Genomic DNA, 72089 nt, shown 5'->3' on the forward strand with positions numbered 1-72089 from the left:
TACTTTTAGTCTATGCATTAGAAAAATAATTTTTAAAGTACATGAATATTTATAGCAGCATTACTTGTCATAATTCAAAGAATTAGCTATGTAAATGTCTATCAACTTATTAAGGAAAAATATTTTACTTTCACAAAATAAAATAACATTCATCAATGAAAGTCATGCCATGCATTCCATGGCATAAAATGTTTAAAATATACCATGGGAAAATCCATTCAAAAGGCAACATATAGTATGACTCCATTTTAGTAGACAATTCAGAATTCAGAATTGGCAAAGATAGGACTAGCAAAACACAAAGTGGATTAGAAGTTTCCAAGGTAGGAATAAAGGGAAAAGAACTATGAAGTGACTACAAATGGATCTTAGAATTTTTTGGTGGGGGGAAAAATTCTCTTATTTTGGGGGGTGCAGGGCAAGGGAGTGGGAATGTCCAAGTTGTTCCTAAGTTATTTTGATGGTCTGACTTTAACAATGTGTGGCCTTGTGACTGTACTAAAAGCAGGTTTGTACATTATGTTTTATTTTTGTTTTTGTTTGGGGGCCGCACCTTGTTTTGCTCAGGGTTTACTACTGGCTCTGCTGTCATGGATCTCTCCTGGCTCAGAGGATCACATTGGGTGCCAGGGGACCAAATGTGGGTTGACCTCAGAACCCTACCAGCTGTACTCTTGCTCTGGAACTAAAGTTATTTTATTTTGTTTTTTTTATTTTTTATTTTTTTAATTTTATATTAGATTACAATATTTGATTACATTTAACATTCAAACACCAATCCCACCACAATTACACCTTCCCACCACCAAATTCGGGATGTTTCCATCCCAAACCCCAATCCCTGACGCAAAGCACAACCGAAAGAATGTATTTTGTACTGTCTGTTATGAAGAACTGCTGAACATGCTTACAAAAAAGTGTTTATATAGGAAACAGTGTGAAGATTGTTTCTCCTCCTATTTTGGCAGGAGCCATTAAGACGTCAGGATATCACTAGCATGTTGTTAAAGTTTGGGTGATGTGAGCTTTGGTCTATATATCTGAAAATATGTACACATACACACATATAATATATATATATGTGTATGTGTACATATTTATATATACATATATATATACATACATATAATATATATATATATATATATTTCCCTCTATGATGTGTTGCCTACTGTCTGAACCCCATCAAATATGGTGTGGCAATTATGGAGAATAGGTAGAGAGTGTCTTATGATGTGTCATGCGGCCACCTTTGGAATATGTTCACTCATATGTAAGGCTTCACCCGAGCGAGTGGGGAAGCATCCTGGAACTTGGCAGCAGTCAGGTTATGGAGGTAGACTGCCAGGACTGGGTCCCTTGGGATGGGGAGGGCTCTCACCCTCCCCCACCTCGGGGTGACTTGAGTGAAAACAGCCTGGCGCAGAGTCCAGTGTCATGGCTATGGGGCCTCATATTATGCTCCCTTCAGAGAGAAGCAGCCATGTGACCTGGAGGCTGGCCAACGACAAGATTATCTGGCGCCGGCAGGAGGTGGCTTATGGCAGTGACCCCTGGGTCACCAGAGACTCTCTGCTCCTGGGTCCTGTTGAGCTCAGAGTCCAAGGTCACAAAGTTCTGCATTACCTGGGTTCCATGGGACTTCACTCATGAATAAGGCTCAGCCTGAGAGAGTGGGGAGCGGCCTGGAGTATGGCAGCAGTTGGGTGGTAGAGGTTGGCTACCAGGGCTGGGTCCCTTGGGGTGGGAAGGGCTCTCACCCGACCCCCTCTGGAGCGCCCTAGTGAAAAGTGAGAACGGTCTGGCACGGAGTCCAGTGGCATGACTCTAGGGGCCTCATGTAATAGGGCCCTGTAAAAGTTGATTTTTTAAAAGGATGTATAGTGTGGGAATTTTATGGCATGGGAATTGTATATCAAGAAAGTTGATCTTATTGATTTGTATGTCTTATTTTATGGTAGCAATGACGCAAGTTTTAGTCACTGTAAAGCCTAAAAAGCCAGAACTATGCCTGGTTTTTCTTTATTGATATTTTGAACAGGTTTGAATTCCAATCATGCTCTATATGATAAAAGCTCTATATTTGCATGTGGCTGACCCAGGTTCTATTCCTCCACCCCTCTCAGAGAGCTCAGCAAGCTACCAAAAGTATCTCGCCTGCACAGCAGAGCCTGGCAAGCTACCCATGGCATATTCAATATGCCAAAAGCAGTAATAACAAGTATCACAATAGAGATGTTACTGGTGCCCGCTCAAGCAAATTGATGAGCAATGGGATGATAGTGACAGTGACAGCGACTTTATTAGAAATAGGAATAAATTTCTATTTATGGCATGCATAAAGGACAGTGATGATGATGATGATGACACTAGCTCTTAATCTATTTCCAAATTTATTCTATATTTTACCACACAACCAAAGTGCAAATAATCCCTTTGGTCAGTACCTGGGATCTCCCTCTAGTCTCTGTCCCTACCCCTTAGCTTTCACCCCTCTAGTAAGCTCAATTCTATAGTCAGAGTCCGAGAGTTTGTTTTGGTTTGCTGTCGTCTATTCCATGACTTTGTTTTGTTCACCCACTTGACTGAAAACATCATTTATTGCTTTCTTTCCTTTTGACTTAGTGAACCTAGAAAAATGTCTTCCAGTTTTGTATTTATTTTTATATTTGTTTTGAGGTTCTTCATCTTTGCTGTAGTCTGGAGATTCCCTGCACCTCATCTTGGAGCTCTCTGATTCTGTCCTCAGCCACTGTTACTTCCAGTGAGTTTTCCATTTTACCTACCAGGTTTTCAGATCAGTCGCTTCTGCTTATATTTTTGCTTGCATTTTTTTTTAATTTCTGCTCTCATATCCTCCTGTATTTTATTGGCAGTGTGTTCCATTGTTCCTTTGAGCTCTTTGTATATCCTTATCAGTTTCATTCTAAGCTCTGTATCAGAGAGATTATATAGCTCATTATTACTCATTGTCACCTGGGCTAGCTTCTTCACTCAGTAAGCCTCCTTAGAGTCTGCGTTGATTTACCATGGCAACCTTTGCAATTTAAGGTTGTTACCTGTGAGTTTTTGTTTGGTTGGGAGCCTAAGTTAGGATGGCTACCTATGTATGTGTAGGATGAGTCACAGAGTGGTGGAGAAATGAGTGGCCAAAGAGTGAAATGAAGTGATCCTGCTCTTCAAAGCTGGTTCCAGGTTACCTGATAGAGGCAAAAATCTCCTCCAGGGTCTGCCAACAATGCTGCCACTGCCACTGCCTGACTGGGTCCCCTCCATTTCCAAGTTCAGCTTTCTCTCACTTCTCCTTATTTTAATATTTGTTTTTGAAGAATCCTGTCTGAGTTTCATCGATAGAGAGAGAGACAGAGAGAGTGGTTTAATTCCATTCTGATTTTATTTTTCTTTCTTCTATTGACTTTATGATTCATTTTTCTTTTAGTTCTTTAGGTGCAAGATTAAAGTGCTTGGGATTTTTCTTGTATCCTGAGGAGATGTGTTGTTATAAATGTCCTTAGTACACATTATGCTGTTTCCTTAGACTCCCATAGCGTGCATTCTCATTTTCATTTACTGTCAGAATTATTTTTTATTTCACCTTTTGCTATTGTCACTGACACAATAGTTATTCAATGGCATGTTGTTTCATTTTTTTTATTTACTTGAAGTTTCCCAGCATTCTTTCTGTTGTTGATTTCTATGGTTATACCATTCCCACTCTTCATGAACTTATTAAAACTTGATTTATGCTTTAGCCTGTGATCTATTCTCTAGACTGTTCCAAATACATCTGGGAATAATGTTTACTCAGCTTTTGTAGAGTGATTACCGGTAAATGCTTATTAAGCCTATTTCGCCTGTTCGTTTAAGACTGTTGTTTCATTATTGATTTTATGCCTGATTGAGTGACTATTAATGTGAGTAGGGCTTTGAAGTCTCTACTCTTGTGCTAGTTTCAATAACTTCCTTTAACTTTGTTAAATTCTTTATATATTTAAAGTCTTTGTTGGTGGGGCTGGGGCAATAGCACAGCGGGTAGGGCGTTTGCCTTGCACGCGGCCGACCCGGGTTCAATTCTCAGCATCCCATATGGTCCCCTGAGCACAGTCAGGAGTAATTCCTGAGTGCAGAGCCAGGAGTAGCCCCTGTGCATTGCCAGGTGTGACCCAAAAAGCAAAAATAAATAAATTAATTAAAAAATTAAAGTCATATATATATATATACATGTATATATTAAGGACAAGTAAAAAGAGGCTTCTAAAATCTCAGGATGAATGGAGATGGTACTGAAACTGCTCGAGAAAGTCAACGATCATTAGAATGATGATGATGATGATGATATATTGATGAACATTAGTTCTTATTTTTTATTTGTGGTGCTTACACACACCTGAATATGGGGTCATCAGAAATTGTGTGTAGTAGTATCAGGGAATACAGAGAGCATAGATAAAAGTTTCAGACACCATTGCTGCCAGAATCACGGTTGGCACATATAGGATACCAGAGATTTGAATTTGTAAAAATATGTTTGTAAGGCAGGCATTCTATTTCCTCGGGCTATTCTTCTAGAACCCATTGTTAAAAGTTCTTTAGAGATTTATTACTTTACCGTTATATACTAACCATCCCTTTATATAACATTTTCTAGCTTGAAGTCTATTGTATCTGAAATAATTATGGCTGGTCCAGTCATTTTTTGGGAAAATTTCCACATGTGGAATTACTTCCCAATATTTAACTTCTAGCTATATTTAACTTTTGAGCTCAAATTAGTGTTCTTGATATAGAAGAAAGTTGAGATTTGTTTTTAATCCAGCCAGACATTTTAGGCCTTTTTGATTTATTGATAAAAATTACTGAAATTAATTCCCAGTTTGCAATATGAATTCTGGATGTTTTTAGTTTTTCTCTTTCCTTTCTGTCTTTTTTTTCACTTCCCATGTATTTTAGGCTTATGCTTTTTATAAAGTGATTGAGTTCTTATATTTCTTATATTCTCATCATTGTATAAGAATATAAAATTTCTCTAAGTATTCCTCTACGTGTATTTGTTTTGAAGTTATCACATAATTTACACATAGGTTTCTCCACTTGTATCTATTTTAAATTAAAATAATGCACATTTCTATGTTACACTAATTCTTACTTTCCTCTTCCTGCATTTCTTCTGTGTTTGATATCCTGAAACCACTCTTATTGCTACTCCATAATGGCAGGCATTTTAGTAGATTTTAAAGGAAAAATGTAGTTGTAAAATCTTCTGCTATAGTCCTCAGTTACCTTTGCCCCACTAGTGTCAATCATGAAGTTCCCATTGATTTGTATTAGCTTAACCTGGTTAGGTTAGCATAGGTAAACCAGTGTTTGTAAATGATCACCCTTGTTTTTCCTCTGATTATTGCTTGAAGCCATTAAATAAGGAATCTGATAGAGAATCAGGGTACTCAGTCCACAAGGCTGTGAGACCCCTGACCCTACGCATTTCTCTCTTATGTCTTTCTTGTTTTCTTAATCCTCACAATGCCCCTGCTTTAGACCCATTCGCAAGGGGCTGGTCCCCGGCAAATGTCTAGTGAGAAAAGAATGTAAGTAAAATAGTGAAATAACAGTCGTAAGTTAAACACATCACAAAGAACCATTTCACATGGGTCCATTAATATCCAGCTAGATGACAGTTGTAAGTCATGTGACTATTTGGGTGAAAGAGGGCATCATTAGTAAGGACCTGTGTTAATAGGAAACCATCATGCCTATTCTTTATCTTCTTCGGGAGAAAGTCATAGATCTACTCTTGTGTAGAAAGCTCTGAATTCTGGAAATAATGTAAAGCAGGTTTCTATCTACTGCCTCTTTAGTTACCTAAAACATATGAATCAAACTCCAGCTATTTTTAGTTTCAACTAATTCAGACCTTTTCCAACTGAATACAGAGGAAGGGATATATAAGATTAATGAGAAATCTAAGTTGATATTAAAGTGCTGGTATCTAAGCAATGGAGTTGAGCTCCCCAACAGGGATCTAATTAGTTTAGGCTATTATCTCAAGTTCTAAGTGCAATCCCCAAAATGAGAAACACTAACAAGATAAGTGATATTTATTAAAATTTGAGGACACTAATGATCAACATAATTTAAATGTTTTTCTTTTGAGGGCTCTCAGTTTAAAGCAAAGGAAATTGCACATACTATGACATTTCCAGAAGTCATCTTTAGTGCATATATGGAAATTTCTCTAATTTTGTCTGAAGCAAGCATTTTCATCTGCTATTTTAATCAAAAGATTTTTAATGTGAAAGAATACAAAAATCATATTAAAATAATACTGAGAATAAAATAAAAATTGATCAAGCTAAAGGAAAAACATAAGTTAATTGGAGGAAAGAACATTTATTTTATGAACATTACAGATACATGTGAATTGAATTTGAGTGGGCATTGAGTTATTTACATAGTTTGAGGACACGACCTACACTAACCATTTCTACTTGCATTATGAGGAACATTCTAATAGGAAAATCAACAATCATTCTAACAAAATGTTAGAAAAATTGATTCAGGAAATAAAATGACATTATGAATAATGGTTTTCCACTTGTGAATGAGACTACAGTTATCTCGTGAGTGCATATAGTTTCATAAAAATATGTTGAGGCAGTCTGTCTTAGTCAACGCAAGATGCTATAACAAATTGATTTAAACATATTAGCATAAAATAATTATTTCTCCCAGTTCTGGAGGCTGTAATTCTGAGATTCTGAGGCTAGCATAGTCATGTTCTGGTTCTTACCTGTGTAGCAAATGTTTGGCTTTTCATTATATCCTCACATAGTGGAAATAAGAGTGAGCTAGAACACTTACTTCTTTATAATGGCACTGTTTTTATTCATGAGGACACCACGCTTATGACCAAATGATCCTCATAGGCACAAACTCCAAACACCATCGCTTTAGACATTAGACTTAAACCTATGAATCTGCAAGGTCAGATTTCAACATATCAGTACAAACATTCAGACCACAACATTCTGACTCATTAGACAAATAATGGCAAAGATTTATTAAAACCAAAGAGAATTCCAGCAGAGCCTGGCAAGCTACCCGTGCATATTGGATATGCCAAAAATAGTAACAATAGGTCTCTCAATGAGAGACATTACTGGTGCCCACTAGAACAAATCGATGAGCAACGGGATGGCAGTGAAAGAGAAATTCAGAGTTTAAAAAACAAGTTAGAACATAGTCACTGGTACTAGAAAGTTGATATTTGTACCTATAGTTAGAGCATACGGAGGAATGGAGAACTAAGAAGAATTGCTAAGACAAATAATTTTTGGAGTAGAAGAAGGATTGTATTAGGACTGTGGAGATCATTCAAAGGACTGGAAAGCTTGTTTTCATGTGCAAGGTGCTAAGTTTTATCACTGTCGTTCATGGCTTTCTGAGTACTGATGGTCACAGTCCTAGAAGCTCCTGATCACCACTGAATGCAGCCCTGGTTCTCCCCTTGTCTTACTCGACCTAAGTAGCATTACACCACCTGGGCCTTGCATTGAACAATCCTGGTCCACTTGGCCAAAAACCATCAGAAGACATCCCCAGACCACCTGAGAATTGCTTGATAGACATCCAGAAATATCAAATAAACGTAAAATTAAAAATAAATAATAAAAAATCAAAATGCTCTTAATATAGAATCAAGTGAAGAACAACTAGCACTCTGTTGTTTTCCTTTTCATTGAAGCTAAATTTGTGGTATAGAAACAGTAAAATACTTTTAATTAGTCACTTTACTGGGACCCAGTCAGAAACGAGCCTTTGTTTTCTGAGAAACACTAGTAATTAAGGGAAGAGAATGGTTAAACATAAATAATAAGAATTCAGAAAGCTTGGTAATCTTCACCATAAGAGTGTTAGTATATGTATTTGTTACAAATATATGCTTAGTCACTAGCATTTTCCCACAAATATTTTTGTTTGCTTGTTTGGGGTTATACCTGGTGATGCTCAGGGATGATTGCTGGCCTGGGTCAGAAGTGACTTATGATTGGTGTTGAGGTTAGAGGTGTGAGCATATATGTGAGAAAATCAAACTTGGGTCAGCTGCATGCAAGGCAAGTGCCTTACCTCCTGTTCTATCTCTCTCGCCTTTTTCCCACTGAGCTTTTCCAAGCCGTGAAACACTAAATATATTATCTTCTCAAGACACTCCTTGGGAGCTATTGAGAAAATGATAAAGATGTGGAAAACCATTGAGTTAGACCATAATCTAATTGCCTTGTTCTGAAAAGTTCCTACTACCTTCATTATTAATACCTGAAATAGTTTTTCTTCTTCATTTCCTTGGGATTAGGCATAGCCATACGACTTTCCTTGAAAAATAGAAAGCAAATACAAGTGATATGTGTCACCTCTGGGGAAAAGTATTTAATTGCCACTGGCTACTATTCTGAAATATTTCCCTTGACTGCTTTAATCATGGAAGTGTGTGTTAATCTAGAAATGCAAAGCTGATTCATCACATGAAAGACAGGCACACAGAGAGTCACCAAGCATACAATGCACTTTGGTTAAATAAAATTTAAACCTTTTATTTAAATCAGTGACATTTGAGGGTTATTGCTATACTATAATCTAGTTTGTCAAGATTTAATATGAACTCCAACTTCTGGGTAGAATCAATAAAGAGACTCCATACCTTAAATCTTTGGTGTCAAAGTGATGAACAATTTTGTTTACTTTAAATTATATATCTCATTGGCAACTTTATTACATAGGTTAGTAAAACCATCTTATAATATTTTAACAAAGGAACACCCACCACTACTATTTACCAAGGACTGTATGATGAATAAAATTAGTTATGAAAAGCTTTCCCAATTGACTTTTTTTGTTCATACACTCAACTCACTTCTATATACTAGATTTTGAAATGGAATTTCTTGAAAGGGATGACAATTTAACCTTATACCCTAAGGTTTCTATGCAATTCTTTAACGTAGAGGTAAAATAGTGTTGCACCTTCTATCTTCCACCTTATGTTCATTCTAGAGGAATACTGAAAAACTTTTGCAATCAATCTGAGTCAAGTATATAAATGGGCATGATGGCAATATATTTAGCATCAGGTGCCTCAGAGAGACTCTGTAGAAGCTGATTTTGTCGCTGTGGCATTAAAACTTTCATAGATAAAACATAAACAAATGGATGTGTTTATCATCCCAAAGAATAAAAGCAATCAGTGTTGGTGCAGATGTAGGGGGAAAAGAGACCCCATTCACTGTTGGGAATGCAGACCTATTCTAGCCTTTTTGGAAAACGATGTGGATAGAAATTGAGCTTCCATATGACCAGAAATTCTACTCTTTTTTGGCATTTATTCCAAAGGACTATAAACATTCTTCAGAAAAGACATGTGTACTTCTATTTGTTACAGCACTATTCACAAACACAAAATCTGGAAACAATGCAGCTTCTAAGAACAAATAAGTGGATAAAGAAACTACAGTGCATATACACAATGGAATGTTACTTGCAAAAAATTATATAATTTTCTGCTTCATAGATGGATTAAAAAGTATCATTTTGAGCGAACTTTAAAAAGGAGAGGGACGGACACAGAATGACTTCTCTCATGTGCATGATATTAAGAAATGTAGTGCTGGAATAACAAGGGCCCAAAGGCAACAGAAAGTGATAACTGGCTTTGAGAAGGAAGGTTGTGGGGAGTGAAGAACAGAATGAAAAGGATCTTGGGGAATGGTGGAGAGTAATGAACAGGCTTGTAGAGAGTATAATGTTGGAATGATTTATGTAAGAAACTCTAACATTAACAGTACTATAAACCACAGTGCTTAAAATAAAATAAATATGAGACAGCAAAAATAAATAAAATTGCAGTTTATAAAATATGTCTGCTTACATAAATAAGAAAAAGGCTGAGTTTGAGCCATGGACCATGTTTTGGCAAATCTTCATTTTACTGACAGGTTCTCAAACTTATTTGGTAAACTGACCCCTTTTTCAAAAAAAAGGGGGGGGGACTGTTTCCACATTCTTCTGGCACTCTATCTTCTACATTTTTTTATTATTATTATTTTATTTTTGGCTAGACCCAAATGTGCTCAAGGCTTACTGTGTCGTTCAGGGACCGTATAGAGTGACAGGGAATTGAATCAGAATTGGTCACATGCATGGCAAGGACCATATCCCTGTGTACTCACTCTCGGGACCTGGAAACACTACCTTCTTTATGTGAATAGAAAGTGACTCCTAGTAGCACTAAAGGCTATTACAGTGTGTCTCCTTGAAGGGAGATATTACTCACATTGGAAAATAGTGGTTTAAATATTGTTGTCAGTTGTGGTCAAATACATGACTCCACTTTGTTAGATATTAATATATCATAGTTTTGGAATTTATTAGTTAAATTTGTTCCATCTGTAACTCATCTGATGCTTTCAACAGTTGTGCAAAAGGCTATTTATGCTCTGGATTTCATAGGCTTTAATTTTTTCCCTTACAATGTCAGGTCAATAGAGCAAGATGCTATTTATATATAAATATATAAATATTGAATATTTGTAGGATATTTAGAAGCCTATTTTCCTGATATATTTTAAATAGACTCTGTTATAAAAATGTGTTTGTTTTCTTTTCCCCATACAAAACGATAAAAAGGCTTACTGAGGTGATAAAGGAAAAAGACAGAGAGCAAGAGAAAGATAATAGGAGTGACAGCAGAACTAAAACGATTGTATAAAATTGTTTTTCAGAAAATGAAATCAGGACTGATTGACTAAACATCTCTCTCTCAGGAAAATACTAACCCATGCCAAATTAGCTCTGAGTTTATTGTAAAATGCCTTTGAAATGTCACATATACATGAAGCATTTGGAAACAGGAAAAGAAGAAAAAGGAAAAAAAGAAACATATATATATATATATATATATATATACATGTTACTCTGTATGATTTGTTGCCTACTGTCTGAACTCCATCAAATATGGTGTGGTAATTGTGGAAAATGGGTAGGAAGTGTCTTATAATGTGTCGCGCGGAGCCGCACCATCGGGAAAGCGGTCTGTAGCGTGGCGGCGGTTGGGTAGTGGAGGTTGGCTGCCGGGGCTGGGTCCCTTGGAATGGGGCAGGTTCTCACATCTTAGTGAATACATCTAGAAAATTAATTAAAATAAATTCAATTATCCCTAGACATACACATGGACATTGTCTTTAATCCTATTTGTTTAGTCTGTGACTACCTATACTTCTGAATATGCTAGTCACCTGGTTTCCAAAGGAAGTAGGGCAAGTTTTCCTTTTGACTGCCTCAATGCTAGTCCACTCCAGATCCTGTTAACAAGAACAAAATAGATTGATGCAGGCTGGAATGGCTCAGGCATTAAATAAAAAAAATAGTCTGTCCTACCAAAATGTAGAAGTGCTTCTTGTTCAAGGTACAGTGTACATTTTGGCTGCAGTGTAGCTGCCTCAGAGTTGCGGTTGTCCCCAAGTCGCTTTTTAGGGAAGAACATGGAAAGCAGATTGGCCAAGGAGCTTTGCCTGTACGTAGACTTCTAATAAAAAAAAAAATGGGTCTTCCACTAAAAACCTGTCAGCATGTATATGCTCTTTAATCAAAGTTCTAACTTTCTGAGCTATTAGATTGTCCTCCATGAAGCTGTCAATATATATTCTTAAGCTATAAAACTGGCAATTTTGTGATTTATCATCTTTGGTAACAAAATTCTGGAGGTGTTGGTAAATCAATTTTTTTAACTTAGTGAAACAAGATAATTTTTATTTTGTTTTTTTATTGAATGAAAGTTATAAAAGTGTGAAGGGAGAGAAGGAATGGAATCAGTGTTCAAGAGAGAACACAAGATTGAGAGAATAAGCAAGCAAGCAAAAAGGCAGAGAGTCAATCTTATGAAGAATGTGTTCAAAGGAGAACAGAGGCTTAAAGAGTAAACACTTCCTCCCCTCCTTTTTTTTGGTTTGAGGCCATGTCTGGCTGTGCTTACGGCTTATTCCTTGTTGGCTTGAGGGACCATTTAGGTGCCAGGAATCAGCTCTGGATGGACCACATGCAAGGAAAGAACCCTACCCACTATACTATCTATCCAGACCCGAACAGAATGATTTTATAAACATACAGTTTTACTATCAATTCACTTGGAAGTCTTCCTACTTCCCCTAAGGAGTATTGTTGACTTAGTAATAGTCTAAATTTATCATTTTAGTAAATAAAAATAATTGTAGACAAATCAGTAGTTGATATTTCAGTTATTGCAGATATAAAAATTATATTCCAAAATATTTTAGTCATATGTATAATGTGTAGCCATGAAGCTTACTTAATCATTGAGAGAATGTTTGCCAATAGTCATGCCATCAGATTAGACATTTTGTCTGACATATTACTCCATCTTAACACACATATTTGATGCCATGTTTTTCAGATTAGTTTAAATTTATAAAGTTAATTTTATGGTCTTGGAAAATCCTATTGAGATGTCACAAAAATAATCTGATATATGATCTCCATCTCATTAATATGTCTATAGATAAAGACCAGAGCTCCCATTACACTTAGAAATAGGATCTGTACCTTTCAACATGCACTCTGCTTCCATTAAGTAATACAAGTCTGAAATACTTAGAAAATTATAGCCTAAAATATATACATTGATAAAGTAACTTAACTCTTTATGTGAATGCATATTTTATAGTATATTAAAACTTGAGAAGATTAGTTAATGATCAATTTGTTATGTCTTAAGATTGAAACTATCCAAGAGCTGAGTATTCATATAAGGCAAGGATAAGAAATTTGATAGCAGAAAATAGTCACTAAGTCTTTCAGTATATGAATAAATATTAACTGATAATTTTAGAACTAGGGAAACAAAGCCTATTCCATAATTAAAAATATGATATTACAGATTTGCTGACAATGTTTTCAACTACTATTAAACCAGCTAAGGTAGCCAATCCCTTTGGAATGTGGCAAGTAGTAGGTGGTCGCTATATTCCTCCTACTCAAATTTTTCTAAATGTTTTTTAGATACTCTATTAAATTGAGAGCACTCTAGAAAACCATGTAAATTCTATATATACTTTACCTATTTATTTTATATATAAAGTTTACTTAAAGTGACTAATATACTAAAGTCCTCAACAGTTTTAATCATGCACTGACTGCAAACTAAAGGACAAAATATTTTATTATTCCCCATTAAATATTTTTTTTCAACTGAGAATAACTGGAGATATAACTAAACATCAGTGAACTTTCTTTAAGATCCACAGGAAACTGGTGATAACAAAAATCTTGATCAAATTTTAAAATATGAACTATTAGAGTTAGATCGATGGATTCCTCAAAAGGAATAGTGCCTCTAAACCTACAGTCATTATCTAACTAGTCCACCCTCCTGAAAGGAGGGGATTGTTCTAATCAATGTGTAAGCCTGTGAAGAAATAAGAGAGTATACCATTATCATCTCTGCTCTTTAAATACTCTGTTGGTTGGCACACTGCATGGACATTCTGGAAGAAAAAAAATAGGGATGTGTGCCTATGTTTTAACATAAATAGTCTTCTTCAAAAACAACTAGATTAAGAATATTAATATTCCTTAGAAATGTCACCCATGAACTCTTTGGATTTACCAAGGTGACTATTACAATAAAACAACTTCTATATTTTTGTTTCTCTGACCTTGTTATCTCACACTTCTTTTCTACTTCATTTTCCCAAAAACCCTAAAATATATCCGGGGGGATATCTATGGTTTTCAGCTGTCCAAGATGTTTACTTCCTTCTTTTAAAAAGGTGGTTCTTGGGCTGAAGTGATAGCACAGCAGGTAGAGAGTTTGCCTTGCATGCGGCTGACCAGGGTTCGATTCCCAGCATCCCATATGGTCCCCTGAGCACCACCAGGAGTAATTCCTGAGTGCATGAGCCAGTAATAACTCCTGTGCATTGCCAGGTGTGACCCAAAAAGCAAAAAGAAAAAACAATGTGGTTCTTACTTCCTTTTGGAGAATTGTCCACCGACAAGGACTATTAAAGCAGTCTTTGCAGGATTGTCAATCACAGAACTTATCCATAAGATACAGAATAAGTATACAATGCAACTACGGCAAATAAAACTCTATTGGACAATTGAATCTTGATCAGAGTATTGCTAGCACAGAAAAGGGTTTATTTAGATTCATCTCTATTTACTGTCAGAAAAATAAAGTGCAGGCCAGACAGATGAAACAAGGAGTAGGGAATTAGCCTTGTACATAGCCAACCACAGATCCTAAAGTAAGCCCTGATTACCACTGGATGTGGTAACCCCTGACAAAAAGCTGTTAGTTTTTAATATAGGCACTAGAGTTCCTACAGTTCCTATGTTATCATATAGAAGCTGCACCAATGCTTTTAACACATTTATTTTGTGACCTGTTAACTGGAGAAAGATTCCATTGCTGTAATCCATTGTGCTACTGTAAGATAACTGGCTTTTAAAAAAATCAATTGCATTCTTCAGAAGGTCAAATACATGAAACAATTTAAAAACAACAGATAAGGAATTAGTTCTGACGATACTTGAATTGCAAGTTCAGTCTCTTATTAAATATTTTGATCATGAGCAAGTTATTTTATTTTCCTAAAGCTTTGATTTATTAAAAGGTAATAAAGCAAATATTTCAAGATTTCCATAAAACTATTTCAAGAATTTTGTAGTAATGCATAGTATATACACCTGATGTGTTTTTAAAAGACTATAGAAGTGATTTTTACTTTTGTAATTATGTTTACTTTTATATTCAAAGATTCATTCAAGTAAATCAGCTCCTAAAATCTTTTCAAAAATATTTCTACAAACCAAGAGAGATTTCAGAAAATTATTCACAAAAATATATATGTATTTTTTTTTATCTCAAGGCAGATACTATGTATAGAAATCTAGTCCTTGTCACTCCTTTGGCAGTGACAAGGACTCTTTTTCTCTTATTTCTAATTTTTGTAGTCATGGCAAGAGGGAGTTTTATATCTTCCAATGACATATAACTGAATCAAAAACAATATTATCTGAAAATGTACTAAAGAAAGAACATGAATCACACGAATCACGAAATCCCGTTGATCTTTGATTTCTTGAGTGGGCTCAGTAACCTCTCCATTCGTCCTATCCCTGAGATTTTAGAAGCCTCTCTCCTGTCGGCCTGCCCAACGATGCTGCATTGGAGGCTTTTTCAGGGTCAGGAGAATGAGATCCAGCTTATTACTGGCTTTAGCATATGAATACACCATGGGAAGCTTGCGAGGCTGTCCCATGTGCTTTCCCATATTGGAAAGAAAGAACAAAAATAGAAAATATTCTTATATTATCACAAGAAATTTATATGCTTGGCCCAGAAATCAGACCCTTGCCTTTCATGCAGTAGACCCTTATTCAAATCTCAAGTGCCACATATGACTCTCCAAGACTATAAGGGATCATTCTTGTGCACAGAGCTGGAAATAAACCCTGAGCACTGTTGGATATGAACATCCCCCAAAAAATTAAAGAAAGAAATAGACTTAATTGAGATAGGTTTTGTCCAAAGTGTGATATGAAGAACACTTAGAGGAGAAAAGTTTAATTGTTTTATTGTAAACTTGGGGAAAGAAAGATAAATATGGAGAGACAGGAAGGAAAGGAGAAAGGGAGACAGGAAAGATGGAGGAAGGGAAATGAAGATAAAAGATTAATATACGAAATCGACAAAATGGAAATAATCTAATGGTAACTATCAACACAGAAGAAGAAAACATTAGGTTTAGTTAGGAATCTGCCTAACTAACAATAATGGTGTATCCTACCAAACTAAAGATAATTTAGGCTACATTATCTAAAATCTAATCTATATGGAAAATGAGGTCCAATGCTTATTTTATTGTTTATTAAGATCTTACCTGAATTGTTTCGGAATTGTGCTCACTTGCTATATCTTTTTTTTTTTTTTGCTTTTTGGGTCACACCCAGTGATGCTCAGGGGTTACTCCTGGCTTTGCACTCAGGAATTACTCCTGGTGGTGTTAGGGGGACCATATGGGATGCTGGGAATCGAACCCAGGCCGGCCATATGCAAGGCAAACACCCTACCCGCTGTGCTATCGCTCCAGCCCCACACTTTGATATATCTTATTTTAAGTACACTACTAGGTTGAAGTACATCTACAGAGATTTTTAAAAGGAAAGAAAACCATTTAAATGAAGAAAATAAGACTTCAAAGTGATTGAATTTGAATATCTGAAGAGTTGTCATGTGATATGCTATTTATACTATTCATACAGTGTTGATGTTTTCAGAGAGTAGAGTTAGAATAAATGAGCATATGCTATAAAGCAGATAGATTTTCTTTGACAACGTAAATTTAGTGATTAGAAGCTTCCGTGCTACAAGATGATAAAAATCTGTGTTTCCAAAATTTCCACTGTAGTATTCCTGGTACCGTAAAGCTCTCCAAAGTTAACCACTGCTTTCTGGAGGTAGAGTTTATTTCCCTGATCCTTGAACTGTTTGGAACTATTCCACTCAATATAGTGAAAGTTGCACTAAATGATTTCTGAAACTAGGGTTCAAATAAATGGCTTCCATCTGGCTTTTGCTCATGTTATTCATCCACAGAGCCAAGCTTTTATTTTATAAGAAAGCTTAATACACATCAGAAAGATCACCGCTGAGAACAGTCTACTAATCCATACCTAGCTAATATAATCACCACCAGGCTTATGACTGAGTGATCCTTCAGAAGTTCATCTCCACCTTCCTTTGTCTTCCCACTGAAATTCCAGACATCCTGCAGCAGGAACAAGCCTGATTTAAAAGAATACAGAGAAGGAAGGTCAACATTAAGATGAGTCTTGGTACTAAGCCTTCAGAAGCCTCATACTGCTTGAATTTGTAACCTTTTCTGACTTTTCTGATACCCATTTCAAGCACAAACTTATCCTGACTCATTCCATTGCAGCTACCCACAGGACTGAGGGTAATGCTGGAAAGTGCATGTAGAGAAGGAAACATTAATGATTCATGGTATCTTAGAGCTCTGCATGGAGTTCTAAAGCAATATGAACTTTTCTGACAGTTTCTACTCAAGGAGTCCCATTTAAATGATTCCTGCCTCTCGCAGGAATATTTCTAGAGAACTAAGATGAAATAGAATCCTCCTCAATTTAGACTTGAGCCTAGAGCTTTAAACTTACTCCCTCTTCCCACCAATTTTCCTTTTTCTTTTTTTTGTGATCACCCCAGTATACTTTTGTTATTCCCCATTTTATACAATAGAGGAGAAAGCCCAAACTTCTTAAAAATTAATTGATATTGACTAATGTGGCAAGTTTTACTTCATTATTAATAAAGCAAGAAAAATACAAAACTTTTCCCACCATTTAGTTAAAAGCAAAAATATTCTCAGACTACAGGTTCAAAGACCAAATGTCTGATTTTACAAAAATAATTTTTTCAATATTTGTTTTGAAGTTACTAGTTTAAAAACTATCTTTATACTCTGAAGAGAAAAGATCAATTATAATACTTAGTTTTAACACCCATTCTAACCATAAGTATATATGACAATGTCTTAAAGATTTTGTTTGAATAGTATGATAATACTCCAGCTGAAGAACTTTTAATAATATTTTTAATCCTACTCTGGTAGTTAGTTAAAAAAAAGCAAAACCAGTTCAGGTTAAGAGTTAAATTATGGGGGCTGGAGTAATAACACGGGTAGGGAGTTTGCCTTGCACCCAGCCAACCTGTTTTTGATTCTCAGAATCCATATCATCCCTTGAGCACTGCCAGGAGTAATTCCTGAGTGCAGAGCCAGGAGTGACCCCTGTGCATCGCCGGGTGTGACCCAAAAAGAGAGGGGAAAAAAGAACTTAATTATGGTCAACAGAAAACCATTAGTGGATCTGATATTAAGAGAAGATTTGCATGAGGAATAAAAACAGAATGTGATGAATTTTTACAAAGTTTTACTAGTATAGTTTCTAAAACATGTTGCATATGGTTGCATTTGCAAATCACTAAAGATTTTAGAAACACTTGCACTTCTACTCTTCTAACTATGAAAATTTTATTCTGCAGCATGACAAAAAACAGTGGTCTCTGGTGTTAATAATAATTCCTTGTAATCTTAAGTAATGCTTTCCTTGTTACTTGCTTAAACTGTTAATTATCAGCATTTTAGCTTAAATTTTTCTGTAGAGAAAACAAAACAAAGAAAAGACAGAATTTAGCTTGAAAGTATAACTTATTTTTCTTGTAGCAAAGTTGACCTAATGTTTTGATGTCTACTTTGCAAATTGCAGCAAAACCCAATTTTCATTATATAAAAAAATCAAAGTGCATAAACATTACTAGTATCTGACACTCATTTCTTCTTATGTTGTATCTATATGTCCAGTTTACAATATTACCTAAACAAAATTGAATGTATTTAAAAAATGCTATATGAGGAGAAAAAATAGATAATTGATATTCTCTAACATTGCCCTTTTTCTCTCCTTTATAATTTAGGGATATGTTTGCTCTGAAGTTCTTCTTGTGTTCTTATGTAAGAAGCAGCAATCATTTTTTTCTACCTGGTATGTAAAAATATGGTGCTGAACTCTGTTGGTGGGTGTGGTGTTGGGACAAGTTATGCATGAAAGTATCAGGAGCAGTGCTGTAAACCACAATAGCTCAATAAAAATGGGAGGAGAGCACTTTTTATAATACTTCATCTGCCCCCCAAAAATATGCCACTGTTTTTAGTTTGACAATTTTCCCATTGTTCTTATTTGGTCCTAACAAAATTTGCATTTATTTATTTATATTTTTATTTTTGGGTCACACCCAGTGATGCATAGGGGTTACTCCTGGCTTATGCACTTAGGAAATACTCCTGGCAGTGCTCAGGGGCCCATATGGGATGCTGGGAATTGAACCTGAGTGGGCTGGTGCAAGGTAAACGCCCTACCCACTGTGTTATCGCTCCAGAGCCCAAATTTTATTTAAACAGTTTGATTTGCCTTTTGTGACTTTTTTTACATCTAAAGATATTTGATACATTTACCATCTTAATCTGTGAATTCAGTGTTTTCGGGGGCGGGGAGGGCTACAACCCATGGTACTCATGGGTTACTCTTGTCTCTGTGTTTGAAGGTCACTGGGCAGTACTTGGGAGAACAAGTAGTGCCAGAGATGAAAACTGGGGCTCTTGAAATGCAAAGTATGAGTTTCAGACCCTTAATCCAACTCTCCAGACCCATTTCAGTTTTTTTATTTAAAAAAAAATCTGCCTCTCTAAATCTCTTTCAGAAAAAAATATAGACTTAAATCCTATATATTAACCTTTCTTGGAAGTTTTTGCAACTTAAGAGCTGTAAAGGTATTTTTAAAGTTTTGTAAATTAAAAATATAATTGATAAGAGAGAGGTCAGGTGTAGCTAAGTACTTTCACCAAAATTCCTTAAGCTAATTTTGTGATTAATTATTAGTAACAGTCATTATTCATCATGTAAATCCTGTTATGTTACAGAACTAGACTGTGTCACTGCTTTGTGGGGGGAGGAAGAGAGAATGAGACCTTTCGAAATGCAGATACGACACTGAGTGTGACCCTTGCAAGGGCAATGGCAAGCTATTAATCAAAATACAAAACCTTGAGGGATAGATTGAGGGCTAGAGCGACAGCGCAGCGGGTAGGGTGTTGACCCGGGTTCAATACCTCTGACCCTCTCGGAGAGCCGGGCAAGCTACTGAGAGTATCTCACCTGCATGGCAGAGCCTGGCAAGCTACCCATAGCGTATTTGCTATGCCAAAAACAGTAAAAAGAAGTCTAACAATGGAGATGTTACTGGTGCCCACTCGAGCAAATCGATGAGCAATGGGATGACAGTGATAGTGACAGAGGAATGGATTAGTGAGATTCCTTGGATTTACAACCAAGTATATGCAGAGAGATCACCTCTAATTATGTATCTGTTCAGCAGTCAAATACAAATAACCTCATTGACATAGAATTTTTCTGGGTCTTTATTTCTATGAATTTGAGCAATAACACAGCAGGTAGGGCATTTGCCTTGCATGTGACCAACCCAGGTTCAATTCCTCCATCTCTCTTGGAGAGTCCGGCAAGCTACCGAGAGTATCCCGCCCGCATGGCAGAGCCTGGAAAGCTACTAATGGTGTATTCGATATGCCAAAAACAGTAACAACATCTCACAATGGAGACATTACTGGTGCCTGCTCGAGCAAATCGATGAACAACAGGATGACAGTGCTAGAGTGCTTTTTTTCTATAAATGCTTCCAAGAGGGACAGAGAGATAGTTAGCAGTTGTTTACCTTGTAAACAACAAACCCTGGTTCAAATACCAGTACCATGTATGATTCCCTGGGCACAGAACCAAAAACAAACCCTGAGTATACTGGAATGTGGCCTCAAACTTCTCCCAAAAAATATTTAAAAATAAAAACCACTTTCAAGAGGTGGATGAACAGACAGAAAGATTATGCAATGATCTGAGCTTAAATGACCTTCCCTCTATTCGTTTACCCAGCAGGAGAGTCCAGATTCTGTTCTCAACAAAACTATCCAGAATAAGGTTTTGTTCTCACTATCGAATAAAACTTGGCTACAATCACTGTATCACTATATCACTGTAATCTTGTTGTTCATCAATTTGCTCGAGCAGGCTCCAGTAACGTCTTCATTTGTCCCTATTGCATGCTAGTGTAGCCAAATGGCATTTGCTCACTCCAGGAACATGAAAAGCACGTTGTTGTTACTGTTTTTGGCATATCAAATATGTCATGGGTAGCTTGCCAGGCTCTGCCATGCAGGGGAAAAAATAAATAAATAAAAATAAAAATGAAGAGGTTGCACGGCCACAAATGCGGTCGTGCACTCCAAGAAAAATTGTGTTGCTCTCTTCCAGGAGTTTTGTTTTATAGTCTCTGTATCAGAGCCCAGCAAACTACTGAGAGTATCCCACCCACATGGCAGAGCCTGGCAAGCTACCTGTGGCGTATTCGATATGCCAAAAACAGTAACAACAAGTCTCACAATGGAGACATTACTGGTGCCTGCTCAAGCAAATCGATGAACAACAGGACAACAGTGAATACAGTGCTGTATCTTAGCCATTGATGAGATTACACGGTGTCAGCAGGGGAGTAGGGGAAATTTGTGGGTGTGACTGCCAAGCTACTAGAAAACTGGGGATCTGGGTGGAGGAGGCCCAGTCCTGATCTGAGCAGGCTTGGATATCTCAGACATGAGTCCCACATACCTGGATTCCTCTGTTAGTTCCTTCATGGGTAAGGCTCGTCTGTGCATGTGGAGGGTAGTCTTGAGTATGACTGTGGCTGGGTTCTGGAGGTTTGGGCTACCGGTATAATAAATAAACCTGGGTATAATAAGTAAAATAATAACACCTTTGCCTAGACCAAGCATATCCATGGTCTATTTTTTTCTTTGATAGGATGGCACCCAAGAAGTTCAGGGCTAACTCCTGGCTCTGCACTCAGGGATCACTTCTATCAGGATTAGGGAACCAAATGAAATGCCCTGTGGGGTAGGAGGGGACATCAATCTGAATCTAGCTCAGCAGCATGCAAGACAAGTCCTACCCACTATAGAACATTTCTCTGGCCTCATGTTCTGATATTTTGAAGCTGTAAATGTTACCTTCCATGACAAAGGGATTTTGAGGATACAATTAGATAAAGTTAAGAATACTACAAAGAAAAATAATCTTGGATGACTCGAGGGTCCATTCTAATCACAGGCATCCTTAAAATTAGAGAACTTCTCTCAGCTCTAGTCAGAGAGATGATGACGATGAAAAACATTAATCAAATAGTGTTGAAGACTAAGGAAGGAAAAAATGAACCAAGGAATCTGCGTGGTCTCTTTTGAGGTAGGAAAGTAGAAAAACATTAGAAAATATTATTTCTCCCCTTGAGCTTCCAGGGGAAAAAAATCCTCCTAACACCTTGATCTTATCCCTAAGAAATAGGTGTTATTACAACAATCACCACTGAATAATACTAGTTCACTTATGTAGGACACATATATTAGACAAATTTAGGACGACCCCTGAATACAACATAGAGGCAAGGGAAATATCATGAACAGATTTGCTGAAGTTTGAACTAAGTAGCCAAATAAATTATTCTGGAGAGAAAGATAAAGAATCAATAAACCTACCGTAGGAACTAGGGTAACTATCCAGATCCTCTAGTTCTAGCTTGCTTCACTGTAAGTTCTTGAAAGGCATTTTCATCACAAAGCTAATTGACTATATGGAAATTATTTTCTTAAGAGATAACTAGTTGAGAGTCTGGTTTCAACTGATGCAGTATTACTATTTTTTATATTATATAACTCTAAGTTCTCCTAATGATCTACCCAGTTTCAAGCAGATATGCCAATGTTAAAATAGTGGATGATAGGGGCTGGAGTGATAGTACAGCAAGTAGGGCGTTTGCCTTGCACATGGCCAACCCAGATTTGATCCCCAGCATCCCATATGGTCTCCTGAGCACCACCATTAGTAATTCCTGAGTGCATTAGCCAGGAATAACCCCTGTGCATCGCCAGATGTGACCCAAAAAGCAATATAAATAAATAAATCATAAAAAAAATTTTAAATAGTGAATTATAGAAACTCAAATATTGGCCTCATTTTAATAAAGTGATAAATCTTTATTAAAAGGTAAAATAGCAGAATATAAAACCAAATTTTATATGATCTAAAAAAAAAACAAAACACCATTTTTCAAATCCTTCACTGAACGCAGTCATTCCTGCCACCTACCAACACCAAAAGTACACCAAGAGATGGCAACTCTCAAAGGTGCTTAGCAATTTGCAAGAGTTCTTGAAACGGTTCATGATTGATTTGTTAGATAATTCTGATTTAACAATTCATTCTTTAATGCCATTTGTACCAAATTTATTTTACAATATCAAAAGTTAGAAGCAGAAGAAAAATTAATTTTCTTCTAAACCCCTCTCCCCAAATAGCATGATTACATGATTCCTGAGAAATATATAGAAAACCTGCTTAATTCTAGTTAATTCTGCAACAAAAAATATTGGCAGTGAAGAAGAAGCTGTGGCCAATTGACCAGATCCAACATGATCCAGGGCTCTGCTACAGTAATAAATAGAACGCGCGTGGGCCATGTGCTCAGAAGGCATGTGAGAAGAACATTGCTTTTGAGACTCCTTGATCTTCCAGGTCAAAGAAGCAAAAGTATTTTGAAACACTTTTGCTTCTATTTCTAAAAGAGATAAGGACTACTTTTCTCCATGTCTTATACCTTCCTCTGACCAATGTATATTTAATGTCCCAGAAAGCTGTAATTTGTCATAGGGCCTGTTTGAATGAAGTTAATGGACTCAGCAATAACTTAATGCTTAAATGCCTAGTGGATAAAAAAATATATTTTAGAGCAAGAACAATGAGGCTAAGAAATTGTGTAAAAATATTTTATAAGGGTACCATGTATTTATTACCTATAGAGAACAATAGTGGACTTAAAGTCATGGAAACATATTTTAGTAGCCTGTTTAAATTGATTGCATAATCTACTATTTACAGAAGTCTTCCTAAAGTTCTTTAAATGATTGTGTATCAATAAATATCATTATTCTAATGTTTTATGCTTCCCTCCATTTCTGGCATATAGTATATGATACAGAAATATTTGCTGTCATTGATGCTGCATTAACCCTGAGCTCTGAAGAAGATTGTTTCTCTCTGAAGAGAAAATTAATGTCAACATCAAAGAAAGACCAGACTATCTTCTAGGCCCGTGGGAGCAATAACTTGGCTAGAAACAATATTCATCTTAATGAAATTAGCACAAAAGTACACAAAAATGAAATTTTGGAAATCATTTACTATATTTCAGAAGAGAGAGACACAGAACCTGAGGAAAATGGGAAACCCTGTCAGAAAAAGACATTTGACAGACATAGAACTACTTTCAAAACCTGTCATTTCCCTTGACTCAGCAAGCAGTGATGTGGTTATAGATGAAAATTCTCAGGCTCTTTGCTGTCAAGACACAGTTCCCTGAATAGAGTATAAAGTGTAAGCTTGCATGGCCTAAATGTGCAAATAAACTTATATTCTTATCATATTTCAGGAAGTGAGTCTATGACCTGAGCCACATTGTCCCTGAGATATTATACTAAAAGAGTTGATCGTCGAATTTCTCATCATCATCATCATCCCGTTGATCGTCGAATTTCTCGAGCAGTCTCAGTAATGTCTCCATTCATCCTAGCTCTGAGATTTTAGAAGTCTCTCTCTACTCATCCTTCCCAATGATGACGCATTGGAGGCTCTTTCAGGGTCATGGGAATGAGACCCAGCTTGTTACTGCTTTTGGCATATTAATACACCATGGGGAGTTTGTGAGGCTCTCCCATGTGGGCAGGAAATTCTCGGTAGCTTGCCAGGTTCTCCCAGAGTTCAGAGAAGTAGGCTATAAGATGTCGCTTCTGGGAGCTTGGTTTTAAGTCTCTGGATGTTGGCCGTTGGTGGGATTACATGGCGCCGGGGTCAGTCCCTGGGTGTGACCGCCTAGCTGCTGGAAAATGGGAAATCTGGACAGAAGAGGTCCAGTCCCAATCTGACCAGGCTTAGAGGTCTTAGCCCTGGGTCCCACACACCTAGCTTCCTCTGCTGGTAACTTCATGCGTGAGGCTTGTCCAAACGTGTAGTGAGGGGCCTTGAGCATAGCTGTGGCTATGCTCCAGAGGTCTTCGGCCACCCGGACCTCTGCTTGGGGTGGGGAGGGAAGCTGGAGCCTATCACCTCCGAGGGTCCCCAGGGAAGACAGCCAGGTATGCAGTCAAGAGACTCTCTGCTAAAAGAATTAAAGGCCAAAAACACATTTTGCCATTTTTTCCTGTAAGACACTTGTTTGATAGTACCTACATATCTCTTCAACACTTGGTTTTTCTATATTAGAGTCTACATCATGTCCAGTAAGTCTTAAAGTATAACCTAACAGGTTTTATGGAAGTATGTGTAAAATATAAAGTAGCAACTCTGTAACATGTATATCCTCTTGTCGGAACCAACAGATTTTACTGTTTCTAGGTAGTGGGAGTCAGGTGTATCAAACATACAGCACCGTTGAGAAAGTCATACACAATAAAGAATTGTCCTGTTCCAAAAATGGACTGTATTTCTATTGAGAAACATTGCTTCTAATCTCTTATCATGTAAAGATTGATGGTGGGGCTGGCGCAATCACTCAAGGTGCTGGAGCACATGTTTTGCATGTAGGAGCCCCAGATTGGATACCTGACATGACTCCATTCTGTGAACACAGCCCAGATGAGTCGGTATCACCCCAAAACAAAGCAAAACAAAAAAAAGTTATGCTAACTTTCTGAGATTATATTTTTTTAAAAACAGAAAGGCATGGGATATCTATGTCCATCCCTTGCTACTATACCAGCAAATCATATTAGCGAGTTGACATTCTACTTCCATTATCGTTATATATAGAACTCCGTATGGGTGTGATCAATTTTGTGTGTGTGTGTGTATAACTTGGTTTTGTAAAGATTTCTTTATTTCTCAAAAGACTTTATCAGTTAAAAAAAATGTATTTTCTCTTCTTTTTCAGGGTTTGAAATCTCTCATAAAACACACCTTAGGTTTGTAGGAAATAAAGATCTTATGAACTTTCCTGTTTGAGTTGATCAATCAAAGCAGCACAGTCAGACAGCTCACCTTGTTGACAAGGAATTGCAGCCCTGGAAATAGAGTCCTAACTCAGCTTGGTACGGATCAGTCATTTTGTGCTTTAAATTATTCACACAATGCCTTTTTTCCTCTAGACTTCATCATCCAAAGGTGACAGAATAGGGGGAGTCTCTGAACACCCATGCATTTTTCTCAGATTACAAAGCCCAGTATTATATGCACACTTTGCTGATGTAGAAATAGGTTGTGATACAAAAAGGGGCTGATCAAATATCAGAGCGGGGCTAACCATTTACACAAAGACACTCATTCTAGGGACCCATGCAGCTGGATCTCACAGGCTTGTCCTAAACAAAGACTCTTCAGCTCAACTCCTTTATGAGTGAGGTTTAAACAATCGCACAATCAGTTGGCATTACAGCATCCAACCTCTTTAAACTGGGTGACCAAAGATCAGTCCCCACCAGTGTGCTTCGTAATTGTTGCAGATGCGATGTCAATGCCTGGCTTGTCCTGGCCAAAGGTTTTCCAGGAGATAAAAGTTAATTCAGAAACAAAGTTCTGTGGAAGTCAATGAAGTCTTTTTAAAGAAACATTGTTGAGATTTTTAAATCTCTTGCCAAAAGGGAAAAAAAAGAAATGAAAAATTACATTTCTCTCCAAAGTTCTCAAAACCAGCAGGACAAAGAAAAATAATCCACCCCCCCCCAAAGCCAACAAAAGGTCCATTTACTATCTGACACCCTGAGGACTTTGAAGCCACACTTCTCCAACAATCACTGTATTATGCCCATAGAATAATGCCAACCTGTTAATGTGGGATTTGTTCAATCAATTTGGAATTCAAATCAGAGCAAAAGGAATAGAATGCTGACCCAACACCAAGTCACCAAAACTAAGCCAAACATAGAGACACAAACAAATTCCTCCCAAGAGTAGTGAAGATTAAGCACAGAAAGAAATTCTGGCCATATTCACCCAAATACAGGCTGTAAGAGCATATTTTCAAAATGAAGGGAAACATGACCCAAATGAGTTTCAAGAACAAATGTGATTCATTATATCCCTCCTCTTCAGCGTGGTAATCCACTGAAGAACAGACTCCTCTTTATAAACTGATTTTCAAAAATGCAGTCCTTAAACGTAAATGCCAATATGATAGAAACAGGCTGTAGTTTTTAAACATGTATGCATGTTCTAAACAGTGTCTTAAACAAAAACATGAATGTGTTTTAGAAAGACTAAAAGCATGTACATGTGTCCCAACATAATTTTCTTATGGCTAAAATGCTCCAGAATTTAGGCTGATCATCTATTGACTTATAGAAACCACTAGTGATTAAAGCTCAGTGTTCTTAGTAAAAAGAATTAGAAGCTGTAAGATATTTATTTTATTTTTTTTATTTATTTATTTTTTTAATTTATTTATTTTTAATTAGAGAATCACCGTGAGGGTACAGTTACAGATTTATACACGGTTTGTGCTTATACTTCCCTCATACAAAGTTTGGAACCCATCCCTTCACCAGTGCCCATTCTCCACCACCCGTAAACCCAGTGTCCCTCCCACCCTCCCCAATCCCATCTCCCCCCCACCCCACCCTGCCACTGTGGCAAGGCATTCCCTTCTGTTTTCTCTCTCTAATTAGCTGTTGTGGTTTGCAATAAAGGTGTTGAGTGGCCGCTGTGCTCAGTCTCTAGCCCTCATTCAGCCCGCAACTCCCTTCCCCCACATGGCCTTCGACTACAATGTAGTTGGTGATCGCTTCTCTGAGTTGACCTTTCCCCGGAACGTGAGGCCAGCCTCGAAGCCATGGAATCAACCTCCTGGTACTTATTTCTACAGTTCTTGGGTGTTAGTCTCCCACTCTGTTATTCTATATACCATAGATGAGTGCAATCTTTCTATGTCTGTCTCTCTCTTTCTGACTCATTTCACTCAGCATGAAACTTTTCATGCCCATCCACTTGATTACAAAATTCTTGACCTCTAGAGGCATGAATCATTAGTAAAATAAGAGAGCATGAGGAAAATAATTGATTCTGTCATGAAATCCTTTAAACAACTCCTAGAACTATCACAGTGTCTCATATCTCTCCAAATTTCGTTCTTCTTTCCTGTCCCTTTCTCCCTCCCTCTTTCCCTTTCATCTATTCTCTCTCTTTCCCTTTCTCTATCTTTCCCTCTCTTTTCCCTCCACTCGCCCTCTCCCTTGCCCCTTCTCAGTTCTCTGTTCCCTTAACTTTCCAAATTCCAAGATTCTTTCAAAAGTCATCATATTAAAAAGACTTCATTTGGTTAGGAAAGAAAGCCACTGATTTGGCGAATTTAAATTTCGGAACACATTATCAACACTCAGACCAGAGAGAAAGTACTGGAATTAAAGTACTAGCCTTGTACAAGTTCAGCCCTGATTAAATCCCACTGTATTTGAAGCACCACTGAGAGAGAGAGAGACTCTTGGTGTGTGGCCCAAATTTTCAAACACCAGAGGAAGCATTATCAGCACAAATACAAATACAGGGAGAACAATTAGAGGAGATTTATTTCTCTTAAAACTCAGCAAGACAATGATCAAATAGGAAGCTTCAAGTGTCAAAACTTACACTTCAATTTTGCATGTATGAAAAGTTAAATAAAACAATCTCATGTCAACCTCTACAGCAACACATTCATCTAAGAAGTTTTCAATATATGAATATCAGATATGTATTATAAATTAATTATTTATAGCTTTAAAAATTAAAACACCTTTTGAGTTTGAATTTCGCTCACAGAATTGGCAATTGAACAAATAGGGAATGGAAATGTCATTTGAAGACTACGATTAAAATATCAGTAGTTCAAGTGAATGGATACATTTACATTAGGTTATTTTTTGCTAAATCAATGTTTTAATGTTAAGTCATCAAGTCATAGAAGACTTCCAATCCTCTATAAATTCATAATGTATAGAGTTATTTTTTTGTGCAGGCTTCTTTTTTGTACATTAAAAGTCCTGTTGGGACTGGAGAGATGGTATAAGGGTTAATGTGCATGTCTTATATGCAGTTGACCTTGGGTCATTACAAAGCAACAAAAGGTCCTTTCAATCCTTGCTGGGTGCATCCCTGAAGGCCTTTGGCCACCAGTGAGGTGGCCAGGTGACCCCCGACACTGCATGACCTAAGCAGCACCTCCTAATCAAGTTGGCACATTTATTACCAATTTAGTTGGCTGACAATCTCCAGGAGGGATTCCCGAGCCTCCAAAGATTGCTTAAGTTATCTAAAGCAAAATAAAATAAACTTTGTGATTTATAATCTTTGTTGAAAAGCATTGTCTAAAAAAATTCACATGATACAATAAATCGTAACAGCTATTCAATATCAGTACATCATATGGAAGAATAGTTCCTACAGGGTTTCTTGAAGAAGGGTTAACACAGACCTTCAATGTGTAATAGAACACAGTGTCTGTGAAATACAATAAACTGAAGGCAAATGCCTGTAACAAAAATACTACACTTTAAAATACAAGATCTATTCAAATGAATACTAAGAAACTATAATCTATAATCTTGGAGAGCTTTTGAAAAGTGAACGGTCTACTCTTTCATTGAGGAGTATGGGAAATGAAGAGTATGGGGAAGTTATGATTAAACCTAGTCAAAAACCTCTACAAACTCCTGCACAGTGAAATGTATTCGAGTGGGCATTCAAAACCCAGATACTCCCTGAGGAGTGAAGAGCTTGTGTCTTACATCAAGCACCCCTACTTTGAAGTCCTGAAAATGTCTAGCTTTGAAAAATAGTGAGATTCCAGTAGGGCTGTGGGAACCGAGAAAGATCTTGAAGCAGGTCATCGGGAAGGGGAAGCGAGGGTTGACAATAAACATCAGAAGTCTGTAAGCCCAAGAAATGTTTGGATTCACACTGCCTCTCATTCCAGGCTAAAGACCCCTGTTCCAATCCTAAGTGGAGAACTCATCAGGATTGGCTCTGAAACAGCTTTGTTCAGCAGGAACAGAGGACATGATAAGCCTGAAAAAAAAAAAAAAAAAACACCACAATCAAATTCCTGTTCTGTCACAGATTCCTGTCAATCATTCTGGTTTGCACAGTCTGAAAGCCAAGGCTTGGGAAAGACCTATTTAATAAGACCCACAAAGCATTCCATGTTAAATGGGCGAATTCTTCCTGTACTCTAGGGCTCTTTCCTCTCTCTGGAGCAGCCTGAACTCTGTACTCTCTTGAATGCAATTCTCTCTCTGTCTCTGTCTCTGTCTCTGTCCCTCTTTCTCAGAGTGAACATTCAGCTGTGTTCCGGACTCACTCCTGGCTCTGAGCTCAGGGATCACTCCTGAAGAGGCACACTATTTTTTGTCCTGGTGCTCCCACACACTCGGCCGTGGTATTTGCTAGGGTTGGACTCATTTGGTTGTAATACTCATGCATGCTCTGGTTACAGTGCAGAGGGTCACTGTGGTGCTCACGCACTTGTCCCTTAAGGCTCACACAACTGCCTCAGTGCCCACACATCTTTGGTAGCAGAGTTCATACACCCCTGGCTGTGCACCAGGGCTCACACACTCAGTTGCAGCACTGATGTCCCCAGACAGCAGAACTGGACAGATCATACCCAGCACGTCTGCCCTTAAGTGGAAATCAAACTCATGGACTTTGCTTTATGGGGCAGGTGCTTTCAGCTCTTGAACCACCCTTTGAGCATCCAAATTAGATCATTTCAATGAAATGGGAAAATTGCTCTGAAGATACAAATTACCATACTGACACATGAAGGAATAGGACACAGTTATAAGAACTAATGAATCTGAATTAATTAAAATCCTCCCACAAGTAGAAATCCCAAATAACATGCTTTTACTTAGGAACTCTATTGCATGTTTAAAGAAAAATAAAAGTCACCTTGAAAACATTATCTTAGAAAATCAAAGATGGAACGCTTCCCAGTGTACTCCACAAAATTAATATTATTGATAATAAAACTACACAAATATTGACATCACAAAATATAGCATATGAACACACAGATGATCATGTTTTGAACAGAAACTCTATTTTTATTTACTTATTTTTAATTATTTTAATTTAATTTAATTTAATTTTTATTTATTGAATCACTGTGAGAACACTTACAAAGTTTTCAAGTTTAAGTCTCAGTCATACAATGACCAAACAACCATCCCTTCACCAGTGCACATGTTCCACCACCAAGAACCCCAGTATACCCCCCACCTCACTCCTCCCCATGCCTGTGTGGCAGATGATTTCCACTTTACTCACTCTACTTTGATTACATTCAATATTTCAACGAGAGACCCACCATTATTTTTTGGAATTTTCCCAACAATCAGACCTGCCGAAAGGCATCATTAGATAATTTGTTTTCTATTACTGATTATGAAGAGCACATAATGTTTGGATTTCTGATATTTTAGTAATAAGTCTGAAGCTGTTCATGGGAGGCAACTCAGAACCTTGTCAGGGCAGGGAGAAGGGCCAGTTCTATCCCCCCATCCCTTGAGACCCCTCGTGCCTTGTCACTGCAGTCTCATACCTGGCTTTCCAATAGGCTCTGAAAGATGGAGGCCACCGCACCACCTGTGGGGGTTGGGGTGCAGGGAAAGGCAGAAGAGACAAACACCATTCCCCACCGGGGGCAGGGGGGCACAGCACCGTAGTTTAATGCTCAGTCCAGATGCATTTCTGCCAAAAGCCACTGGGTTCCAAATTTGGTTTGTGTGCCTCTGGGATCATGGCCGTTCAGGAGCTGGAGGAGCCATTTGTGGGCAACAACTTGGGCCCTCGTCAGGGCGGGGACAAGGGCCGGTTCCACCACCCATCCCGTGAGGCCCCACGTGTCTCGTCACTGCAGTCTTGTACCTGGCTGTCCAATAGTCTCTGAAAGAATACAAACTCTTTAAAGGAAATCATTGGCAATAACTTTGAAATTAAAAAAGAAATCTGTAATAGAAAACATTATTGTTTTTCTTCTCAGTTCCTTGACTGATAAACAAGTAGATTGAGTCCAGCAGGAGGATGTTCTTCTTTTAAGATGTGCATACTGAACTGTTTATGGGGAAGCATGACTAATGTCCTATTTTCAAAGGTTGAAAAATTTTTAAAGCAAGCGTGAAACAATAATTTTTAAAAATGTTGAATGCAGGCAGTAAGTGAAAGTAAGATATTCTTGCCCTTTGATTTTTCTGTTCATTGTTTTTGTAAATAAAATCAGAGAAGGAAAAACACCGCACGTACCATTACACACCTGTAAGAATGATTAAAATTTTATAAAGCAAATTTTAAACTGGCAATATCAAATACTTCTGACCTGTAGAAAGTAAACTCATGCATTTCCGGCTCCCACTGTACAAAATTCTACAATTTACTTTGAAAAATATTTGAAAGTGTCTTTTCAAGTTGAAACACGATTTTATTACATGAACTGAAATTCCCATTTCATTTGCTATTTCTCATCTTTTTCCAAGGGCTGCTCCAACCACCTTGACCATTTTACATTTGATAACCTGTTAAGCATGTCCCTGAATCAGACACTTTGTGCATTGAGTCCTCTTCTGAAATGCCTAGATAACTCACTTTTTTGCTTTCTTAACCTCATAACCCTTTCTTATACTGGCCCTCCTTTTCTCTGTGTTACTTTTAACTATCCATCATATCATTCATCCTGTGTTTGATATTTTTCACAGTTTCTTTCTCTATTACAAAGAGAACATTAGTAGTTTCCTATGCATATTTTCACGGCTGTATCACTACAGGTATATAATGATACAGCAGAAAATATAGTATTATTAACCAAATATTTGAATAAATGAGTGGAAATATTTTCTTAAAAAGTGTTAGACTACACATCATATTTCATAGGACTCGTTGAATTTTTATAGCACACTAGAATTATTTTTAGAGACTACAGAGATAGTCCAGTGCATTTGTCTTGTATGCAGCCAACCCCAGATCGATCCCCCACACCACTTATGATTCCTTCAGCCTTGCCTGGAGTGATCCCTGACTGCTGAGCCAGGAGTAAGCCCTGAGCACTGCTGGGTGGGGCTCCCAAAACAAAATTAAATAAATAAATAAATAATAAAAAATATTTTCACTATAATTATTGAAGTAGCCCTTATTTGTAAGTCCACTTTTATAAGATGCCAATGAAGAAAATACATTAGAAATATATTTTTAAAGAACTACAGTGTTTCCTTATGAGAAAAAATAAGTTGATCATATACTTCAAGAGAGGGGTTCAGCAGGGTGATACCATTTCACAGAAACTCTTAGTGCCACCCTCAAGAACATCATGCAATGACTGGAATGGGAAGGAATGGGAGTGAAGATAGACGGTTGGCAACTACACCACCTCTGCTTGGCTGATGGCATCGTTCTAATAACACCAAACATTAGCCAAGCCGCACAAATGCTGGCCGACTTCGACAGCAAGTGTGGAAAGGTCAGACTGCAGCTGAATCTCACCAACACAATGTTCGTGAAAAATGAACTAGTCCCTGATGTTCCATTTGCTCGCAATGAAACGAACATCTACAAAAGCAGCAGCTATGTGTACCTAGGTCGAGAACTCAACATGAGGAAAGACTTGGTGCCAGAACTGCGAAGGAGGAAGAGAGCAGCGTGGAACGCCTTCAAGATTGTCAAAGAAGTGGTTAAGAGGACAAAAAAATTTCGGCTCCGGGCACATCTTTTTGACTCCACTGTTCTTCCTGCACTAACATACACCTCAGAGACCTGGGCCCTACAAAAACAGGATGAGAACGCTATTTGGGTATCCCAAAGAGGAATTGAAAGAGCTATGCTTAGAGTATCACATTTCACTCAAGTGAGAGAAGGAATCCCAAGTTCTGACCTCTGTTGATGTAGAATCAGGGACACTGTCTCATTTGCCAAAACATCAAAACTCAGATGGGCCGGACACATAATGCGATTCAGAGACGACCGCTGGACTAGAGGTGTTACCAACTGGATTCCACAGGACGTCAAAAGACCGAGTGGCCACCCACCTACAAGATGATCAGACTTCTTTGTCAAAACCCTGAATGAATGGTTTGAGGCTCTTCCTGTTCCTGGAGTAAGCAGATACCATTGGGTTACACTAGCACACAACAGGGACAAATGGAGATGTTACTGGCACCCGCTTGAGCTAATTGAAGATCAACGGGATGACAAGTGATACAAGTGATACAAGTTCATCTGGGTTCATTAAACCCCTTACATATAAAATAGCAAGAAAGAATATTTGATCTTCCTTGTCCTTGAAGCTTATTCTTGGCACCTTTTTCCTAAACATCAACTTCCGCAGTTATCAGTTCTCTTCCATTTCCGGTCATCATTCTTTCACTTTCACTCCATGTTTCATATACATACACCACAATTGTCACAGTAAACTGTATTTATTTCAGATGCTTTAATTTCCAAAACAAACCATACAGTAGAGGAATCTCAGGATTCAGATGTTAAATTGTGCTTAATTGTCTAGCCTAGCGCTAAACTCAGAGAATAAATGTTCACTGAATTGAATGTAAATTTATTAATGTTTGGAATCTGAAAGACTTAATTGTTTTTAAGATTTGACAGTCACCCAAGACCTGCCATAATTGATCCTTAAGCAGAGAGTCAGGAATTAAGCCTAAACATTGCTGGGTGTGACCCCAAAACAAAACCAAAAATAATTATAATAATACAAAGATTGATTACTTGAAGGTTTAAAAACTGTGAGTTGTAAAGAAAAATTTTAACTGAGTAGATTATACTACACATATGAAAATACTAATAATCTCACTGAATATACCAAAATAACTAAATGCTATTCTTTAGAATTCCCAGATCAATCCAAAGTTTATTAGATTTATCTTAGATGCATGTTTCTTATTTTAAAGGAAACATTCAAAAGGGGGAAACATTGGGAAAACTCTGAATTGGAGAAAAGTCCAGTAAAAAGGATGTACGGTATTTAAAAGTGTGATACAGGAATAGCTTTTAAGAAACAATGAACAAGTCTATGAAAAAACTTCTGAATCTCTTTCTACTTGGAACTCAGTTCTATTTTGACAGACAGGGTTCAGAAAAAGGTAAACGTTTCAACTATTCAGTCCAAGGGCAAGGATAGCAGAAAAAATTTAAAATGTGCCTCCATTCTAGTTCAATCTTTTATGGAGTCTTTCTAATTGGTTTTTCACTTTCACTGTGAAATGGTTTATAGGTCCTATTTAACAACCTATTTACTGTTTCCAAATTATATTTCACATTATATTTTCTAGTATATACTTGTGGTGATGATGATGATGATGATGATGATTTCACCAATATTCAGAAGACTTAGACCTGACATTCCCAAAGGAATTAGTCTAAAAACCTTTCAAAATATAGTAAGATTTATAATAGAATCCCAATGCACATTTTCATAAGTAACTTCCACGAGGTATCTATGAAAACATAGTACAATAATTAAGCAGGACTATCACTTGTTCCTCAATGACATACATAATATGTTATATCACTAGCTCTGAATGTTCTGGAATTTCCACTTCTTATACTGCCTTTCCTCAACTCCTGATGTATACCTTCAGTTCAGTTATTTTAAAGTCTTTCATGATCTCCTCTATTAAAACACACACTCTCTCTCTCCTCTATCTCTGTCTCCTCTGACCTATAATTTATACCTTTCTAACAGGCACTAGTTTATGTCCCATTGTTTATGTGTTTGTGTTGTTTCCTCTTCTTAGCACATCTTCATTGGCTTTGTTAAGTCTGACACTAGGCTAAGCTCTATTTACTTTTATATGTTCCCTGTAATAACACCAAACCTTTTCAACGTCATGTACTTAATCAGTGTATCTTGATTTATAAAGCTAATGAAATTTCAATATGGAATCAGAACTGTTAACCTGTTCAGCAGTCTAAACTTACTTCACGTATTCTCAAGACATTTTCCAAAGACCTGTTACAAAGACTAATAAAAAACAACGGTGCCTTGTTTTTATTCTCCCTGAAATTCTTTAAAATACAGATAGTGGGTAAAAATGCCTTCAAAGAGCACCTTACTGAAGATGTTCTGAATATTAATCTGAGTTTTATCAGGAAAATAAATGGTCTAGATTAACCATCTTTAATTTTTCTTGACTGAAGTTTAATGATTTAAATTATACCATGTTATAATTTAGAAGAGTAACTTTAAAAATTATTGACTCTTGTAGCATGAAAGTGAAATTATTTAAATAACATGTCAAAATCTGGAAGAAAAAGGCACTAGTAATCAATGTTAAGTATGACAGAAATTGCCAAGAAGACATAGGGCAGCTTCCAGGCAGAAAATAGGATTTCACTTCACAATTTTTCAGTTCTAAGACATTGCAGCCACACCATGTCAGTGGGTCACTTGTTTCTGCCATCCAATATAGACATGTTTATACCCCAAATGCTCCATATAGGATTCACACAGTATTCAAAGGTCAGTGCTCAGAGAAAATCAAATGACAAGTTCAGTTTTTGTATGCTTTGACTCTTTGATTATGTGCAAAATTCCTTCTGAGGAAAAAAATATTTATAGATGCTAATTTAGATGCAAATTGAAAAAAAAAAGCTACTTTCAAAGCCAGAATGGAGCCCCATTGTAGAGTACTTGCCTTGTATGTGTGAGACCCTGGTTCACACTTTGACACTACAGAAAAAAAAGAAAGAAGAAAAAGAAAAACTCTCTTCCTACTCTGCAGTCTATTTATTTATATTTCATAAATATTTGGAGTAATTTTACATCTATATCTAAATATTAAAAATACAATTTCATTTTAACATACAGATAGTTTTGTGATTCATGCATATAAAATAGTGCTACTTTTGAAAATTTGTTTTATAACATAAATGATTACCTGCCTTAAAGGGGTATACAATTATAAATTAATAAGGCCAATTTGCATAGAGCCATTGTTTACTTAAGGCAATTGAAAGATTTATTGACTCTTGGTTAAAAGTAGATGGACAATGACATTAAAGAATAAAGTGGAATTTATTTGGTGCTATTTTGTGAATGCTTCTTAACTACAGAACATCTCACAATATCATTTACAATATACTTTCAATCACAGCTCATACATAAAATAATCTACAAAATCACATGGCTATAATCAGTGTACAATGATTATACTTTTTTAAAAAAGAAAAACTTAGCAATTAATTCAGTTAAGGTGCAGCCACTTTTATTCAAATAAAATATTAGCACCAGACCAGATAAAATGATCTAAAACTATTGGCCTCCTCATACTTTTTAAATAACTAAATATAAACATTTTTTCAAAGCACAAATATTAATTTGCAAACTCTGTTCTACGGCAGTTAATATTTCTCTCAATTATTTTTTTCTTACATTTTTCCCCCCATAAGGAAAAAGACAAAGTAAAAACTTTCACAGGAGATAAAAATCAAACTAATAGACAAATTTAACCAAATGTCCTTCAGCAATGAGTTCCAACTGATGCAAAAGTGGACATTTCCCGGCGTATGGTACTAAAAGGTGAGAGCTCCAGCTCCGTGGTGTACTCATTGTCATTGTCATCGCTGGTCACCGTGGAAGACTTCTGGATGCACTCGTCACAGCAACAGCAGCAACACTCCATAAACGCCCTACTGAAGGGTTTGCAAAGACAGAAAAGGAGGACCGGGGTGACACAGGACTTAAAGAACATCAGGAATTGGCTGATGATGTTAAGAAGGTCCATAGTCTGCTGAGAAACCCCAGTGGACATGTAGGCGGTAACAATGTTGCAGATATTCTCGGGTATGATGCAAAATCCATATAAGATGGTCAAGGCCACCACGGTACAGTTCATCTGGCTTTCCAGCTGGATCTGCCGCTTATTCCCTCGGGTACAGGCCTTCTCTGCCTTGCGGATTTTCCTCGCAGTCACTAAAGAGCAGGTGATGGTGAAAAGTGTGGGCAAGCAGAAGTAGCAGCCAAAGTACCACCAGAGCCTGGCGCTGTCGTAGGTCAGGGCTAACACATAGATGGTGTCGGGTAAATCAGACGAGATCTTTATAACGCAGCGTTCTGTAGGAGCTCTGCCACTGAACCCCAAATCCTCCTTGCTCAGCTGGCGGAGAACCACTTCTGGAAGTGCCAACAAGAGGGCCCCCACCCAGATCACGGCAAGTTTGGCCGTTGTGGATGAGCAGTTTTCGATCATTTCATAATACATCTGAACGTTGGTGGCAGCGCGGAAGCGATCAATACACAGAGCACAGAGGGTAAAGGTCGTGACCCCCAGAGAGGCAACCTGTGGGAGAGACACGGAATGCATTTATTCACATGACCTGGTAAAGATCAAAATGAGGCAATAAATACAGATTAGCAAAACAGAGAGAGAAAGAGAGAGAATTTTCTGGAAAGAAGCCTGGGTAACTTTAGCTCAGTCATTATAAGGATAAAATATGGGGGATGAGGAAGGAAGAAATGTACTGATTTAGAGTCAGAATGAAAAAAAAAATTAGAAGTGAAAGAATCCATAACGACCAGATAGTCCAATGCCGTTATAGATAACAGTACCCAAGAATTTCAGCCACAGTGAAAATGTCTGCATGAGGAGCTAGAGATAAGGAATAAGTATAATTGAATGTATCTAATTTTCATAGTTGCAAAGAATGCTTTCCAGCAAATAGCACAGTTTACAAATAGCAAACTTTCAGGAGCTTGTTTCTAAGAAATTAGTGGACTGCAGATTTCCTTAAATTTCTCCTAAGAGCAGAATTGTGTTTGTATGTAATTTTCCCATCTATTCCCTAGGGAATCAAATAAAGGAAAATTCCCCAGGGCTCAAGCTTAATGAGAAAACAAATTCCAAACAAGTGAGTACCCCTCTCCCTCTCTACAATGTGGGGGTGCTCCAGGAGCCTCTGCCAATTCAAATGAAAGTTTCCAGTTCATTTTCAGTGTCCTGGTACAGAGAAGATGGAAAGGGTCAAGACTAAGGTGAGTGTGGATTCAGTCTAGGATCCCCTTCTGGATGGGAGCTCGCTCAATCGTGACATCTTCCTAAGTGTAAAGAAAAAAAGTAGAATGAGATAGCAGAGAAATTTTACATGAAAGGTATTTGGTTTTGGATCTTGATATGGAGGAGTGGAGGAGAATAGAAAGAGGAGCCAGAGAGCTCGTCCAAGTATTAAGGTGCCTGCATTGTGAAGGGTGCCAATCCTGGTTAGAATCCTCAGCCCTGCCTATAGTCTCGAGGACAGAGGCAGGAGTAAGACCTGAGCACAGTAAGGTATGGTCCCAAAAGCCAAAAGGAAGTAAAAAGGCAAAACCAAAGCAAAAGAAAAAAGACAGAGTAAATTCTAACCAGGATGCGAATTTACATTAGACTAGGATTCACAGCACCTACGTGACTCAATAAATCCAGACTACTGGGGACGGGGAGATGGTACAGACTCAGGCTCAGCTGACACAAGCTCGACTCCAGCACTTCTCAGACCCAAGCATTCGACCATACACTTGCTTGGCTGAGAATTGCCAGTTGTGGCCTCCAGACCCCCTGAACACTCTTCAGAGGCCCCCTCCCCCACATACAAAACAGACAAACAGAAAAAGCCTAAGCTGAAAAATTCTAAATCATCCCAGGAACCCGATAGAAACAATATGGGCTTTAAAACCAAGCCTCCGTGAAATCCCATAAATCAAAATCCTGGGAAGATGAGTTCACAATTAAAAAGCAAAAAATGCAAGCGATAATCTACCATTATGGTCATCAGTTTTTAAAAAAAAAATTAGATGCTGAAAGATATTAAAGAAAAAAACATGAACTATGCAAAAAATAGTCAAATAATTGGACTGGAGCGATAGCACCAGTTTGCCTTGTATGCAGCCAACCTGGGTTGGATTCCTCTGTCCCTCTCGGAGATCCTCGCAAGCTACCGGGTATATCCCGCCCACATGGCAGAGTCTGGCAAGCTACCCATGGCGAATTCGATATGCCAAAAATAGTAACAAAAGTCTCACAATGGAGACGTTACTGGTGCCTGCTTGAGCAAATAGATAAACAACGGGATGATGACAGTGCTACAGTGCTACAGTGTTTGGAAGTGACTTTCCAAGCCACACACAAGGGTTCAGGGACCACTGCTGGTGATTCCTGGTCAACCCCAAGGTGGTTCAGTATTAGAACCCAACGATGTTATACTGCTTAGGACACATTGTCAGGGATGATCAGTGACATTAGTGACATTCTGGTGGTTCTTGGGAGCCACTAAGGCCATGACTAGTTACTCTAGTGCCTTCAGGGCTATATCTAGCAATAAGTGGGGGTCACGTGGTGCTATAGACTGAACTGGAGGTCAAACACCATTATCCTAACCCCTGTACTATTGCACAAGCCCCCCAGAACATCTACATAATATGGTTAAGGAAAATCTCAGGTCATAAAATCCTTTGATGTTGACCACATAAAACACTATTAAAAGAAGAATAGCTCTTACATGCATATTATGCTCATATATACAGAGATCTAAATAAATGAACAGTTTAAGGTTAAGAACCTTAATAGTCAAGGATGCACTTCAGTAGTATAACACTTGCTTTGCATATAAGGAGTTCTGGATTCAATCCCTTGCACAAAACCCAAAATACTAAAAGGCATCCAACAAATCAATTTTTTTCATTTTCACCATCTTTATTAACTCAAAACCAACTAATTTATGACATCATCTACAGAAATTCCCTTACTTTATCATAAATGGATCCTGAAAGGACTTCCATCATATCTGTAGGTTCTACACATTTAAGAGAAAGGGAATATATAGATAGTATTAAATCAGGGGCTAGGAGTCCTCAGGGCTATCTTGGAATTCTGCCCCCACTTTCACATTTGTTTCAAACAAATAAAATTTAAAAAAATGAAAACTTTTTCTAACACAGAGACTTTTCCAAGAATATAAATGCATGCTCCTCCTAATATAAGCATTCTACCACTCAACAATCTTTGAAATATTTACTGGGCATCATACATTCTAATGAGGATCACAAACATACTTCCATTGATATTGATCAATTGATATTGACTGTGCCAGGACTTTGCTTAGAAAGGAGGAAGAAGAGTTCTTTCTCTCCAGAAGGTCATAGTCAACAAAAAGAGATAAGGCAACTTTCAGAAACATAAAATAAGTACAGCGATCTAGAAGAATCATAGTTACTATTCAAAAGAAAATTGAAATAGTTGTACATGCTTATTATTGACTAATTTAGGTAAGACAATAAATAAAAGATAAGACTGGGGATGGAAAGAAAAAAAAAACTCTAGGTAAATAGAATGCTTTAGGCTGACTCCAGACATGTGTGGACAGGTATTCACTCTCTCCTACCAGCCAGTAAGACGCAATTACTGAGAGAATGCAACCAAAAAAATCCAGATATTTTAGAACTGATTTTTTTATAACTCAAATGGAGCATTTTGACAAAAGGAAAACCATTTGTCATAACAATTTTAGCACTTAAAACATTAGTTGTTTATCTACTACATTCAAGCTGTCACTATGCGCAGGTCTATGGCAATTTGCCTCATGAGAGTTCCAACATTTAGTACTCTCATTCCTTTTCACAAACTGCATGCTACCCACTATTTATTAACTATAAAATAGAAAATAAGGTTATTGTTCTCCACACACCTTCTATTCTCATAATTATTAGAACAGATGGTAAGAATGAGTTGTAGTGAGGTATTAAGTACATGAAAAACAGAAGTGAAGGGAAATATGACTGCAAGAGCTCTCAATCAGTGCAGATCACAAGGTCTTAGCCGAGCTTATCACCGTATCTCTTGTTCTTCAAATCTACGGAAAATTCCTGCTAAATACCAATGCAAAACGTCACTTGAAAGAATGAGTAAATACAGTCATTTTTATATCCACCTTTTAAAAATTAATTTTTTAATTAATGAGTACTTCACCTTGGTGGAATTTTTTTTTGCATCAATACTGGAGATTTAGAAAATGTATTTTGCAGCCATGCTGGAGATTTAATATAATTCTAAACTGTAAGTCCATACCATGCAACTGTCTGAAGATCAGATTATTGCTTTTTAATGCCAGTGATTGGCACACATTGGATGAAAACCTCAGGAGTTGACATTTTCTAAAGGTCCACTTCAAATACTAGTATGTGAAAATAGCTTTATTTTGTTTTATGGAGTTTTGAAAGCTATGTTTATAACATAGTTTATAACATAGTTTTTAAACATTTTTATTCATTTCTATGTAAGAATGTAAAACAAACAAAAATAAACTTCAAAACATTAAAAAAAATAAGAAAACCCTGCACATACCATATTCGGGGGGCCCAAAAACATACTGCAGAAAAGCCATCTGCATCTCTATGTTCATTGCAGCACTATTCACATAGCCAGAAACTGGAAACAACCTGAGTGCCCGAGAACAGATGACTGGATATATGGTACATCTATACAATGGGATACTATGAAGCTGTTAGGAAAATGAAGTCATGAAATGTGCTTATAAATGGATGGACATACATCATCATTGGTGAAAGGAATCAGAAGGACAAAGACAAGCAATAGAATAACTGCACTCATTTGAGGTGTATAAAAAACAGAGTAGGAGACAAGAACAGCAGAAACAAGGGCCAGGAGGACTGACACGTGATTGGAAGCTTGCCTCAAGTGGTGAAGAGGGAAGGGCTGTTAAGAGAGAGAAGGGACCACTATGAAAATGATAGCTGAAATGATCACTCTGGACAAGAACTGAGTCCTGAAAACGTAGGGAAAGGGTATGATAACCTTTCAGTACCTGTATTGCAAAGCATGATGCCAGAAAGGAAAGAGAGAAAGAGCCAGAGAAAGAGCAAGAGCAAGAGCAAGAGAGAGGGGGAGAGAGAGAGAGAGAGAGAGAGAGAGAGAGAGAGAGTGAGAGACAGAGACAGAGACAGAGACAGAGACAGAGAGACAGAGAGAGACAGAGAGACAGAGAGAGACAGAGACAGAGAGAAAGAGAGAGAGCAGGGAGAAGAAAATGGCTGACGCAGAGGCAGGCTGAGCAGACATGGGTAAGGGGGAAAGAGCTTATGGGATGAAAACTGGGAGCATTGGTGGAAAATGTAGACTGGTGAAGGGAAGAGTGCTGGAACATGGCATGACTATAACCCAATTGTGAACAACTTTATAACCGTGTATCTCACAGCGATTCAATAAAAAAGAATTTAAAAAATACTGCATAAACCTTATGCAAGATTTGTGCACAGGCTTCACTAATGAAAATCTTATGCATATTGTTGTCACTATATACCCTGGGTCAAGCCAGTAATACAATGCTACAAAAGTTTGTGCTGTGCAATTTTAAAATTATGATTAACATTTCTATTAAAATAAACACTCAGTAGTATAATAATCTTATAGACTCAGGGTTTCGTAAGACCTACTGATTTGTTAGCTATCTATCATTACTTATGAAAGATGCACAAGACAGGAGATAGGATATGTTCCAGCATTACTTTACCAAATTGTCATGGGAGAGATTGAGGTTTGGGGCCAATTATCACAAAGTCTAGCATCACAAAGCATTTCATGAAAGGGAGCACCAAATTTATGTAGATGTACACGTATTAAGATGGGCATGTTAGATTGCCACGCCCTAGATAACATAAACTATGCTGCACCTCCAGTTTAATTTATTGCTTTGTTGGAGAAAACAGGTTTTCCTATATTCCGTCTGTCTCATCTCTAGAAAGCCTGGACAAATTATGGGTAACATTTGCACAAGCTTCAATATTTCACTCACAAATTCTACACTGCCCTTTATTGGAAGATGTTGAATTCTCCAGCCAGAACCTTAGAAGTTTTAAGTACTGAGAACCTCTAAGAGATTTCATTTGTGGTCCCTTTTTTACCAGTCATAGGCTGTCAAACCTTGATAAATCATAGATTGTACCTTTGGGGCACACATTTTAAGGAGTTTCTGCATCTAACTTTCAGTTTTCAAAGTGTACCTCTCTCCTCTGTTATTCTCTGCAATTAGGATTCAATTGAAGAAGGATGAACTGTTGAGGAAGATTCTCTGAACCACAGAGTTGCTAAAGGAACTTGTGAGGGAAAATGCTGTCCCAAATACAGACTGCACTTGAAACACAGTTGCCAACAGCAACCGCATTCCAAATGCCAGTCCTAGATATATAAGATCTACTCCCCCTCCCGCCACCACTGCCTACAGTGTGATTACTTCATGTGCATTTCTCTAAATTTATTTTCGCACTAGGTTTCATGATGGGAAAAAGCAAGAAAAGTCCGAAAGTCCTGCTCAGCACTCTCATGAATTATTTACGTGATGTGTACCACACACCTCAGAAATTAATTGATAAAAATCAACTGGATCTCAGGCAGAGTAAGCAAAATTTCTGCTTACTCAGATATGAGAGATATCCATGTAATTAAAATTGCTAAATGTGAGGGCAACAGGAAAAGATGTCTATCACAATTTTGAAACACACTTGTTTACATACAGCTCATTAGAAATTCTACCAAGATGAATGGTGCAATTATAGGCAATTATAAAATGCATCATGAAGACTGAAGCGTCTGCATTAAATGACCATATCTGATTGCTAAAATGCAATATCACTCTAAAAAAGGCACTCGGGAGTAAAGCTCTTAAGCATTGGCTTGGATGGCTATTTCTTTGAAGCAACACCCCGAGAGATGGAATGAGTAAGATGCAATCTCTTATTAATTAAACAGCAATAGGGGGAATAATTAACATCCAAAAAACCAGAACTGTAAACACATTTAATAGACAAGACCATTCATTCTGAGAATCAAGATCAGAGAAAAGTTGAAAGCAAAAAAAAAAACAAAATTCTTAACTATTTGGGGAAATAAGACACTGCATCTGAAAGGCACTGATGTCAAAATATCATTAGATTCAAAAGAAACTCTTTTGAACCAAAAGAAACTCTAAATTATTTTCCACAAATGGCAATGTTCTGCTCTTCCTTCTGTTACGGTTCCTTGGGTCTCTGCTGGTCAACAGAGCAAAGCATTAGGCAACTTCAGCCACATGCAGCATTGCTTCAAAACACCAGAGAACACAAGGAAAATAGAACCTTGCGAAGTCTTGGGGTTGAAAGTGGAAAATTCTAATGCAAACATATTCTTCCCATTAATTAATTTCTAGCTCAATATGAACTCTGGCCATGAGCCTGACATGATGATGAGCATCATCACATTCACCATAGGGCGTTATCCCAATCAAACTTACATGACAAAAAAGTACAGAGATACTTTCTGAGTGCTGGTGATGTGTAAAAATCTCAGCTTTCGCTGCATTTCTCAGAAGCTTACTGTCCACAGACAAAAGAAGAAATAATTATAAGACTATATAGGTGTAACTCATGCAAACTATATCTTTTGTAAGACCTGATATAATTCGGGGGCTGGAGCAATAGCACAGCGGGTAGGGCATTTGCCTTGCACATGGCCAACCCGGGTTCGATTCCCAGCATCCCATATGGCCCCCCTGAGCACCGCCAGGAGTAATTCCTGAGTGCATGATCCAGGAGTAACCCCTGTGCATCGCCGGGTGTGACCCAAACCCCCCCCCCAAAAAAAAAGACCTGATATAAATCAATGACAACACTGATGGGCTTGGAGGGCAAAAGAAAAAAACAAAAAACAAATTAATTCCATATCAAATGTAATTGGTAAATTAAAGTACGATAAAATGACTAGCACACACTGACCTTTTATAAAAATTGGGAAAATTCTAGCCAAAATCATGACAATTATATGTTAGCCCAACTTACAATTTATCCCCCAAAAATGTTTAAGTAGATCTAATTATGTGCAGCCCATATATACAAGTAACCCCCCCAACAAGGGCATTACTGTTAAGAAAACCCATTCATTTGGGCCATGAATGATAATCTATTCTAAGTCAGTGGTTCCACTTAACAATCAGTCAGGGGGAAATTCAGGAGGAACACAGAGTAGAGTTCCCTTTGAAACTCTCAATGGCTTGAGTTTGTTTGCCTTTGGCTTCCTCTAGTACTTTCCATACTTCTCTCTGCAGCACTTCAGGGCAACTTCCCCATACAAGATACTTCTTTGAGCATCAGCAGGAAAAACAACCCAGGGCCACTGTTTATCAGATTGCTGTGAATGAGATGGCCCTTATCCAAGATCTTCATTTTAGGTTGCATATAAATAACTATACTATGGCACTGGTGCATTTCCATTAGTGTTTTAACACCCCCCCCCCAAAAAAAAACACATACACACACAAAAAAAGGATTTGCAGTTTCAGCACATCCTTATCTCATAAAGCTTCTCATAATCATTCTTCCAATCAGAGAAAAGGTATGTCAACTTAATCAAAATTATGGACTTTTAATTTGGCATATGACACCTACGTGTCATAAATAAATGCCAGTGATTCTCAGCCCATTTCATCTATATGTTATTCACATTAATATGGGAAAAACACATTTCAAAGGTATCAACTGTTATTACTGCCTCAGTCTCTACCTTACTCCATTCTACATAGGTGTGATAGCATATTGTCACTGTCACTGTCACTGTCACCCCGTTGTTTATCGATTTGTTCGAGCGGACACCAGTAACGTCTCCATTGTGAGACATGCTGTTACTGTTTTTTGGCATATCCAATACGCACGGGTAGCTTGCCAGGCTCTGCTGCTCGGGCTCAATACTCTCGGTAGCTTGCCGGTCTCTCCGAGAGGGGCGAAGGAATTGAACTCGGGTTGGTGCATGAAAGGCGAACGCCCAACCGCTGTGCTATCGCTCCAGCCCTGATAGCATACTATTTTTTCAAAATTGTTTTTATAATTATTAATACTATAAACAAGTTATTCCAAAACTTGTCGTGGTCATATATGAACCATTCTTTATCTTCATAGCCCTACCTTGATATAAGTTGCCTACTAATTGCTATTTCTTAATTATGTAGTACCATATTTGATTGCTTAGTAAAAACAATAATTGTATTTTATTGTGCTCTGATGATATAATTAATTATAAATGTGTCAGTCATCATTAGTATAAAAATGCAAATGAAATTAACTTGGCTTAAGAGGAAAGATATCTATTAAAAAATTGGTCTTAAGATTTAGATATTTCATTTATTCTCAATTAGCAACTCATTTCAGGGTAAAGTATTCTCCCCAAGTCTATAGTTTCAATCCTTAGTACTATTATGATGTTTTTAATCAATCTTAAGGTGATCTGGAAGTTTTTCTATTCACTTAGGAGTTCTTATGGGTCCCTAAAGAAGAATAACACAGTTTAACCTTTTTTTCCCTTATAACTATGGCACTGATTTGCATGATGAATGTCATTATTTTAGTTATGTGAAATTAAACAAAAAATAAAATGAGTTCTGGTGTCATCCAGTTGTGCTTAGGTACATAGAGAAATTACATTTCAAGACAAAATTTCTCTTCTACTGAAACAAAATTCCACCTTTATTTGTCAAGAAAGTATTGTCTTTCTTTGATTTTTCTTTGATTTTCTTAGGAAAGACATACAAATTTGATTTTTTTAAATCTCACAGTTTGCTGTGAATAATTTAACAAATACTTTTCCAATAGAGGAGAGATTTTTGTGAAGAAAAGGTAAAGGTAGCAGTATGGGGGCTGGAGCTATAGCACAGCGGGTAGGGCATTTGCCTTGCACGCGGCCGACCCAGGTTCTAATCCCAGCATTCCATATGGTCCCCTGAGCACCTCCAGGGGTAATTCCTGAGTGAAGAGCCAGGAATAACCCCTGTGCATCGTCAGGTGTGACCCAAAAACCAAAAAAAAAAAAAAAAGTAGTAGTATGTAAAGACATGATGAGGAGAGAATAAAAATATTGAATCTCTGATTACAGTCACAGAACCAATGAAAATGACTCATCCCAGATAGGGATTGAATCACTGACCTTGGTCTTATGAATGCTATGAACCCTGCAAGTGTGCCGACAGGTAACAATAAAAATTGCTATAAACTTGGGAACTGAGTGATAGCACAGCAGGTAGGGAATTTGTCTTGCTTGGGGCCGACCCAGGTTTGATCCCTGGCACCTCATATCTTGCCCTGATCATCTCCAGTGGTAATCCCTGAGCAGAAACAGGAATAAGTCCTAAGTATATCCAGATGTGCCACCTGCTCAAAAAAGAAAGATCTATAAACTTTACAACTACAGTAAACAGAAATGTCCGGGCTGTGATTGTCACCTGTTTTTAACAAAAGTTTTATAGAAAATGTCTGTACCTACTTTGCAAAAAGAAAGACCCCATAGTTGAGGTTCTCCGTTCTACTTTGAAACTTTAGATGAGATCATCTCTTCTGGCATGAAGAAGTGCATTCTAATGAGGATATTTAAGAGTTAGTCTTGGCAAAAAGGTTGAGTTAATGATGGGGCTTTGGCAGGTCAATTTTAGGAAGTAAAATGACAGGAGGATCCCTGGAGAACGGGAGCAGAAATGATGCCAGAGACAAAATCACTGCAGAGCAGCCTGCTCAGATGTCCCCGCCCACGAACACATCTCAGTATGGTGTTTCCAATGTGTCACTGTTATATGCAGTTGCAGCACAAAGCAAGGGCTATTAAAGGTGGGGGAATTCTATGAAAGCTCATGTAGTATAAAAACAAAGGCCGGCTTTCACTCACTCAGCTTCAATAGGTTCAGAAGCTCTGATCTACTTTGGTTTTGCAGATATGTTTCCATTTTCATTCTTGAAGGATCTTTCATAGACATTATAGTATACCTTGACAGCCTTTAGGACATGGAGATAAGCTCTCACTCCGATCATGTGCTTGTGAAATTGGCCAATTTTTTGTAAATTGCATTCTTTATACCCCTATCATTTCTATGTTTCTATTTCCTAAACCCTATTGTAGGATTTAATGTATCTCCCCAGACAGGTTTTCTTCCTAGGTTCTCTAAATGCAAATTAGACACTAAGTGTCCTTTTGAAATTTTTCAGAAGGAAAGGACCCAGCTTAATATACTGCTGATACATTGCTAAATACACCATTCACTCAAGTAGAAAGGTAAAAGTGATTTGCTTACTATCCTTAAGGTTAATATGAATTAATAGCTGCAAAGAAAGAAGTGTGATCTCAGACACTGAGACAAATTCTATGTCCCTAAAGAAAGTTTCAAGAATTGTCCCTTCACTAAAAATACCTTGTCAGGGCCACATACTGTTATGCTCAGGACTTACCCCTGGCTCTGTGCTTTACAATCATTCCAGGTGGGGCTCAGGAGTCCCATAAGTGGTGCCTGGGATCAAACCAAGGTCAGCTTCAGGCAAGGAAAGTGCTATCCCTGCTGTACTACCTTTAACCCATCTAATTATTATATGGGCACCTGATGCAAAAAAAAAAGAATAAAATGCCTGTATATTCACAACTTTTCCCTATAGATCTGAGTACACAGAATTTATGATGACACACTATGTTATTAAAATAGAATTGAAACAGGTTTTATGTGATGTTCCCTATCTTTGATCATAAACAAGTATAATTTTAGCTGCCCTATTCCAGGTCCAAGTTTAAACGTCTGTAACAATTTTTCTAAACTCCTGATAGTATTTTGATAATGATTTTATTTTCCATCAGTTAATAGCTGTAACTCATCTTGTTCTTCATTTCTGAAAGCTTTCCCTTTACTGCCCCTCCCTTGTCTATCCTGTAGTCTTCCAACATAGTATCAAATGAAGAGCAAAATCCAAATAAATGTTTGATGAATGAAAGGGTGTAAATAGATGAATGAATGATGACCTAAAAGGAGAGTGACTGTAGAAAATAATGAATTATTCAAATTGCTCTTTCATTGTATATGGGATGCTACGATCTTTTATGTGTATCTGCTTAAAAGTTGAATGCCAACTAATTTCTCGAGAAGAAAAAATATCCATATTCCTGTTTTTCTACGTCACTGGCATATTGAAATTTTCTAATTATTTATACTTTTCTGTTTGAGGCCACACTGGCAGCGCTCAGGGCTTTCCCCTTGCTGAGCTTTCGGGGATCACTCTGGGTGGTGCTCGGGGAAACGTTTGGAAATGGAACCCTGGTTGACCTGTATGCGTACTCTAGGCCCTACACTGGTTTTATTTTTTAAAAGGATGACACGGTTAATTCAACCAAGAGCTAAGGCAATTACTTGGATTTCACATTTGAATACCATAAAGCTATTATTCTCACATGGAACCAAAATTCAGCAAACTTCAATATTCATAAACGGAGTCTTAGCTTTTGCATGTCTTGTTTAGGGCTTCCAGGCTGCAACCAGTGGCACTCAGGGGCCAGATCTGTGCTTGGAGAAGCATGTACTGCCAGGATCACCCTGGGGTTGTCCACCTGCATTACAAGCACCTTAATCTCTTTCCAGTCTACTTCTTCAGACTTTATGTACTTTTACAAGAAAGCATTTGATATTTTTCCCCTCTACTGCTGGAGTTGGACTGAAGCGATAGCACAGCAGGTAGGGCATTTGCCTTGCATGCGGCTGATCTGGGTTCGATTTCTCCCTCCCTCTTGGAGAGCCCAGCAAGCTACCGAGAGTATCCCGCCCACATGGTAGAGCCTGGCAAGCTGCCCATGGCGTATTCGATATGCCAGAAACATTAACAACAAGTCTCACAATGGAGACGTTACTGGTGCCCGCTCAAGCAAATCAATGAACAATGGGACAACAGTGCTACAGTGCTACTGCTGGAGTTATCAGTTAAATATTTTTTCTTGCTTAAAAATATAGAAAATTACTAGAAAGTGATTGATTAATGGAAAGTCATAAAATATTTGCTAAGCACCATTCTCTTACGTTGAATCTATTTCCCTAAGAATATTATTAGTATCTTTCAAATTGCTCATAAAACAGTATGTTTCCACTTAAAAGTCCATCAGAATACCAAAAAGGCTAATCTGCCATTTGAGCAAATTCACCATCTGCCATAATAAATGTGCTATTTCTTAAATGTAGGGATCCTGGGGAAATCTGTGTAGAACTTCATACCTATATAGTAATATAACCTTTACCCTCCAATATTTCTTCTTACATGTCAGTGCTAATCATCACTTAAGCCATTTATTTTGCTTTGTTTCAATCAATATTTCTAAAGTTTGGGGAAAATTTGATTCTTCATCCAAAAAGATCCCAGGCCCAGAGTGATAGTAGAGCACGTAGGGCGCTTACTTTCCATACTACTGACCTAGGCTCAATCCCAAGCACCCCATTTGGTTGCTCAGCCCTTCAAGATGTGATCCCTGAACACCTGGTGAGTAGGTCTCAAAAACAAAAACAAAACAGAACAAAAAAGATCCTAGACTACTCATGAACCATCCTTGTTCAAGAAGCCATAATGAGGTAAATTTACTTAACTTCACTTCTACTACATACAGAGATGGTGCAGTTTCCATGTTCAATGCCTAAATTATTTATTTTGCTCATTTATTAAATTCTCAAGGAAATGGTGTGATCTCTACTATTGACTTAATACAACTTATACCAAAACTCCCACATGCAACAATCCCCAATTTCAAATACAATTATTATCTGAGTATTCCAAAAGATGGAACACAAAATTTGAAAAGATAAATAAATATCAATTGAAACTAATTTATTAAATCAAAACACTGGAAAATGTAGGCCAGATCACCAGAAAACAATGAATTGTTTATTGTTAATCAGGAGTTGTGCGGTCAAAAGCTTATCAAGTATATCCAACAGATAAAATAAATATAGAAAAGTTATGAAATAAAGAAAAGGCAAAATCTACGATAAATGGAGAATAATATATTGTAATTTTTAGAAATCTTGTAGTTGAAAGGAAAAAATTTAGAGAGAAATGGTTTGAAAAAAGTTGAAACAAATGTTATTTGTAATGTCCTTCAACAATCTAAAACATGATGATTTTATGAACATAAAATGTAACTTTTGAGGGTTTTTTTTTTTTTTATTTTTGGTTCACATCGAGTGATGCTCAGGGTTTACTCCTGGCTCTGCTCTCAGGAATTACTCTTGCTGGTGCTCATGGGACCATTCGGGGTACTGAAGACTGAATCTGGTTGTGCCACATGCAAGGCAAACACAGACTCCACTGTACTAGTGATAATACCACTGTACTATCACTCCACCCCTAAAAAGAAATGTTTATAAATCTATTTGATCACTAAAATGCATAGCACACTAAAAAGTATACTTGTCTTAGATACTGCAATTCTTATAAATTTAATACATCACCTATTATGCAATTTACTATCAATTTATAATAAATACGATGAGACTTAAGCACATAATTGTTGATCTATAATTTTTATCAGATAATAGCACTGTAGCACTGGCACTGTCGGCCCGTTGTTCATTTATTTGCTCAAGTGGGCACCAGTAACATCTCCATTGTGAAACTTGTTACTGTTTTTGGCATATCGAATATACCACGGGTAGCTTTCCAGGCTCTGCTATGTGGGCGGGATACTCTCGGTAGCTTGCTGGGCTCTCAAGAGGGATGGAGGAATCGAACCCGGGTCAGCCATGTGCAAGGCAAACATCCTATCCACTTTCTCCAGTCCTTTATCATATAATAGATTATGTTAACTGTAATTTTATGTCCTTCTGTCTAGGAAGCAAAAAATAGTGATAATGATAATTTAAGATGCCAAGAAGCAGAAATAAAAATGCAAATATTCACTGGGCATACTTTACCCAAACAGACCTTTGGCTGATATATTAAGTATCATTATCAAAAGTTGAGACTAAATGGTCTGGGTACCACTAGTTATGTAAGTACACACACACACACACACACACACACACACACACACACACAAACACTTACATATCTTTATTATGCTTTATTCTCTTTTCCAAGCTTCATGTTTTATCTTTAAAATTAGGGAGTTGGATTAGAATGTTGTCTGGCTCTAATTTAGCATAAAAAGTTCAAAGCCACTCTAGTGGCTGCTACATTCCCCACCCAGATTGTGTCCCCAGTGTCTTTTAGGAATTAAGTCATCATGATCCCAGTTTCTGGCACTATTGGGGGAAGCATTCTCTTGAAACTGCCCGTGACCAAAGATATCTACTCCGCACAAGATTATACTCTCTCCCTGAGAACAAGTTGCATCCAGTGTTGGTTCTATTGAGAGATGATAAAGGCTGGACCTCTTTGCCTCAATGCAGACATGCCAGCAGCATTACTCTAGTTCTAGAACTTTCTTTGGTGTCAACTGGGTTTATGGCATCTGCATCACAGTTCAACTTGTCAAATCCTGTTCCCTTCATTGCCCGACCAAGGGTAAATTTAAGAACAGCCTCAATAAGTTTCCTTTCAGTAAATGTTCATATCAGGGACTGTTTCTCTAGAAGCTCAACGTGGATGTTAAAGTACTAATTTCCTTCTATTTCGCTGAAAGTGGCAGTTCTACCATTAGTACCGTGTGGTGATAAGATGACTTTATTCTTATGTTTAGACAGTATACTGTGTGTTCTTATATCAGAACAATGGAGATGTACTATTTCTAAAAATTAGACTAAAAAAAGCAAGCAAAAACAGTATACTTACTTTTAGAAGAATAAGATTGGGTAGACCTAAAGATTATTGGGTAGTACTAGAGGACTATTTACTCTCACAGGAAAAAGTATGATTTTTCAAGAAAAAAAATTGAATTCTTTTCCCAAATCTTTGATACTCTAGAGAAAATAAGGACTAGTGTTGATATTAAGAAATGATTATAAATATAGGAGGGGGTCCAAAGAGCAAAAAATAATAACCAATATTTTAATAGTAAGGATGTAAAAAAGGAAAGCACTGTTTAGTAGAAGATAATTAAATTGAAAAATTGGAATACAAATAAAAGTAAACAATTTTATCCTCAACATTAGAGAGAAATGTAAAATATATGACAAATGTCACTGAAAACAGAATTTATGAAAAGGGTTCCTAAGTTTTTATATCACTTTCTGGAATTGGATAAATATTTTTAAAATACTTTTTTAAAGAGATGAATAATTTTTTTTGCTTCCAGTTTCTTTTTTCTGCCTTTTTGTTGTTGTTTTTTTACTTCAACGTATATTTCTACATGTCCAGGGCTTTAAAAAATTATTTTCTCTTATTGAAGGTTACTCTCACTTTATTGTTTATTTTTTTCTTTTTCTGAGATATCCATTTCTTCTGCACTATTCAAATAAAAAGAGAGATCTCACATTACAATTGATCTTGGAAGGGAAATTTGTAAATACATATATTCTGACATCAATTCATCTACCACTTCTACAGTTTAAAAAGAAATTGAACTGTGTACCAAATAAATCAGATGTTCCAGAGCTACTTGAAGCTTGGCAACAAGAGAAATCCTGGATCCTGGTAAAGTAGCAACAGCTGATTTAGCAAGCATGGAATGATTCTGCATCTGATGCCTGCCAGCATCACAGAGGGTCTTATTTACTGTCTTTTGCCTTGGTCCTTCTGAGTAGGTACTGTTTGCTGTTTACTTTTCCCCACAGCTTTAGGCAATGGAACAATGCTGAACATAGTGTCACTGGCCTTGGTGCCAGACAGGATCAGGGCTCCAGGATATTTACAGTTTCTCTTCTTCTGCTTCCATAAATGAAATGGGCAGTCTGAATGGAGGAAATCAAGGGCCAGCTGGCTAAAAACACAACTGGCAGAAAAGCACTTGGGCTGCTTCCAAGACCTGGTGTCTAAAGAGAGACCTTTAAAGAACAAATTCCAACTAACAGAATGAAGGCTCAGGATATGAGATGCAGGTTGAAACTAATATTTCACTCAGAAATATTTGCCGCCCAAAGTCTGTAAACTATTACATGCATTCTCTTTCTTAAGAAGCATTCTCATCTAAGAGTGCATTCCTTAAAATAGTCGATCCCCTATCTAATTAACAAGTATCAAGTAAGTAGTATATACTTTAAGAATGTTAACTGAATTCTGTGTCACCATGACAAAAGTCTAATTTTTTGCTTAATCCCATTCATAAAAAATGAATAAAATTGTCCAGCAAGTGAGAAACAAAAAGCAAAACAAGAAATGACATAAGAATTTAAATAGTATAGTATGCCAGACAGCTAAAGACATTTAAACTAATTTGGGAGGTTATTAATGTGTCATGAGGTCAACTGATAGATTCCCTCTGTTAACTATAACAATACTCCAATTTTTATATTCAACAAGATAATGTGATAACTTCTTTGAAAAAGAATGACTGGAACACTAAAAATCTCACAGATAAAGGATTCAGAAGGATGTTTTTTCTTGCTGAATTCTGATCGTGCCAAGCATGGACTGTCCATTAATTAACCCTAGAAACACTGATAGGTACTAAATCAGAAATGCGTTAACACGCTATTCAAAGAGATAAGTTTTAAATAGAAGCAATTCTATGTATTAGGTAATCAAATTAATTTCACAGTTGAGACCAGGTGAGTCTGACTTTGAGAGTGATCAAGCTGATACCATTCCACACACACGCACACACATATATATGTATATACATATATATATGTATGTGTATATACACACTTCTATTAAAGTACAGCAATGCAGAAGTTATTGGGGAGGAGGAGGAACCCAGAGAGAAGTGAAGGGGTGCAGGGAAGAGTGGGCGGGAACAGTTCTGATCAGTAAATTCTGGGTAACTTGAGACCCCCCCCCTCCACCTCAAGCCATTACCTCGATATAGGGCACAATCTTGCAGGAGAAGTCCTCCAGCAACCACTTCTTGGTCAGCTCGTGGAAGATGACGAGTGGGAGGCAGAAGAAGATGATAAGAAAGTCCCAAAAGGCCAGGTTGGCCAAGAGGGAGTTGGAGATGCTCCGCATGTAGTAGTTGTGACACACGATGCACATCACCGCCAGGTTGCCAATGATGCCAGTGCCAAAGATGACCACCGACAGACACATGACCGCGTAGGCTCCATATGATTCCTGGGTCAGTGGGTAGAACGGGTTCTTCAATCGCAAACGCCGGTTCGTTCTGTTTCCCTGATGAGGACCCTCCAATTCGCGACCTTCTTCTCCTGACCCATTCTGGGCCAAAGCTCTGCCTGGGGGTGCAAATGTGCGCCCTGCTTCGTGCCCCGATGATGCAGTGACAGTCTTGGCTGATGGATCTTGATGGGAACCTTGGGGTCTCCCGGCTCTCCTGGGCCAGTAATAAAGGTCGCTAACTCCGGGCTCCGTCCTCACTGTGTGGACCTGGCTGCGCCCAGAGATGCCAGACCTCTGGGCCTCCTTATCCTTCTCTGAGGTCTGAAGGAAGAGTTGGAGCGCCGCGGGATGCCCTCTCAGACCCAGAGCTGCAGGCAGCTCCTGGCCCCGGGCACCTTTCCACCTCCAGGGGCCGGACGGCCTGGCTGGTGGTCCTGAGGGCTCAACCACTGCCGCCACCCCTCTGACCACGCCTGGGTCACCACCCCAGGCGGCCGGATGGTCCCACAGGGGCGCAGCGCGCACCATCGCCTCCGGCCGCTCCTCCCTGGGCCCGTGGCTCCGCAGAACATCCCTGGCAGAATAGCCCGGTCCCCACGCGTCCCTGCTGCGGCGCTGGATCCGTGTTGGGGAGCAGCTTCGCCCCAGACAAGTTTCGTTTCTGGTCCCGGGGGCGGCCCCGAGGGCCGACGCAGCCGAGAACTTGAGCAGTACCAGGAGCAGCAGCCGCGAGGTGCGGGTGAAGGGCGCGCCCGGTGCCCGCATGGCTGGGCGAGGGCGCACCCGGCTGCCGCCGCTTCCCTTCTAGGACCGACACCTGCTGCCCAAGTTACCGCTCGGAGTTAGACGCATGTCACATACTCACCCCGCCGGGGAGGGGGGGAACTGGAGACGTCGGGGAGGTCGGGGAGGGGGAAGGGGGATGGATCTTTTTTGGGGGTGGGGTGGGGAGATCCTCCCGCTCTACGCTCCTTCCTCGATGTGAGCTCTGTGCATTTCTCAGGCGAATTCAAGCCCAGCGTCTACGCCCCACGGTTCCGAGAGGGAAGCGCCGCTGCCTCCAGCTGACCTTGAAAAGTTGCAAGCAACACCCGGAGGGCTGATCCCTGTTGCGACCGCGAGCAGCACCGAAGGAGCCCCCGCTTTCCCCCCCTCTACGCTCCGCGTTAGGGGGCCGCCTGCGCCGTGACAGTTGCGCTGCCTCTGCCCATCCCCGAGACTCCGCCGGATCCAGCTGCCAGCCGCGCTCTCTCCCTGGAACGAAAAAAAACAAAAACCAGCTCGCGTCCTTTCGAGGACAAGTCTCCACAATCCTGCTCCCCGGCTCGCTGGAAAACAGGTTGCCGGAGAAGAAGCCGGGCGCCGCGCTGATTCGCCGGGGGAAATTCGCCGGGGGGTCCCACTGAAGCCCCGCGGCGAGGCTCCAGCCAAGCGGGATTCGAACCCCGCCGGCTCTGCCAAAGTTGCTTCTCCCGCAGCTCAAAGTTGGCCGAGGGGGGCGGCGCGGGCTGCTGGGCGGCGTTTCCCCGGGGAGCGGGGAAGGCGCGCGGGGGGCGGGGGCGGCGGGCGCCGTCGCTCGAGGGTGCGCCCCGGGGCGCTGCTGCCCGGGCGGAGTGTGCGGTGCCTGGAACGGCCGCGGGCGAGGCGGTGCATGGCCGGGAAGGGAGGTGGCAGCCCGGCCTCGCCCCGCCGCCGCTCCAGCCTCCTCCCCTTGCGCCTCTGCCTCCTCCCGGAGAGGCTGTTTTGCGGGGAGACGGGATCCCCTGGCGGTTTATGACTCACTAAACCTACACATGTTTCATTCAAGCCCTTTGTAGCGGCTGTCGCGCACGGGGGCCGCCAGCGGCGGGGAGCAAGGGCGGAGGCGCTGAGCCTGCGCGGCTCGGGGCTGGGGAGGGGCGGGACACGTTCATTCCCTCCCCCCCAGCCCCCCCACCAGATGCAGGGACCAGCCAGACCCGTGCCCAGCCGCCAGGGCATGGGGACTCCCGGGAAGGGCGGTCCCCACGCGCGCGCACGCCCGCCCGCCACTCAGGTTAGACGCGCACCTCCTTAGGTGGGCCGGGGAACTAGGTCCCTAGAGGGAGCGGGGACGGACGCTCCGAGGTCACAATTAGAGGATGGGCAGTTCTGGGAGTGGAAGGCAGAGAATGCACAGGATGCACCGTGATCTTTCACAGCGCTTTGGGAAGCATCTTATCAGGGGTTGCTTGGAACGCCCAGAGCACAATGAAAGTTGTTTTGGTTGATGAAATAGTGGGAGGGGTGTGTGTGTGTGTGTGTGTGTGTGTGTGTGTGTGTGTGTGTGTGTGTGTGTGTGTGTGTGTGTGTGTGTGTGTGTGTGTGTGTGTGTGCCTGCGTGCTGACCAAGCCTTTCCAGTAAAATAAAATACCACCGAGACGTTGCAGACAAATTGATGAAGAAAGTGTAGAGGCAGAGGTACTCACCTTCTAGTCTAAAAAGGGCAACATTTAAAGAGATAGAGGAAATGCAATGAGAACTGATGTCCGTTGTGATGATGAGTGGTAGATGGCTTTGACAGGGGGTAGGTAAGATAGAGAAGGGAACAGTATGGCAGTAATAGCAGGGAATGATCAAGTTGGACAAAAATAGAGTGCTAAAAGTAGATAGAGGGATATTCCTGATAACCTTCAGTATTGCAAACCACAATGCCCAAAAGGGGGAGAGAGAGAGAGAGAGAGAGAGAAAAGTACCAAGGTGCTTGGGGGTGGGGGGATTAGTGTAAAGGAAACTGGGGACACTGGTGGAGGATGGGTGTTAGAACACTGTATGACTGAAACCTAATCATGAACAGCTTTGTAAGCTTTTATTTAATGATAATCACTGTATCACTGTCATCCCGTTGCTCATTGATTTGCTCTAGTGGGCCCCAGTAACATCTCCATTGTGAGACTTCTTGTTACTGTTTTTGGCATATCCAATACTCCACGGGTAGCTTGCCAGGCTCTGCTGTGTGGGCGAGATACTCTCGGTAGATTGCCGGGCTCTCCGAGAGGGGCGGAAGAATCAAACCTGGGTCGGCTGCGTGTAAGGCAAACGCCCTACCCGCTGTGCTGTCACACTCCAGCCCCTTAAATAAAAAAAAAAAAAAATTTAATTGTGATTGTGAGCAGTGGCCTAAAATTGGCTGCATCCTAATACCCTTGAAAACGTTGCTTTATGTGGCTAAAGGGATTGTGTGGATGTACTTCAGTAATGTTTGAAGCTGGGGAGAGGGTTCTGTGGAGACGATCCATTGACACCACAAATATGTCTCTAAGAACCAAACAGGAGGGTCAGAGAAGTGGAGACATGAACCAAATTCGGCCATCTCTGAATTCGGCCAACTCCGAAAGCCCAAAAGGGCAAGGAAGTAAGCTTGGCCACCCTTATCAGACTTTGAGCCTTCAAACTGTATAATAACTCTGCTGTTTGAAGTCACAAATTGCATAATTTATTGCAGCAGCAGGAATAAACAAATACATTAATTTATCTGAAAATGTTGACAACGGAAACAATTTTACAGCAATGTATAAGCTACTAAGAGAGGAGAGGGAGAGAGCGCCAAGGACGGGAACCCATGGCTGGCATGCATGCACAGAAGCCCCCTTCAATCCCGGGCACCTCACAGCCTCTCGCTATCACAAGGTCTTGCCCTGGTGGCGCCCAGCACCTCTTAGGGAGCCTCCACACCCCCAAGAAAGAACAACAAACAATAACTAGACAATATAACTAGACAATAATTTTATAGAAACCCATGTAAAACTATAATATTAAAGAACTCAAATCATTTCCTATGTTCAACCACAAGAAAATGTTAACCTTACACAAACCTAAGCAACAAACATGGATTTGTATAAAATGATTGCTAGATATAATTCATCTTATGAAGTCAGAATAACCTAAATATCAACACCAAAAAAAAATTAACCAGTGAGATGATGGTACAAGGGTTAAGGTGTTTGCTTTCCATGTGAAAGACCTCTTTCAATTGTGGGTACTAGCTCCCAAATACTGCCAGAAATGACCCCCAAGTGCACCACTGGGTATGGCTCAAATCCCCGAAAAACAAAAACAGAAATAAAATCAGAAAATTAGAGCAAAAGAAAAATATAGGATTCTAGTGCTTACTCCTACATACTTTTTTTCCTTTTCTTTTTAAAGTGAATCACTGAAACAGACGACAAAGCCACTCATGATTGGGTTTCAGTCATTCAATATTCCAACACCCATTCCTCCACCAGTGTACATTTCCCAGCGCCAATGTCCCCAGTTTCCTTCCCACCCCACTCCCACCCTATATCCCCCCACCCTCCATCACCATCTGCCTTTGTGTGGGAAGCACCTTGCATTCTCTCTCTCTGTCTCTCTCTCTTTCTCCCCCCTTCTGTGTATTATGATTTGCAAGTGGGTGGCTTTGGATGGTGGATGTGAATGCCAAGACTTGCAAAGGTTCAGGGAGATGGGGGGAAGGTAGCCCATCCCAATCCCAAGAGATCCTGGAGATTTCAGTGACAAAAGCAGCATACCCAAATTTTCAGCAGATTAATATTTTGTTGAGGTCCATCCTGAGACCATGGAGTGTGGCTGGGGGCATGCTTATTCATACATTAAATTTTTTATTTACTTATACTAATTTTCTCAAATGCATTAATTCATTAAACAAATATTCTTCTCAAGTTTATTTAGGTAAAGCAGTGAGGGAAATAAAGGTCAGCTTTCACTGAATTTATACTCTCCTTTAGAAAATAGTCAATTAAACAAATTTATATTGTGTCAGATGATGATACATGCGGTGTTGTAAAGAATGGAGAGAAAAACAGAGGAACAGGAAGAGAATCCTCTTGAACAAATATGATCAATGGTTATAGTTTATAAATATTATGATATTTATAATAAAGTTGTTGTTGAGTACTTCCAAACATTTGAAAGAGGAGCTAGAGAGATATCACGGCAGATAGGTTGCTTGCCTTGCACGCTACTGACCTGGGTTTAGGTCTGGAACCTCATATTGTCTCCTGAGCACTGCTCAGAGTGATCCCTGACTACAGAGCCAGGACTAAGCCCTGAGTACCACTGGGTGTGCCCCCACAATAAAAACCCAAAGAAAACAATAGTCCCGTAGAAAATATGGAAAAATAGTATACATCATCTCTGTTTTGCTTAAATGGAACATGCAGTATGGCTTATCTCAAGAATGTTAAGATAGCCTAAACTTGGGAACATTTTTAAATAATTTATAAAATTAGTATTTAAAAAATTGTGTGTATCACTTCTTTTGGTTGTTTACTTATATTTTGTGTTACCAGGGATGAACACAGAGCCTCAAATGCATGAAGTGCCCGCTTTACCAGTGTCATCCTCATCCTCAAACTTAGCCCCAAATTCAGATTTTCTTTTAAAGTTATAGTTACGCAGAAGAACCCCTTGGTTGTTACATACAATTTTAATTCACAAACTGTCATTAAACTAGAATTAGAGAAAAGTCTTCAATAATATATGTTAATTATTAGCTCATAAAATGTAGCAGACATTAATGTTTACATATCAAAGATATCAGACCTAAAAATAGACCACTCTATAATCAGCCCTCTAATGAGAGGATTTGCCAACAAAATGAAATCAGAAAAATAGATAGTTTTAATGAAATAAAATGAGTGTCATTTAAAAATAAGGCTACATATAAGATTTAAAGTGGATTAACCAATTTTTATAGCTGCCACGCATACTTTAGCAGATCCCTAAGTTAATATAATGACAGTAGTTGAAATTCACATGATTTGGATGCAGGAAAAACCAAAGGTATACTAAAACAAACAAACAAACAAACAGGAAAACATTCCAAACTTATGTGGGGTTTGGAAATGAGAAGTATCATTAAAAATTGATAGTTTTTTTAACAACTACCAGTTATTGGCTGGGCTAGTCAATAACTGGTAGTGGAAAAGTTACCCATATTATAGTTCCCCATATAATGGAAAAATTATATGGCCTCCTTTATGCTACAATTAAAATATATTTGAGATTAAAGATTTTTATATGGAAACTTAGTATTTAAAACTTAGAGAACAAAATTGGAGAAAATGTCATTTGGACACCAGAGTAGAAAAAATATTTTGTAGCCTCTGTAAACAAAAATATAAAAAGACAGTACTAATAAATAGCACCGTGTTTTAGTTTTACATTTCAAAACCCTTAAGGAAACTATTAGTAAAGCAAAAATCAAATCATCAATTTGAAGTGATCTATGTTATAGAAAGAATAGTGAGACCTAGTTCTACTAAGTAGTGAGGAATAACTGACTCAGAGCCATTGCTTTTAAAACACAAAGCAAGGTTATGGCGCAGGTATCCAACTGACCACTGGAAATATCTTCTAAAATAAGCTCCCACAACACTTGTTCAGTTGTCACTGTCATATAAGTAAAGATAGCAAGATGATATAATTTCTAATTATACGCACATTGATAAAATTCCTAAGATGATCTTCCAAGTCATCAGCAGCTTACCTGTTTTGGATATACTTGTTGGAATGTTGCTCTGTGGCTATAAAAATACATCAGCTTGCTATACTTGTCAAATTCTCTACTTCTATTTTATTATTTTTGTCAAATAAGTCACACTTTGCAGGGATGTTTGGAATCTTATTTTTCTCCAATAGCACAGCGGGCAGGGCATTTGCCTTGCATGTGGCTGACCCAGGTTCGATTCCTTTGCCCCTCTCAGAGAGCCTGGCAAGCTACTAAGAGTATCTAGCCTGCATGGCAGAACCTTGCAAGCAACCCAGGGAGTATTTGATATGCCAAAAACAGTAGCAACTAGTCTCACAATGGAGACGTTTACTGGTGCCCGCTCAAGCAAATCAATGAGCAACGGGATTGATACAGTGAGACAGTGACTCAGATAAGAGGACTGGCATACTATACTAGCTGCAAAACACCCACAAATTAACAAAGAAAAACAAAGATGGATAAAGGATGAAAACAGGAGTTTCACAAATAAAGAAAATCCAAATGATGGATACAATTTTGACAAAAAAAAGATTCCTCACAATAAGATTTAAAAACATTAATAAAACATTTAATAACAAAATGTTATTTGACCTTCATTTCATAGCCAAAATGAATGAAATGAGAATATCCACTTCTTGAGAGAGTATAATAAATAAGAACATATCCTCTTATTAAAAGAGTAATTTGTTACAAAAAATTTAAAAGTTGATAGTGTTGGGATCAAGGATGTGGCTCAGAAGAGTAGAGAACTTGTCAAATTCTAGCACCACACACACACACACACACACACACACACATACACACACACAAATAGTGTCCCAAAACTTCATGGTATTTAACCTAAGACATAGTGACGGATGAGTGCATACAGAAGATGTCATTTGTACACAAAGTGGAATAATGTTCAGCTGAAAGAAGAGATGGAATCTTGTCACTTGCAATAAGATGAATGAAACTAGAGACTATCAAATGATTGCACTCATATTGGGATATAAAGAATCAAAGCTAGGGAATAGGGACATACCCAACAGAAAACAATCCCTCATATTTTCACTATAGAACTTGGATTACAAGGGGTAAGACAGTGGAAGGAGTCAAGTAAATTGTAGTGGAGAAATCTTTGTATGGCGGTGGTAGGTATGGTATGATAATATATGAAGAGGTGTGAAACTGTATTCCTAAAGCCACTTGTAATACAATTTCCTTCAAGTTTCAAAAATGGATTGTATTTATACTTTGTGAACCTGAAATAGGATGCCTAATTATAAACCTTAAAAACAACTCTTGCCTGTGGATACAAGGCAACTCTATATTTGTAGAACAAAATGTTAATCAAATAGCATATTCATTGATTTAGAAATAGAAATTTAATGATGCCATATTTACAATAGGAATAAGCTATACTTACATGTATCAGTAAAGCTAAGAAATATAAATTTAAGGGGGAAGCAATATTCAATGTCTTTACTGTGCTTCCACTTGAGTAACTCAAAAAGCACATAAAAAAGTATGATGAATTATTCATGATAGATTATAACACTATAAAACATATTGATGTAAAATATACATTGACTTAAGAATTGCAATCACTTCCAAGTATTAAGTGATGAGACTGGGTGAGATAAGGCTTCTACTTTAACTTTACTACTTTGTTTCTCTTAAAAATTTTTAGTTGGTCTGCCAAGTTAATTGTGGCACAAGAAAATAAATGTTGCCAAAATAAAATCAGGAATAAGGCCTCCCCTCTAATTTCATTAAGAAAGCTACTTTACAGGCTTCTTACTCTTACAAGGATGTTTCACTAAATTCTCCTCAGAAAAAGAGCTAAGTCCAAGTGGAAAACTCTCTCTTCTCACCCTTCTCAAGAAAATGTAGTTCAATTGATACATATTTGTCATGAGGCACGATGCAGAGCTGAGGAATCCAGGTTGGAATGTGCTTTAGGAAAATTCTAGCAGAGGCGCTGCCCGCACTTGTCTGAGAAGGGAATTCTAAAGAAGTGGCATGGTATTCAGAGCAGTTCTTCCTAAGACAATGTAACTGCAGTAAGAGGGGGTTTCTTAGAGCTAAGGTTAATGCAGGACCCCGGGGCTCAGAAAACTTTTTATTACGCCCTTTGCTGCTGAGAAGAGTGAAAATTGGGGACATTATTCAGAATGTGGATTTTTCTAAAAATAATCTTTCTATCAGAGAAAGATGTCAGGACAAACATTTAATTACGGAACACCTGGTGTTTGTCCCGAGTCACCAGTTCTTCTAGTCCTGTGAATGTTCTCTCTAGGAAGCAGGTCCTCCCACTTCCATGCCTTGTTGAGATCACGGTTTAAGGGCATTTCTGTCTCTAGATCCTCAGCTGTATCCTCAATATATCCTCTTTTTGCCCCATTGGCTTGAGAATCTGTCTTCGTATGGCTTCTCCAGTTCCTTCTAAATTGATCTCTTTCTCCTTTTCATCTGTCTGATGTTCATTGGGTTGCTCAGCCCATCCAAGAAAACTCATTGGACTCAGGAGATATTTCTCTGCTCCTCCGTTTTCTCATTCATATGTACTACCCTCATTAACCTGAACATTGATTCCTTCTTACTGAGATGGCTATCACATTCTGACTGGGTAAGTTAAAAAAAAAAAGATAATGGAAAAGCAAAACAAAACAAAACAAGAGAGCTCTACTTAACCTGTAGAACCTGGGACGATATCAGTTACTTGTCTGTACGGAAACACATTTTTCTTACATGTGAATAGCCCCAGCTCTGATCATCTAGGTTGCTGGAAGATTAGGCGGATATGAAAAGATTTTATGAACTGTATATTTGTTGTTATTTGCCTTTAGGATTCAACTATTTGTTTCTTTTTGCCACCCAAAGCATATAAGCCTTGAAAGAGATTATAGTAAATCAGTCAAAAGTAATTGATCGATATTAAAAGGAAACTTAGTATGCATTCATCACAAAAAGACAAATAAGCACCTTTCTTTTCTAATTTAAATTTATTTAAATTTTAATTGAATCACAGTGATATATACCTTTACAAATTTGTTTGTGATTGGGTTTCAGTCATATAATGTCCCAACACCTGTCACCAGTGTACATTTTCCACCACCAGTGTCCCTAGTGTCCTTATTTCCTTTCTCTTTCTCCCCTGCCTCTATGCTCTATGGCAGACAATTTCTCTCTGTCTCTTTCTTTGTCTCTCTCATCCTGTCTCTCTGTCTCTAAGCCTCTCTGTCTCTCTTTCTTTCTTCTCTTTCTCTCTCTCTTTCCTTTTGGGCATTATGGTTGCAATACAAAAGTAAAAGTTTATCAGATATATCCAATTTAGCTACTTTCAACACTAAGTTCTGGTTCAAAGTGATAATTTCTGCTATTATTATGATACTGGTCCCTTCTCTATGGTAACTGCCCTTCACCCCCCACAAACTTGTGGTGAGCTTCCAACTATAAATCAGTTCTCCTGATTTCCCTGACAAAAAAGGACCTTTCAAATATCTTCCCCCAAATAATTTCACCTGTATCTATAATTTTTTTCTAACGGGAAGTGTTGCAAGTTATCTGATTTCTGTAGTTTGCACTTTAGAAATAAAGTTCAGAATAGTTGCTGGCTAATCATTGTCTGGTTCACACAAGAAGTCATTTATCTATACAAGAACTGATTCTAACATGGACATTTTTTTCTGTGTCAGCATTCAAAGGGGTTATAACATATAACATTGATTTTTTTTTATATACAAAAGCATGTAAATTATTACCTGTCTTGGCATTTTTATACTATTACACTTCATCTATTGTGCGGTGTGCTAAAGTAAGATACATTAAAAAGTAAGAGAAATGACATTCTAAGTTTTAAGATACGTCATTGAAAAGAAGAAATAATTTTACTCCTTCCCCAAGTTCCTTGTCAAATGATGTCTCTTTCCTAAAGGCTTCAGAGGACTCAAAAAGATCATATCTCTAAAAAGCAAAGTGTAAGCTGCAACCAATAGTTTATTATATCCTGAGATTTAAAATGTCTTTTTTTTAAACATTTTGTGTTTGTAAGTCGTCTGTCCTTATATTGTGAATTGTTAGTTTTCAAGCTTCTGTTGACTACTTATCCCCTCTCTTTGCTGTAGAGAATAGCTGATTAGAATATAGACCAGTAGCTTAGAGAATTCATAGCCTTGAAACCGGTTTTGCAAGAAGTATTAGTGATAGCACAGCGGGTAGGGCGTTTGCCTTGCACGTGGCCAACCCAGGTTCGATTCCCAGCATCCCATATGGTCCCCTGAGCATGGCCAGGGGTAATTCCTGAGTGCAGAGCCAGGAGTGACCCCTGAGCATCGCTGGGTGTGACCCAAAAAGCAAAAAAAAAAAAGATAAAATAAAAGAACTTCTTTAAAGGACAGGACAAACTTCCCTACCCGTGGCGCAGAATGTGGTACTCAGTGATGGTGCATGTAGTTTGCCCTGTACTTTATTAAGAAAGCTATGCTTACTTCTACCTGGCTAAGGGATTTTATACATTTTTAATAATTAAATGTTTCACTTAAAAAAAAGAATATAGACCAGTAGTGCTGCTTAGGGAGAAATTATCAGCATTACTAAATGTTAAAATTAAATATTGATTTTTTTAGATATTTAAATGTTAAATTGAATAATTAAAGTATCCCTTTATTTATGTAAAAATACATAACTGTTGGCTTATAAAGTTATGTTTGAGTCTTTACACTGTACTGCTTTATGAAGATCTCTACACAATATCGATTTGCTCGAGGGGGCACCAGTAATGTCTCCATGGTGAGACTTCTTGTTACTGTTTTTGGCATATTGAATATGCCACGGGTATATTCAATAGCTTGCCAGGCTCTCCCATGCGGGTGGGATAGTCTCAGTAGCTTGCCAGGCTCTCTGAGAGGGGCGGAGGAATCTTACCTGGGTAGGCCGCATGTATGGCAGACGCCTTACCCGCTGTGCTATCGCTCTATACTCTACTCAATATATTACATAATGAAGAATTTAATTTAATTCTTTGTTGTTTACTTGTTTTGGGGTCTACAACTGGCAATGTTCAGGGATTACTCTTATCTCTGTGCTCAGTCCTGGGTGTCCTGGAGTCTATAGATGGTACCAGGGAGTGAACCTTGTCAGCTGAATGTAAGGCAAGCGCCTTTCCTGCTGTACTATTTTTTCAGTCTCAAGACTTTAAGACCTTAACCTTTTTAATTTAAAAATAAACACCTTTAATCCAAATGGGGAAAATGAACGATGAATGAACACGTATATAATAAAGCATTCTAGCTCTTCAGTTCTTTTGGAGATAAATGCTTTGTGAAATGCAAGCCTGCCTTTTGTTGAAACTCAGTTGAAAGATGTTATTTAATCACACTGAGCTGATGATACTGTTACAGAAGAACACCTTACAAATACTCAAATAATGTATTTTATGTAACACTTAACTGCTCTAATTTTAAGTTCTATAAATACAGTAAAGTACTAAGTAGAATTTTCTCACAATTATCCATAGATGATATGATGCTATGAAGAGACATATTTACTTCCTTTTATTCTTTGGATCCAACCTGAATATTGTATAATGAGATTTCTTCTATGACTCCAAAACAAATTATCCTGTTTACCATTGCTTTATGTTAGGTGAGGCATTATTCCTTAAATCAGTGCCTGTGGTAAATTGATACTGAAAAACATAAAAGCAAGTCAAATCAAACTGCAGATGAAAAGATCTTTGTTCAAAATAGAAAGGGCATTGGAATTTATAACAAACTGACTAAAACATCAGTTTTCTATGGGAAAGACCATATATTTGTATATGAAAAGAGGAAAGTTGAGATATGACTTTAAAAAATAATACATCATTGATTTGTCCTCTTAAGCTTTATTAAATTTTAGTTGCAGCAAAGAAATCAATTCAATGGATGCAGCTAAACCTTGAGTCTTACTACTTTTAACAATTATTTTCTTGGTTAGTTGCTGAAATATTAATGGTGCCAACTAAAGTTTATATTGTGAGAGTCATAAAACATTATCCTAAAGATTGGTCAACAAAAAACGGGCAATGATAACATTTTTCCAGAATCATCTTTCCCATTTGTGTTTACTTTTTAGAACCTTCTTTATTAAATATTTTCTTTGTTAGGATTGATTCTTGGAAAGAATAAAGAAATGTTTTTTATATTATAAATACTATATAGAAAGAGTGAGACTTGGTATTTTCATTATTACAAATTATCTGATAACATGGAATTTGAGGATGCCAGATTAATAAGATCTAAGATTAGGCCCAAGATAATAAAATTTAGCTACATGTGATTACTAATTCTTTAGTATCACTATCTTTAGGTTTCCACATACAGTCACTTTGAAGGCCACAGCTGATCTGCAGAGTGTTTTATAAGATGAGTTTATTGCTTACCCTTTCATGATTTCTAGCCTCCCCTGAGCATCCACCTTTAGGCATTGGGAAGATTTTCATTTTGACTTCAGATAACAAAGTAACTAATTAAGTTTTCTGATATTAGAAAGAGGACTCATATGTGTGATAATGAGTGGGACCTCTTATAGTGGTCTAGCTTCTAATTGCCCTTCAGTGATTGTAAGCTGTCCCCAAGGATGGTCCCATTTAGACTCTGTAAGAGAGTAGCTCCCATGATTCCAAGAGAACTTTTAGCTCACTAGACAAAAAAAGATACACTTGTTCACTGATACGATATTCACTCACATATAACTACATTTTATAAAAGCATTTTGCTCATGTAATAACTCAATTTAACTGCTACAAAGAAATGGAAGATGTAGAAGATGGTGGAAAAAGAAACGGAAGATCTAACATACCTCATTCATTTAAGAATAAGGAAGTTGAGGCCGAGGGTGGTTGCATGCATTTCCCTTTTATCATGGAGTACGAATTGAACATGAACTGGAAGTCAAGTTCTTTACGAGGGACAGAGACAGAATAGAGTGAATTCAAATGTAAAATTAGTGACATTTAATGTCGTAAATTGGGTGCAATCCTACCTAGCAAATAGAAAAGAACACTGAAGTCTTTATCAAAACCTTCATATGAAATGAAGGCTTTCACAGAAAATTTCATGTAAGAAAAGAAAGAATTACTTTGGGCACAATCACCTTCTTAAGTGGAACAAAGAGGTCTATCCAATGCCACGGACGATAATCAATAGTTTCAGATTATCCAGTTAAGCATTACTTTCCAGAACAAAGAAAATGTCAGTTAGTTTGTATATTAAGTCTGCATTTAGTGGTGTAGACTTCAGCACATGCAACTATATTTGTAGTGCATTATCTCTTTTTAAAAGAGCATACCTACAGAATATGTGATTCTGTAATTTAGATATTTAGCTCTAGAGAAATACCTTAACAAATTAGCAGATACAGAAGCTGAATGACAAAATAATTTCTCTCCAGGAAAAAGCTAAAGATAAATAAAACAACCACAGTGCTCAATAACTACTACTTGAAAAAAATAAAAGAAAATATATATTAGAGACATTCGATAGGAATTCTCAAAGTGCTATTTCTACGTGGCACTGTGCTAGGTGTTTGGTGAAATGAATGAAACAAAAAATAATTCTCAATCTAAAATTCTTTACAATCAAAGTTGGGCTTCAAAATTTAACAACTAAGGGCATCATTATTTCTAGTAAGTTTTAAGATTCTTTAACTTTATGGTGCCAATTTGAAATACCTATTCAGGATGCTTTTTAAATGTTGATATTATAATTGTTTCTAAAATTACTATAAGTTTTGAGTTTTTATGGGTGATAGCACAGCAGGTAGGGGGTTTGCCTTGCACGAAACTGACCCAGGTTCGATTCCTCATCCATCTCAGATAGCCTGGCAAGCTACCAAGAGTATCTTGCCCACACGACAGAGCCTGGCAAGCTACCCGTGGAGTATTCGATATGCCAAAAACAGTAACAACAAGTCTCACAATGGAGACATTACTAGTGCCCACTCGAGCAAATTGATGAACAATGGGATGAGAGTGCTACAGTGCAGTGCTACTTATTATGACTTATGATTCATGGGGAATCTACTTAAAAGTATTAAAAATATGCCAACTTAATAGAGAATATATTTAGAAATAAAACATATTTTTAGTTCTCTTCAACATGTTCTCTTCAACAAGCTATCTTGAACATCAGAATGACTAACACAAATTAGGTACTGATACATATTATGTTATTGAGAACAAACTTGGGCTCTAGCTCTGACTCTCCCATTAACAGGCAGGACTTCCCTGATATTGCCTCTAATCATTTATACCTATGTATCTTTGTTTGTGAAAGGTTAAAGTGAATTTAAGCAATCAATATAAATGACTGGAAATTAAATACTTACCTTACATGTGGTTGTAGCAGCTGTGATCCTAGGTCAAATCTCTAGCACCACATATGTTATGTTCCCTAGTTCTTCCAGGGGTAACTCCTGATTACAGGAATATCCCGAAATACCACACCAGGTGTGTTGTAATCTGCCCCCCAAATAAATGATATAATATTTCTAATGATACACATTTTAAATTTCACCTAATTTCCATATTATAGATTAATATTCTTCATATTTTTTATAAAAATTTCTCATAGAGACTTCCGTGAAAAGAAATCCTGATACTTTGAATATATATTTACCTTCATCCTCATATTTATGAGTTATAATAAGACAAATGGTTCATTGTGAACCTTTTTAGGATACTCCTTTGCAATTATTGACCTCTTATCAAAAGGTTGATTAAATCACCAATAAAATAATAGGTTTCTGATTAAAAGAACATATTTAAGTTATATTTTAATCACTTTGAAATCATTCATATTCACCACTTTTCAACAATATAATCTTCTATAGGTTCTGTTAGATAAGTGAATTCTTAATACAAAACTTTCTGTATATCAATATATGTTATAACATACATGTGTATATATATTCAATTCTATAAATACACATGTGTGAATGTGAATGTGTTAATATGTACACTCATGTTAATATATGCACATGAGCAAATGTTAGCATATAGCATATGTAAATATGTTACTCTTCCTCTGGCTCCTATTTTACTAGTCTTACAATTGAACTTTAAACTCTTCCTTTCCTTTTAAAACCTTCTTTAATTATCAACAAACCATCAACAGGAACACTAAGCTATAACAATTGAAAGAAAAGAGCCTGAAGACATTCATCTCAGAAATATCCATTAACAATCTGCTTTTTACCCTGACAATTACCCTAATTACTACTGTTTATAAGGAAACTTCTTTCTTGGTCAAGTCAATTCACTCTTTCAGCTTTGTTATTCCAAAGGAGCCATTGCAGAGCAAAAGATTAAATTTATGGTTTTGAATATTAAAATGCAAATGTTTTGAATTGACTGATTTAAATAATGCCTTACAATTATTTCCCAGAATGAAACACACAGATATTTTAAGTGTCTATTAATCCAATAACTATTCAGGAACCATTATGAACATTAATATACAGAAACCCTATTCACATGAGGCCAGAAACCTAGAAAAGGAATCCCCATAGCTGCATAAATCAGCAAACTACAGGACTCAACATGCCTTGCAACTTCCTCCAGAAATGGTGCTGTTCCCCTTACCGGAGGAGTGAGAAGCTTCCAGAGGTTATAAAGGGGGTGCTAGCCTTTGATTCATGGAAGTGTATGTGAGTCCTGCCATAAATGCACTTTCCAATCAGCTCTCTTTTCTATTTTCTGTTTCCAAATAAACCATTTTGTTGTTGCAAGAGCTGACTGCTTTCGTTTGAGGTCAGCACTATCAATTAGAAACAAAACAAGGCAGGGTACTTGCATGGACAGAAAAGGAAAAAACCAA

The 72089-nt window shown here is 38.0% G+C and overlaps 1 protein-coding gene across 1 annotated transcript; it reads right to left on the reverse strand.

Annotated features, from left to right (window-relative positions):
• Positions 1 to 36494: 36494 nt before the first annotated feature.
• On the reverse strand, positions 36495 to 56506 carry GPR37 (G protein-coupled receptor 37). Its single transcript, XM_004608296.3, has 2 exons — positions 55478 to 56506; positions 36495 to 38069 (listed from the first exon to the last, which is right to left on the reverse strand). The coding sequence occupies exons 1-2, from the start codon at positions 56498 to 56500 to the stop codon at positions 37251 to 37253; spliced, it is 1842 nt and encodes a 613-aa protein (XP_004608353.2). The 5' UTR covers positions 56501 to 56506; the 3' UTR covers positions 36495 to 37250.
• Between the last annotated feature and the right edge of the window lie 15583 nt (positions 56507 to 72089).

The sequence above is a fragment of the Sorex araneus genome, chromosome 1 (genome assembly GCF_027595985.1).
Source record: "Sorex araneus isolate mSorAra2 chromosome 1, mSorAra2.pri, whole genome shotgun sequence".
Classification (NCBI taxonomy): Eukaryota; Metazoa; Chordata; class Mammalia; order Eulipotyphla; family Soricidae; genus Sorex; species Sorex araneus.

Excerpts from the sequence above, each read along its gene's own strand:
- GPR37 (XM_004608296.3), bottom strand. The coding sequence starts at position 56,500 with ATGCGGGCACCGGGCGCGCCCTTCACCCGCACCTCGCGGCTGCTGCTC. Across the intron at positions 38,070-55,477 it reads AGATTGTGCCCTATATCGAG|GTTGCCTCTCTGGGGGTCAC; the intron begins GTAATGGCTTGA and ends TCTCTCCCACAG.